This window comes from Pelodiscus sinensis, chromosome 1 (assembly GCF_052426305.1).
Source record: "Pelodiscus sinensis isolate ZL-2025 chromosome 1, ASM5242630v1, whole genome shotgun sequence".
Taxonomy (NCBI): Eukaryota; Metazoa; Chordata; order Testudines; family Trionychidae; genus Pelodiscus; species Pelodiscus sinensis.
In genome coordinates this window covers 353,277,638-353,348,404 of record NC_143052.1, presented here as the reverse complement: position 1 = coordinate 353,348,404, position 70,767 = coordinate 353,277,638, and the positions used below count along the sequence as shown (strand labels likewise).

The window sequence follows — 70,767 nt, the reverse complement described above, 5'->3', positions numbered from 1 at the left end:
CTGCCCCCTGTCCCAGCTCCTCCTGCCCCTCGGCCTGCCAAAAGTTACCTCCCCCTTCACCCCAACTCCTCCCACCTCTTCTCCCTCTGCTCTGACCCTCCCCTACCCCTGCCTGCCCCCACTCCTTCCCCACCTCCTCCCAATGCTTCCTGCCCCAGGGCTGCGGATGGGGCTGAGTGTTGTCACAGAGTGGCAAGGCCCTCACCCCTTAGGAAAAGGGGTTAGGCCCTGAGGCCTGGCAAAGGGGGCTCAACTCCACGTGTGTATCTGTTCTCATGGCTCAGGGGCAATAACCAGAGCTTGTCCCTAGGAGAGAGGGTGGCCAGTCAATAAACACACCCCCTTCCCTCAGGGCAGTGAAGCCCAGTGGCCAGAGTCAATGACACTCCTCCCTTTGCCGAAGACAATGGGGCCTAGTGGTCAGAGTCAGTAATACCCCTCCTTTTGTTAGTCAGGGACTTGGTCTCCTCAGCCTCTTCACCTGCCCCGTATCTCTGTCACCGGTTGTCAGTTCAGTATAACGCAGGGTGGCTGGTACAAGAACAACTTTATTTAATACTATACAACCCAAATCCGGTTGTCACAGTGAAACAGTTGCAAGAAGCCAGAACCAACATACAGGGAACTGAACTCGGGCACTACAAGTAAGAGGGGATCACGGTGCCATGTTCTCCGTGTTCACAGCAGCGGTCGGCAGATGTCTCAGGACAGGGAAAAAGGGAACCCAATAAAGCCGGTTGGTGTTGTAGGGCTCAGGCAGGTGGAAGGTTTTCTCGCATCTTCCCTCAGATCTGCTCTCCTTGACGTGTCGTCCTGTGTGCAGTTTTCAAAGAGGAAATCGAGTGATAGAAGTGTTTGTGGTATGTTTGTGGTGTGTGTGAGAGTGTGTGTGTGTGTGTGTGTATAGTGTGTGTGGAGGGTGAGAGTGTTTGTGGTTTATGAGTCTGTTTCCGGAATGTGTGTGTGATATATCAGTGTGGGTGTGGTAGGCGTGGGTGTGACGTGTGTGTTGTATCTGGTGTGTGGTGTGTGTGTATACATGTGTGGTGAGTGTGTGGGGTGTGTGTGAGTGTGTGTGTGTTTGTGTGTGGTGAATGTGTGTGTGTTGCTTGTGAGGTGTGTGTTATATGCGGTGTTTGGTGTGTGAGCGTGCGTGTGGTGAGTGTGTGTGTAGGGGTGGTGAGTGAACAAGAGAGATGTGACTACCTGGCCGTACTGCTGTTCCCTGTGCTCGGTGCCAGCTACTATCACGGGACGTGGGAACAGGGGGTTGCTCCGCCCCTGGGGATTTTCCCAGATTCTCTGACTGGAGAGTCCCACCTTGGGGGTGGGCAGCCACCTGGCTCCTGCCTCTGGGGCCTGTGGGGCCGAGCGTCGCCCCGGCTGCCTGACGGGCTGTGGATGGGCTGTTGCTCCAGCACCGCAGAGTCGTGCAGAGCCCAGAGGGGAGGCTGAGCCCCCCACAGGTGCCCTTAGTGCTGGGCAGATCAGGGCTGGGCCACCACACTTCCCCGACTCTCCCCTCTCCCCTCTCCCACTCCTGCCAGGTCTGGGATGGGGACAGGGAGGCTGCCACCGCCCCACCAAGAGAAGATCAAAATGGTGGACAAAACCCTGGCTCCCCTCCCCCAACACCTGCCCTCAGGGCAGTGGGGCCCAGTGGCCAGAGTCAGTCACACCCCCTTGAGGTTAATAGGAGTGGGGTAGCAAGAGCAGGACCCAGGGCCCTGTCAGCGGTGTGGGGGGGTGGGGAGAGTCACCACTAGCCCAGCAGGGAATTTGCCTGACACAGGCCAAGCTCTTGGGGTAACTCGCCACCTTCCTCCTGCTGGACCCACCACAGCCGCATTCTCTGCCACCTTCCCCCGGCCTGGGGGCTTCTCCAGCTGCTCCCCCCTGACTGGCCCCGCAAGTCGGTCCAGCCACAGCTCTTCCCCCCTGCACCCAACAGCCCCCACTGAGTTGACCCCCCCGGCTGTTGTAGCCACCTCCCACTGGAGCCTGCCCATAGGGCTGCAGGGGCCCAGGAGTAATCCCCCATTGGGCCCGGGTCAGGGCTGGTGCACCTGTCACAGCGCCCACTTTTCTCTCTCTGTGGGTGCTGCAGCTACAGGGCCCCCATGGAGCTGCCCCCTGCGCTCACAGTACCCTGGTGAACGGGCTGTGGCCCTGCCCCCTGCAAGCAGGATCAACCACATGCGAGGGGGGGAGATAACCACCACCAGGCAGATTTGAACCCAGGATCTCTGAAGTGCAGTGTAGGAGGCTCTAGAGCTGGCTCTTGGTTTAGGCTGTAGAGTTCCCTTGCTCTTATCTCTCACTGTCAGTGGTCTAAGTGCCCCTCCGTGGGACAGAGAACCACACTAGGGTGTGTCTACACTGGCAAGTTATTCCGGAAAATCAGCCACTTTTCCGTAAAAACTTGCCAACTGTCTACACTGGCCTCTTGAATTTCCGGAGAAGCACTGACGATCTAATGTAAAATCATCAGTGCTTTTCCGGAAAAGCTATGCTGCTCCCGTTTGGGCAAAGTCTTTTTCCAGAAAACTGTTCCAGAAAAGAGCCAGTGTAGACAGCACAGTAGTGTTTTCCGCAAAAAAGCCCCGATCACAAAATTGACGATCGGGGCTTTTTTGCGGAAAAGCTCGTCTAGATTGGCCACGGACACTTTTCCGCAAAAAATGCTTTTCTGGAAAAGCATCCTGCCAATCTAGACACACTTTTCCGAAAATGCTTTTAACTGAAAACTTTTCTGTTAAAAGCATTTCCGGAAAATCGTGCCAGTGTAGACATAGCCTAGGTGTGTGGGTTACAAGGGCAACAATGTGCAAGGGGGTTGCCGTGTGCAAGGGCATGTTTGTGTGAGGGGTTTGCTGTATTTGAGGGTGCAGGTTTGTGGTCTCTCTACCACCTCCCACCACACTGCTGGTCTCTCTACCCTTCACTCTGCCCCCAAAACTGTTTTCTGTCTCCCTCCCCATCCCACACATACACTGCTGGTCTGTCTGTCCCCCACCACGCACACATACTGCTGATATCTCTACCCCCACCCTACAGACAATGCTGGTCTCTCTACCCGCCCTCCTCTCCTCCATACTGCTTGTCTCTCTATCCCACCCACCTGCAAACATTTCTGGTCTCTCTACTCCCACTCCCCCACACACATCTCTACCACACACCCACATGCAATGATGTTTTCTCTAGCCCCCATGCCCACACACACTAAACTGGTTTCTTTACCTCCCCCAACACATAAACGCACACACAGACACACACACACACTCATGATCTCTCTAGCCCCCCATAGTGCTCATCGCTCTACCCTCCACCTCCCACACACTGCTACTTTCCACTCCTGCTCCGTGGCTGCTAGTGTCTCCCAGTGAGTGCGTGTCTAGACTACAGGGATTGTTTGAAAAAAAAGGACTTTTTTCTAAAAAACTTCCCCTGAGTCCAGACTGTGGCTGTGTTCTTTTGAAAGTAAATCGAAAGAATGCGGCAATATTTTCCACTGCTGTAAACCTCATTTTACGAGGAATAACACTTTTTTTTGAAAGTGCCCTTTTGAAAAAAGATGCTATGTAATGCAAACTGTGCTTTTTCGAAAGTGAACATCCAGACTGCCTGGGTGCTCTCTCTGAAAAAAACAGCTTGCTTTTTCGAAAGTACTGGTTATAGTCTATATGCTTTTTTCAAAAGAGGCTTGCAGTCTAGATGTAGCCTCACTGTAAATGACCCGTCCTTAGAGACAGAGGATCCATGTAGCCCAGAAACTACTTCATGCCTCAGTTTTAACCATTATTTTCTTTTCTGTCCCAGATACCTGTGACTAGTGTGGGCTCATGGGCATTAGAAAACCCATCCTGCCACATCAGAGCTGTAGCTGGACTGCCCAGGTTTTGGAGTTTGGGGCAGACCCCATCCTGTTGACTGAGGGAAGGAACTTTACAGTTGGCCCCTATGAACACCATTGGGAGTGCGATGGGTTGGGCCCCCTTAGAATATTGTGTAATGTGCTGACATACTACTGACCTGCCCTTTGTATCAACCTGAGCACACTTTAATCCTGTTTTGCTGAACCAGGCTCTTCAGCCTCCTCCAGCAATGCACCAGTAGGGCGGCACCCAACTGCAGAATGAAACAGACACCAAGATTGGCTTGGGGATGTCTCAGCTGAAGAGACCTGCCACAGCTCCCAGATGCCCATCTCCCTTGAAGTGCAGAGCCAAAATAATATGAAATTTGTCCCACCCTCAATGTGGAGAGAGTCATGCACAACCCCTTGACACCCCAGGTAGAAATTCCATAAACTGGGCAATAGTATAAATCAGAAATCAGTTTATTAATTACAACAGGTGGATTTTAATTTCTTAAATAGAAGAAAGCAGATTTCTAAGACACTCAAACAGCGCACACATATTAAGCTTGATTCACTAAAGAAACTGGTTACAAACAACAACTCAGCTTCCTGGATCTTGTTTTAGGTAGATTCCTTCACAGGCCAGGCATTTTTCCAGCCTGGGTGTCAGGGCGTTTCTCCACTCTGGCATTTTGAATGGAGAAAACGGGAGCCCGCAAGAGACTTTAAAAATACTTTGCCATTAAATACTTTTCCAAGGTGAAAGATTCCTCAGCCTTGGATTGATATAGCTGCTAGCACTCAAATGCAAAACTCTTGTAAGATACCAGGAAGGTGCATGTGGTAATTCCTTCCTATAATTGACACTCAAGCTATTTTACACTTTCTCTGGAGAGGGTTTGAATACCCTGCCATTGTGATCAGCTGAAAAGGGAACTTTATATTTCTCTGACTAGTTTGGCTATGTAGTCTTAGGCAGCTGTACACAGAACCTCCTGCCTTCTAGGACACAACAACCAACTCATTTCCCAAAAAGGGTGATTTTTACTTCAGAAAGAACAAGAAAAATAGAGAAAACTCAGCAGATGAAATATTGCTTGGCTGCGCAGCATTACAGAGCAATTGGAAAAAAGTATTAAAAACACCGAGAATTGTTTTCTAGGGAGTCAGCCTGAAAAGTTACAGTGAAGGGGGTAATTATATGTGCTCAGCACAGAGAAGACAAAGACACCTGAAAATACAGAAAATCATCGGATCACATTTGACAAAACAGTCCTTGTTCTACTCATATATCTGTAGTTTCTAGACTTTCCCGAAGCATGGATACTACTAGATTCTCAATGGGTGCGTCCCTAGCTCCTCACCAGTTCTTCTGGGGTCTCTGCTCTGGATACACAAGATGAAGAGGAAGGGCTACAGATTGCCATTCATCAGCCCACAGTGTTTTCATTGGATCTCCTGGCCTCTTGTCACTCCACTTCTTGCTCCCTCAGTATGTCTGGGGACTCTCTAGGTCTCACAGTCTATGCTTTAAATTACTTCAAGTGAGGAAATTAGTCTTAAGTCTTAATAGATAACTATTTGGAAAAGAGTTTAAAAAACCAAAAGGACTGGAATGTTCAGACAATGGAGTTTACCCCTGTATGACGGACCGGGCCGTATCAGGGCACCGCTGAGGGCATCAAAGTCAGGGCTCCTTAAAGCCTCCAGACTGGAGACCTTCCCAAATAGGCCACAAACCAGTACCTCAGAACACTTCAGCTGCCTGCCTGGCCAGCTTGAAGCCTCACGAGCAAAACCCCTCCGACACCCCAGCTCTCTCCGTGCCCCAGACGACCCCAGCCCTCGTACACAGGTGAGGGGTTTTAGGACCGAATCTCACCTTCCCCGAATGAGTTCTGTCCGGTTCCAAGAAACCAGCCACAGTTCCCAGGTCAATATACACTCTGGACCTTACCCACAAATCACGCTGAGCCAATCCTTTAGCATCTACCATCTAAAGGTTTATTACTAAAAGAATGGAAAGCATGAGAGTAATGTTGTTAAGGTATCATACATTACATACATCGAATCTCCCATTTCTCGATGCAGGCTCACAACAGAGATGTTATAACTGCTGGCTTAAATGTCCTTGGTGTACATCCTATGTCAGGATGGGTCCACAGTTGTTCCCAGCTCGTAATTTCCTGCAAGGCCTTCAGAAGTCAATTGTTCCCTGGAGCTTTGCTCATTAGCATGTCCATGGGCAAACATTCCCTGCCCATTGCTCTGCCTCAGACAGAGAATCTTTCAGCATCAACACAGAGTACATATTTATAACTTCACACACAGACATTATACAATTAAATTAATAGCATATATAGAATCAGTAGAAAGTAAGATTTCATTTGATGCCCCCTTTGTACCAACGTTTTGGGAACCCCCCCCCCCATGGGTGCAGCAGTGATCTGGCTGCTCCCCTCAAATCTAGTAACGTCACACCCTCTCAGTTCTCTCTATTTTTCCCTGTACCCCTTCAGTTTCAGTCCTTTTCTTCCCAGCTCTTCTCAATTATCTCTTTGGATGGGACGCAGAAGAGACCCAAACTGAAGACCTTGATTGCTTCCACTGCTGCCTTAAATAGGTTTTCCATAAGCCAGGAGCCTTTAATTTGATGGCCCGCACCTCGCCCTACAAAAATGAAGCCATTAAAGAGAGAGGATAGTATCAGGAGGCAGGTCACCTGACTCTAGTATCTCAGTGTCCATAAGTAAGTGGCGGAGTGGAGCATGCACATGGAGGCCCGGCCTTTTCACAGTCCATTGTCCTCACTGATGCCCCACCACCACCATCTGGCTTTTCCATTGTTGCTCCTGACGTGTAAGCAGTGGGTGTCACTCAAACTAGCACAGCTGAACTATAGATATGTGGTCAAAGTGCCTCATTTCAGATGCAGAAATGAGACAGGCATGCAAATAGGACTGTCACGTTCTGTAAATCTCAACCTTTCCCGTGACACCTCACATGAGTTATCTGGCATACAGCATATTTCAGTTCTGTCGCAGGCACATCACATGCCCATTTTCTGAAAGAATTTGAAGTATCAAATCACAGCGAAATGGCTGGACTATTCGAGGCTTTCCCAGTTGTGCAGCGATTCGATGCTGTATAGAAACCATCTGGCGAACAGAATTATGTATGCATAAGGCGGTGGGACGATTGTACAGAAGAATGTGACGTACAACATACATGAGCTCATTTTAAAACCACTAGTTCAGTCCACAGTAGTCCCAGATGCCATCTAAACGAACTGTGTTTCCCATCCTGGTGCACCATAGCAGGACACAGTGCTCTTGATAAAATTGGGTTGTGGTTAATTTAGTCAACAGAGGCACATACATGACCTGGTACAACAGGCAATAGAAGCCTTCAGTTTCCAAAGTTCTCTATCTAGGAGCGGTTCTTTATGCCAGGCGATCTATCCATGCTAGGCAGGAGGAGATTTCACATGTACAATATCAGCACTGGGAAGAGGGCAGGATTAGTAGCAGAGCGCACAGCATCAACTGTTCTTACATAGCACAATGAGATGTGACCAGGATGCGAAAGAGACTGGAGATGAATGGAGAGGAGAGTATACACTTTTATAGCAATGAGGGTGAAGTGTTTATTTAGCAGGGACTGAAACCTTCCTGCTTCCACGGACAAGCCAGCTCTAACTGTGTGGGTTAGGAAGAATCTTTCCCTTGCACAGGATAGCTGTGTAAACCTCCATGGGGTTTCCTCTAATGCAGCCAGAACTGGCTACTAGAGACAGGATACGGATCAGATGGACCAGAGCTCTGATACAGCCTGGCTAGTCCTATGTTCCTAGATAATGGCCAAAACCATTCTCTAACCGGAGGGGTGTCTTTGGAGTATGTGATGTAGAAGCAGCTCTCCATGGAATGCAGAGATAGTTGATGGCCAGCAAGTTAAGTTAGCTTACCTATCACTTGCCCATCTTTGTGCCTGTTTGTCCGGCATAAAGTGAGCAGATTAAGACTAAACCTCTCCTGTGGTCTTCATCTCAGACTAGAGAAGCCTCCCTATTTGGGGGTGTCACTAAAGTGGATTGCATTGAGATTTGGCCCTGGATTTGCAGGGAAACTTCCCTGGTGGTGAAAATGTCTGTTTTACTACATGGAGTTAATGGGTTAATGTCCTTGTCTTGGAGCCAAAGGGCCCTCTCCTTGCAGTGTGGAAGAAGCCAGCTAGTAAGTCACATTGCACTGGACTCAGAACCATTTCCCCTTCAGAGACAACAGGCAGCCTATTTGCTCCTGCAGCTGCTTGGTTTTCATCCCGTAAAGAATGGGGTTTAACATGGGAGAGATGAGCACGTAGAGATTGGCAAGCAGAATGTGAATGGGTTTAGGGATATTGTGGCCAAAGCGGTGGGTTAGGAAAGTGAAACAGGCTAGGGTGTAAAATAAGAGGATGATACAGACGTGGGAGCCGCAAGTGCTGAGAGGTTTGTGTCGGGCATCTTTGGTGGGCAGCTTGAAGACAGCCCTGAGGATCAGCACATAAGACACAACAATAAACACAACATCTAGTATAAAAATTACAATAGGCACTGCCAAGCCATACCAGATATTGAGAGAGATGTCTGCACAGGCCAGCCTGGCCACCCCTATGTGCTCACAGTAGGAATGCGGGATGACATTGCTTGCGCAGAAGGGCAGCCGTTTGAGGAGAAAGACATCAGGAACAATTATACAAAAACTTCTGATGACAATAGCCATGGCTATTTTCCCGATCTTCTCGTTGGTGAGGACAGTCGTGTACCTCAGGGGGTCACAGATGGCAACGTACCGATCGAACCCCATGGCCAGCAGGATGGCGGACTCGATGGCAACCCCAAAGTGCACAAAGAACACTTGGGTGAGGCAGGCACTGAAGGAAATGGCTTTGGGTCCAAACCAGAAGATGGCCAGCGTGTTGGGCACGGTAGATGTAGATAAAATTAAATCGGCCACTGCCAGCATGGAGAGGAAAATGAACATGGGCTCGTGCAGCCTACGCTGGGTGGCGATGAGCAGGAGGAGACCACAGTTCCCCAGAACAGCCGCCGTGTACATCAGCGCGAAGGGGATGGAGATCCAGGGGTGCCAGGGCTACAGGCCCGGGATCCCAACTAGGACGAAGCTGAGGTGACTGAACGTTGTGCTGTTGGGCGCGGCCATGGAGCGCTGAGGGCTGCGCTTGTGCCCCGGGTCTGACTGGAAGCAGAGACAAGGTCAGTGCCTGCTGGGCTACTGCCTCCTCACACTCACTTCTCACTTCCCGCTCACACCCTGTGCCCCTGACTGTGACAGCCGCACTCAGAGATGGGCAGGGCTGAGCTGGAGCCGGTGACAGGGACCTTTCAGGAGCTCAGATCTCTGAGGTGACCACTCTACAAACCAGCCACAGAGCAGGCAGGGCTGGGCAGAGAGTCTCAGAGAGCCCAACCCATGTAGCTGGCCTCCCTCAGCTCTGGGACACACCCGGAAACAACAAGGGACCTTTCAGCTACTGAAGCTCAATGAGGATTTATTACCTCCGGTCTGGCCCTGCTCCCTGATTTGCCGTACAGAGATGCTGAACGCACTGGGGAGCTGCCGAGCCCACGAACACAGCGGCCACTCAGAGGTGCCTCAGTGCAGAATGGGACACTAATGGATTCGGAGCCTGGGGACACAGGACCGGGTCCAGGATCCCAGCAGTGGCCGGACCGGCCCCAGACACGGTGGGGATAGAATCTCTCTGTTCCTACGGACAGTGCCCGGCCATAGAGCTACCCAAGCGTGTTTGGCGCTAACTGTGCACTAGGGGCTCCTGTTCACCCGACCCCTGAGTCTTTGTCCCGTCCAAACCACCCTTGATCTTCCTGCAGCGCTGTTTGGCCGGCAGGGAGGATCCATCCTGCTAACTCCATGCCCAGCCCATGGAAATTCAGGAAATATGAATCATTGTCTGTGACCACTAAAATATAATATTGCACTCAGCCCATGGGCCATACACCACCCCAATTGGTAGGCAGCTTCCTTTTTCCACAACTTACAGAAGGCTCAGAGGTTTTCTGTGAGAGAAAACGGGAAGTGCCTGAGATGGGATTGCTCCTCTGAACACCCAACAGAAAAGCAATAGACTCACTTGCGAAGGCGTCTCCACCTCGCATTCAGGACGGGTCCCGCTCCAAGACTCACAGCCCCAGGCTCCCTTTGCGGATGGCAGGCGAGGCTGAAGCTTACTCCGGTCCATACGGGATCACTGCTGGAGGTGCCGCTTTGTGAGGGGAGAGAGGACAGTGCACATTTTGCTCCACTCCTCACTCTGGCTAGGGAAATCAGGGTGCACATGAACCTGGCCTTGCCCCTGTGGGGGACATGCCTGGCTCTCCCAGCTGTTCCTGCTGGATCTGCAGCGGCCATGGAAATGAGATCACCTGGCCCCAAGCTGTGGTGGAGAGAGAGTGTTGGAGTAGCCCTCTCTCCTACGCAGCCTGCATACTGAACCACCCCTCTTCGGCTCAGCTTAGGGCAATGGCTCAAAGGAAGCCCAGGCATGTTCATATTATTACAAAAACCCAAAAAGTTCCTTGAGTGTCCCAAGCAAGACCTGGTCCCCTCCCAGTGCCAGAGGGAGGTCCTGAAGAGAGACAAAAACTCCTGCTCCCCACTGCAACCGGTTGCTGACGACTGGAGCTCCGGGTGATCCCGGAGAAGTGTCACGTTCTCCCACATCTACCCCTGCTGGAGTTTCCTGCTCTTCCCTGCATCCCTGGTGTTCCTCCCGGGCACAATGGTCAGACTGGTCAAAATGGAACCTGCTCCAGCCCAGGCTGCAAAGGCCCATCGCGGGGAACCCCACTTTGCTCTTTGCTGTTTTATCTCGCCGCCCCAGGCCAACAGCTTCTCAGTGAGGGCTCCCTGGGGCCACAGCTCGGAGATACCCGGGAGATTCTCCAGGGTAACAGTTGAGCAGTAGTCTCCAGCAAAAGCGACCCCCACGGGCTCCATCTGGCCCTGGAACATCCACCTATTCTGGAAATGGCTGAGTGCCTCAGGAAGACACTTTCCATTGCAAACCATGTCACGGTGCCAGGTACCTCCCTGCCTGGCCGCCTGGAAGCCCAGTTCCTGGGGCCTTTCTCTTGGTTGGAGATGCACTACCGCTCACATCAACTCTTCTCACTGTTTCAGTTGTGTCCCTGGGCAGCCTTTCGCCAGACCCCTCTGGAAAGGCCCAGTCCCCTGCTGCTCTGACGCAGAGTTTTGGAGTGGAGACATCGGCTGATCCATGAGAATTGCACCTTCCCTCCCAGCACAGAGTAACTACAGAGCTTCTGTCAGTCTCCTCCCATCTGTCCATGCACCTGCCCTCACTGCTCTCTCCAGCCCTGTCCCCGGTGTCTGCGTCCAGGACATTCATTCACATTTCGTAGAGGAGTCATTTGGGGGCACAGGGTAAGGAAATGCTGGTGCCTCTATCAGGCTTTGCTTTGGGCTCTCGGGCAGGGAAACTAAGACTTCTGCTGAAAGCCATTTGATCTGTGCTTTCCCTGCCTTTCCTTCCCCTGTAGGCACCATCCTGCTCCACCCGACCTGCCCCCCTCTCCCAGGGACACCAGGGCCCGTGGAGGGTTCCCCCGGACTGGGTCCTTGGCGAGCTCAGGTCCCACTGATGACACATGAGGGCACATTTCTCAGCAGGGGGGCAGCCGTGTGGGAGCCCCCGCCAAACACTCACCGGGCTACTGAGCCAGCCAGGGATGAGGAGTCTCTGCCTCGGATACAGGTGGGGAGCTGCAGGGGCAGGAACCGCACTGGCCAGGGCTCGGAGGCAGGGACATTTATCCTGCCTGCCTGGGAGTCCCAGCGGGGTCAGAGCCAGCAGGGAGCCCTGGGCACAGAGCAGTTTCCAGCTCAGCCGCAGACAGGGGCAGGCTGGGGTCAGGGGATTTGCAGGGATCTGGGTAGCCCCGACGCACCCACCTGTAATGACAAACTAATAGATCAACAAAGACAAACCATCCCTCTAATTTTACAGAAATAATTCAGTTTCAGAATCACTGAAATGGACTCACCGACCTTGGAAGGTGGGGCCGTCAGTAAGGTGGGTTACAACAGGCGAGAGCCTTAAAGTGCTGACCCTAGTTACAGAATCCCAGGGTAGTAGGAGAGTCAGGAATCATTGAATGCAACTCCCTGATAAAACCAGGCCCAATCCCAGTTTAATCCTCCCAGACAGGGCTTTGTCCATCTCCTAAAACCTGTAGTGATGGCGTTCGACCCCTTCCCTAGGAAACCCCCGTCAATGCTTCACCACCCTTCTTGGGAAATATTTTGTTCTAATATCCAACTTAGACCTCTCTGACTGCAACTTATTGCCACTGCTTTTTCTTCTACCATCCCTCACTTTTGAGAGCAGCCTCTCTATCCTAGTCATTCTGCCTCTCTACTCTGCACTAGTTAGGCCTCCGCTGGAGTACTGTGTCCAGTTCTGGGCGCCACATTTCAAGAAAGATGTGGAGAAATTGGAAAGGGTAGAGAGAAGAGCGACAAGAATGATTAAAGGTTTAGAGAACATGACCTATGAAGCCAGGCTTCATGAACTGGGCCTGTTTAGTTTGGAAAAAAGAAGATTAAGGGGGGACATGATAGCGGTTTTCAAATATCTAAAAGGGTGTCACAAGGAGGAAGGAGAAAATTTGTTCCTCTTGGTTTCTGAGGACAGGACAAGGAGTAATGGGCTTAAAGTGCAGCAGGGGAGATTTAGATTGGACATTAGGAAAAAAATCCTAACTGTCATGGTGGTCAAATATTGGAATAAATTGCCAAGGGAGATGGTGGAATCTCCCTCTCTGGAGATATTTAAGAACAGGTTAGATAGACATCTGTCAGGGATGGTGTAGACGGAGCTTGGTCCTTCCTTGAGGGCGGGGGGCTGGACTCGATGACCTCTCGAGGTCCCTTCCAGTCCTATTATTCTATGATTCTATGATTCTTTGTAACCTCCCGTCAGGAAGTTGAAGTGTGCTATCAAATCCCCGCTCACTCTTTTCTTCTGAAGACTAAACAAATCCATCCCTCAGCCTCTCTTCATAGGTCATGTGCTCCAGCCCCCTAATCATTTCCATTGCCCTCCACTGGACCCCCTCCAATACGTCCATATGCTTTCTATAGTGCGGGGGAGAGGGGGCAGAAATGGATGCAATACTCCAGATGTGGCCTTACCAGAGCTGACTAAAGAGGAATAACCACATCTCTAGTCATGCCAGCTATGCTCCTTCTAATACACACCAATATGCCTCTACGCTCTCTTGCTCAAAAGGAGACACTAGGCCTGTAGTTCAAAGAGTCACTTTTCTCGCTTTCGTCCGAGGGGACGGAAGCCCCATGTCAGATCCAAAGTCTGGCAAACGGCGTTTTCGAGTGACAGTGTTATGCTTAAACAAAACACACGAGATCTTTTATAGGGGAAAAGACAGCACACCGTATTTATTGCGAATGCAACAGCAGCATATGCATTTCAGTCACTCACACACACAAATGCCATACACACAGTGCCACCAAATGATGTTATAGTTACCAGTTCAGAGTCTGGATCAAGGTAGTGGCCAGCCACATCGATCACGGAGGGGGAGCCGGGTTTTGTCGGTTGTGATCCAATCCTTTCCTGGAGTTGGTGGCAAGACGAACCCAAAGTTCCATAGCAAAGCACCCCGCTTTTATAGTCCTTTTCTCTGTTGATGTCTATGAATACCGCTGAGCCGGTCTGTGTCTGTTGTGTCATCTTTTTTATGTTAATCATTCCCAAAACATTTCCAAGAGGCTCATCCTCTAATCAATTGTCTTTCGGGGATGCTCACTCCACTTTAGAGTCTTCAGTCTGCCAATCTGATCAATTCTTGAGCATAGCTACGCACTGATGGATCCTCTGACACCGACAAGTCTGTTTTCACCAACTCTTCGCCTCTCCTTTCTTGGGCATCTGGCTCTGAGGATAACTTTCCCACCTCTATCTCCACACATACATAACACTTTCACACATAAACAATCTCTACAAGGACCTTCTAAGAAAGCAGAAACAACAGCATTTTATATTGAGCAAAGCCAAAAGACATTGTAAATAATGCCTTAACCAAAACTATTCACACTGAAACTCGGGCCTTCAGCACTCCTCTACTCTCATTGACATAGATACACCATGAGATCCTGTCTCTTTACTTAGTAAACTTATTTAACTTACCAAATATATACAAATATAACTAAAAGGCCTAATTCATAAAACATGAAATGTGTAACCTTAACGTTATTACATTATTAAGCCGAAAATACAAATATAAAAAGATATAAAGCCCTTTCTCAAACAACAGATCCACAAGTGATCTCAGAGAAATGTTCTGTGTCAAGAGAGCCTGGTAAGGCCGGGCCCTGCTCAGCTCCGCTCAGGGTGGTCTCCACGGATCCTTCCTCTCCTGGCCAGGATGGGAGACAAGTTTTGGTTTCCCTGCCCGAGAGCCCAGAGCAGAGGTTTCCTGACTGTAAGTCCCCAAAAGACTCCGTTATGAAATGTGAATCAATGTTCAGGACACAGCCACTGGAGGCAGGGCCCCCCAGGCCTCTCCAAGCTGCCTGGCCCGAAATCCAGCTCCAGGTTTTGTCTGTCCCTGCCCTGCTCAGCCTTGTCTCTGATGAGTGCCGGCTCCTCCTCCACGTGCAGCCCAGTGGTGAATGGGCCGCCAGGTGCCTTAACCCAGCTTCCCCCATGTGGGGTGGACTCGCTCTCTAAGCCTCCAACTCCAGCCAGTAGCCTTGGGCGTGGGGATACCTCCTACTCGACAAGTGCCTGGGCCAGGCCCACAGGCCTGCCTGTCTCGTTCCAGGGCCCGTGTCATGAGGGGCCTCCTGTTTGTCTCCTGCGGGGTGTCCCGTGACACCCGGCTCTTCTATTCTAATGCCCCTGCAGCTTCTTTTTAGGCCAGTTGGGCAGCTACCCTATGCCCGTGTTCAATGGAATCCCCCAGCGTGAAGGGTCTTAATTCCCCAAAGTTGTGGGGTGTCCAACCTGTGGTGGAGCCAAGCGCAGCTCCTTGCCAGTGTAACCCACACACCTAGTGTGGTTACCATGCAGTGGCACCTAGACTAGGCAACAGTTAAGATCAAGATACCTCTACATCATGGGCTGGGAGCTAGCTAGCTTTTAGCTCAAAGTGTAGAGGCACCTATACTCTGCTTCAGAGGTCCCAGGTTCAAATCTACCTGTTGGCGCTTACACCAGAACCCCCCTCTCCAAGATATTCAACCCACCACTCCCCGAAGTTGCCCATGCTGCTCTTAGCATCACTACATTGTGGGTCAAAGACTCAGTGCCTGGCCAGGGCAAGTTCTGGGAGAGGCACGCAGGGAGCTGAGATGAGGTGTCACAGAGTTCCAGCTCCTCCACCTTCCCACCCACCCCCTGAGACCTGGCTGGGAGCCCAGTTGATACTGACACGGGCTGGGGGCTGATTTCAGTGCACTGACCAACAGGCAAGGGGAAGGTTGATGTGGATCCCATGACTGCACAGGCCCTCAGGGTGGACTCCAGGTTACCCCGGCCAGTGGCTGGGACCTCAGGATGAGGACAAAGGGATGCAGGAAGGTCCCCCCAGGGAAACATGGGTGGGATAGGTATCTACTTCCAGACAAGAGGAGGGCCCTGGCTCCCTTGGTCCTGGGGCCACCTCGTAGCACCCTTCTGAAAAAAATGGTGGCTCATTCAGTATGCAAATGAGGCTCGGTGATATTCCACACTTAGCCTTATTTGCATATTACTCGCGCAAGAAGCCGTGAGTGTAGACGTTGTGTAGATTATAGATTACAGCGGCAACTATGTGCATTGGGGTGCCACGTGACAGGGGGCAGGTTTGTGGGGCAGGTTTGTGGTCTCTCTACCACCTCCCCACACACATTGCTGGTCTCTACTTCCCATGCCCAAACACACTGCTGGCTTCTCTACCCCCACACCCACACACACTCAGCTGATTTCTCTACCTCCCCCCGCCCACAAACACACACTACTGGTCTCTCTGCCTCCCCACAGCACTGATCTTTCTATCTTTCTATCAACCCCCAAACACACAGTCACTGGGTCCCAGGGTCCCAGGGTCCCACTTGTATATCACCGCCCAGTCACCCATACAGTTGCAGAAGCTCGTTCACTGGTACGTTTCTCTGGGGGAGCAGGCAGGGGGCCAAACCCGAACTTCCCACTAGAACGTGTTGGTTCCCACAGCACATGGGCTGGGCAGGTGCCTCAAGACATAGCTGTGGGTTAGGGACAGGTCCCAGGCCTGAATTACCCAGCAGGAAAGTACAGAAGGTGGTGGGAGACCTGGTGCTTAGTCTGATCTCTGCGCCATTTAGAGCAGGGGTTTTACCCTGGATCCCATGTGAGCGGCCAGACTGCTGGGCTGGGGGGTTCTCTCTGCCCTAAAAGGTCAGTGTGTTGTGGACGTATCCCCACTGACCCCAGGCCAGGTCATTTGGCCGTTGTCCGGGCCCTGGGCTGGGACGCAGTGGAGTGAGGCAGGAGGCCTGAGTGAGCCCAGCATCCATCGCATAAGGACACTGGACTGAGCTGGAGCTCACGCATAATGGAGACCAGGGCCACAGGCACCGGCATCCAAATGGAAAATAAATGGTGATAAAATTGGGAATCCAAAGGTGACTCTCGCGATGGATGTGTGGGAGACGCTGGACTCAGACATGGCCCTGGCGCTGCCCCGGGCGATGATGGGCCTGCAGAAGGGGGGGAAGGTCCGTCAGGAGGAGAACACCCCCACAAAGGTCACTCCCCAACCAACATGGCCTCTATTCTTTCCTGAGAGGGGGCAAAGAAAGGGGGTGACTTTTGATTTTCCAACAGCTGCGACTGCCCACTCACCAGAGTTCAGCCCACAGAGCCAGAAACAGGGAGGGGAAGAAATCTTTCCATTCCTGTTCCGTGGCTGCCAGTGTCTCCAAGTCAGGGTGTGTCTAGACTACAGGGATTGTTCAAAAAAAGTGACCTTGTTTCAAAAAAACTTCCCCTGTTGCCAAGTTCTTTCAAAAGTAAATTGAAAGAACGGGGCAGTTTTCTCCACTGCAGTATCCTCCTTATACCAAGAATAACACCTTTTTTCAAAAGTGCTCATTCGAAAAAAAGTGCTATGTAATGCAAACTCTGCTTTTTCAAAAGAGAGGTTCCAGACTGCTTAGGTGCTCTCTTTCAAAAAAGCAGCTTCCTTTTTTGAAAATGCTGGATATAGTCTAGACACCCTCTTTCGAAAGAGGCTTGCAGTCTAGACGTAGCATGACTGTAAATGACCCATCCTTAGAGACAGCGGATCCATATAGCCCAGAATCTCCTTCATGCCTCAGTTTTATTACCATTATTTTCTTTTGTGGCCCAGGTACCTGTGACCAGGGTGGGCTCATGGACATTAGCAAACCCATCCTGAAACATTAGAGCTGTAGTTGGACTTCTAATTCTTTTGCGCTGATTTGCTGAACCAGGCCCTTGCGCCTCCTCCAGCAACACATTGCTACGGCCACACCCAAATGCGGAATGAGACAGACACTGAAATCGGCTCGGGGATGTCTCAGCTGAAGGGACCTTCCACAGCTTTCTTGGAGGGCAGAGTCAAAATTATATAAAACTCATTCCACCCTCAATGTGGAGAGAGCCATGCACAACCCCTTGCTACCCCACTTACAAATTCCATAACTGGGCAATAGTATACATTGAAAATATGTTTATTAATTACAAAAGGTGGATTTTAAGTGCTTAAAGAAGTAGCTAATAGAAGAAATCTAAGACACTCAAACAGAACATACAAATTAAGCTTGATTCACTAAAGAAACTGGTTACAAAGAACGATTATGCTTCCGGGATCTTGCCTTAAGTAGATTCCTGCACAGGCCAGGTATCTTTCCAGCCCTGGTGTCAGGGTGTTTCTCCACTCTAGCATTTTGAATGGAGAAAATGGGAGCCCACAAGAGACTTTAAAAATACTTTGCCATTAATAATTCCCCAAGGTGAAAGAATCTTCACCCTTGGATTGCTATCGCTGCATACACCCAAACGCAAATCTCTTGTAAGAAACCAGGAATGTGCACGTTGCAATTCTTTCCTATAAGTGACACTCAAGCTGTATAACGCTCCCTCTGAAGAGGGCTTGAAAACCTTGTTATTGCGATCAGCTGAAAAGGGAACTTTCTATTTCTCTGACTGGCTTGTATATGCAGTCTTAGGCAGCTGCACATGGAACCTCCCATCTTCTAGGACACAGCAAACAACTCATTTCCTCAAAAGGGTGATTTTTACTTGAGAAAGAAAAAGAAAAATAGAGAAAATATTTTGGATGAAATATTGCTTGGTTTCATGGCATTACTAAGCAACTTGAAAGAAGTATTAAAAACACAGGGAATTTCTTTACAGGGAGTCAGTCCGAAAAGTTACAGTGAAAGGGGGTAATTATATATTCTCAGCACAGAGAAGGCAAAGACACCTGAAAATAAAGAAAATCCTCTGATCACATTTGACAGAACAGTCACTATTCTACCGATTTGGCTGTAGTGTCTATACTGAGTCTTTCCCTAAGCATGGACACCACTGGATTCTCGATGTGTGGGTCCCTAGCTCCTCATTGATTCTTTTAGGGTCTCTGCTCTGGACACAAAATGAAGTGGAAGGGCTGCAGCTTCCCAGTCATCAGCCCAGACTGGGTTTTCATTGGATCTCCTGGCCCGCTGCCACTCCACTTCATTCTCCCTTAGTATGTCTGAGGACTCTCTAGTACTCGGTTTATGCTTTTAAACAGTTCTAGAGAGGCAATTAGTCTTAGAACTTATTAGTTAACTATTAGGACTTCAATCTCTGTCTCTGGATCCACCTCAAAGGCTTCTGTTTTTCTTGTGATGGTCTTTTGTGTGGCAGTATGGGCAATACGTGTGAGGCCGCGGTCAAAAGGACCTGCTACATGACATGGTGCTCTTGATAAAAGTGTATTGTGGTTAATTTAGTTAACAGGGGCACATACATGCAACATTGTAAAGGCTCCATGAATGTGCCAAGTACCTGCTACAACAGGCAATAGAAGCTTTGGGTTTCCAAAGTTCTCTATCTAGGTGCGGTTCTTTATCCCAGGCGATCTATCCATGCTAGGCAGGAGGAGATTTCACATTTACAATATCAGCACTGGGAAGAGGGCAGGATTAGCAGCACAGCGCAAAGCATCAACTATTCTTACACAGCCCAATGAGAGGTACAAAAGAGAGTGGAGATGAACGGAGAGGAGAGTATACACTTTTATAGCAATGAGGGTGAAGTGTTTATTTAGCAGGGACTGAAAACTTCCTGCTTCCACGGACAAGCCAGCTCTACCTGTAGGGGTTTAGGAAGAATCTTTCCCTTGAGCGGGATAGTTGTGTAAACCTCCATGGGGTTTACTGGCTAATAGAGACAGGATATGGATCAGTCGGACCAGAGCTCTGATCAAGCCTGGCTAGTCCTATGTCCCTAGATATCTAATCGCCAAAACCATTCTGTAACGGGAGGGGTATCTCTGGAGTATGTAATGTGGCAGCAGCACTCCATGGAATGCAGAGATTGTTGATGACCAGCAAGATGAGTTAGCTAGCCATCACTTACCCATTACTTGTTAGATTCTTTGTGCCTGTCCATCTGTCATTAACTAGGAAGCATGAGAACAAAACTCCCCTGTGGCCTTCATCTCAGACTAGTGAAGCCTCCCTATTTGGGGGTGTCACTAAAGGGGATCGCATTCAGTCTTGGCCCTGGATTTGCAGGGAAACTTCCCTGGGGGTGAAAATGTCTGTTTTACTACATAGAGGTAATAGGTTAACGTCCCTGTTTTGGAGCGAAGAGGCCCTGTCTTTGCCATGTGGAAGAAGCCAGCTAGTAAGTCACATTGCACTAGATTCAGAACCATTTTCACTTCCGAGACAATAGGCAGCCTATTTGTTCCCGCAGCTGCTTGGTTTTCATCCCGTAAACAATGGGGTTTAGCATGGGGGGGACGAGCACGTAGAGATCGGCCAGCAGGATGTGAATGTGTTTAGGGATATTGTGACCAAAGCGGTGGGTTAGGAAAGTGAAAAAGGCAGGGGTGTAAAATAAGAGGATGATACAGACGTGGGAGCCGCAAGTGCTGAGAGTTCTGTGTCGGGCATCTTTGGTGGGCAGCTTGAAGACAGCCCTGAGGATCAGTACATAAGACACAGCAATAAACAGAACGTCTAATATAAAAGCTACAATAGGCACTGCCAAGCCATACCAGATATTGAGAGAGATGTCCGCACAGGCCAGCCTGGCCACCCCGATGTGCTCACAGTAGGAATGCGGGATGACGTTGCTTGCGCAGAAGGGGAGCCGTTTGAGTAGAAAGACATCGGGAACAATTATACAAAAACTTCTGATGATGATGACCGTGGCTATTTTCCCGATCTTCTCATTGGTGAGGTTAGTCGTGTACCTCAGGGGGTCGCAGACGGCGATGTACCTATCAAACCCCATGGCCACTAGGACACCTGACTCAACAGCAACACCAAAATGCAAAAAGAACACCTGGATGAGACAGGAAGTGAAGGAAATGTCCTTGGGTCCAAACCAGAAGATGGCCAGTGTGTTGGGCACGGTGCTGGTGGATAACAGTAAGTCGGCCATGGCCAGCATGGAGAGGAAAATGAACATGGGCTCATGCAGCCTGCGCTGGGTGGCGATGAGCAGGAGGAGACCACAGTTCCCCAGAACAGCCGCCGTGTACATCAGCGCGAAGGGGATGGAGATCCAGGGATGCCAGGGCTCCAGGCCCGGGATGCCTACCAGGACGAAGATGAGGTGACTGAAAGTTGTGCTGTTGGGTGCGGCCATGTGGCGCTGAGGGCTCCGCTTGGGCACTAGGCCAAGCTGGAAATAGAAACAAGGTCAGTGATTGCTGGGCTCCCACCCCCTCACACTCACTTCTCACATCCCGCTCACCCTCTTCATGCTTGGGGTGAGAACTGCACTCATAGTTGTACAGGGCAGAACAGGAGCTGGTGACAGGGACCTGTCAGGAGCTTAGAGCTCAGACAAACCAGCCACAGAGCAGGCAGGGCCAGGTGGAGAGTCTCAGAAAGCCCAGCCCGTGAAGCCAGCCTTCATCAGCTCTGGGACGCATCCGGAAGCTATTAAGGAACATTCAGTTACTCGAGCTCCAGGATAATTTATTTCCCCAGCTCTGGCCCTGCTCTCCCAGCTCTGCCTGCTGGAACTGCAGCGGCCATGGAAATGAGATCACCTGGCCCCAAACTGTGGTGGAGAGAGAGGGTTGGAGTAGCCCTCTCTCCTGGGGCAGCTTGCACACTGGACCACCCCTCTTCGGCTCAGCTTAGGGCAATTGCTCAAAGGAAGCCCAGGCATGTTCATATTATTACAAAACCCAAAAAGTTCCTTGAGTGTCGGCCCCAAGCAAGACCTGGTCCCCTCCCAGCGCCAGAGGGAGGCCCCTGAAGAGAGACAAAAACTCCTGCTCCCCACTGCAACCGGTTGCGGATGACTGGAGCTCCAGGTGATCCTAGAGAAGTGTCACGTTCCCCCACATCTACCCCTGCTGGAGTTTCCAGCCCTTCCCTGCATCCCTGGTGTTCCTCCCAGGCACAGTGGTCAGACTGGTCAAACTGGAACCTGCTTCGGCCCAGGCTGCAAAGGCCCGTTGTGGGGAGCCCCACGTTGCTCTTTGCTGTTTTAACTCACCGCCCCAGGCCAGCAGCTTCTCAGTGATGTCTCCCTGGGGCCACAGCTCGGAGACACCCGGGAGATTCTCCAGGGTAACAGCTGAGCATTAGTCTCCAGCAAAAGCGACCACCCACGGGCTCCATCTGGCCCTGGAACATCCACCAGGTCTGGAAATGGCTGAGTGCCTCAGGCAGACACTTTCCGTGGCAAACCCTGACTAGGTGCCAGGTACCTCCCTGCCTGGCCGCCTGGAAGCCCAGTTCCTGGGGCCTTTCTCTTGGTTGCAGATGCCCTACCACTCACATCATCACTTCTCACTTTTTCAGTTGTGTCCCTAGGCAGCCTTTCGCCAGACCCATCCGGGAAGGCCCAGTCCCCTGCAGCCCTGACACAGGGCTTGGGAGCAGAGACCTCGGTTGCTCCATGAGAATTGCACCTTCCCTCCCAGCACAGAGTAACTACAGAGCTTCCGGCTGTTCCTGCCCGTCTGTCCATGCACCCGCCCTCTCTGCCACCTCCAGCCCTGTCCCTGGTGTCTGCGTTCACGACATTCATTCACATTTTCTAGCGGAGTCATTTGGAGACTCAGGTTAAGGAAATACTGTTGCCTCTATCCAGCTCTGCTCTGCGCTCTCGGGCAGAGAAACTAAGACTTCTGCTGAAAGCCATTCAATCTGTGCTTTCCCAGCCTTTCCTTCCCCTGTAGGCACCATCCTGCTCCACCCGACCTGCCCCCTGCTCCCAGGGACACCAGGGGTTGTGGGGGGGTTCCCCTGGACTAAATCCTGGGCGAGCTCAGGTCCCACTGATTACACACAAGAGAACCTTTCTCAGCATGGGGGCAGCCATGCGGGAGCCCCCCCCCAAACACTCACCAGGTTCCTGCCCCAGCCGGGGATGAAGAGTCTCTGCCTGGGATCCAGGTGGGGAGCTGCAGGGGCAGGAACCGCACTGGCCGGGGCTCGGAGGCAGGGACATTTATCCTGCCTGCCTGGGAGTCCCAGCGGGGTCGGAGCCAGCAGGGAGCCCTGGGCACAGAGCAGTTTCCAGCTCAGCCGCAGGCAGGGGCAGGCTGGGGTCAGGGGAATTGTGTTTACTGGAGTGATAAGCCTGATGGCTTAACCCTCACAAGGCCAAACTTCCAGGATCTGTGTTCTATTCAGGGAGCTGGGTAGTCCCAACGTGCTCACCTGTGATGAAAACTAATAGATCAACAAAGACAAACAGTCCCTCTAATTTTACAGAAATAGTTCAGTTTCAGAATCACTGAAATGGACTCACCGACATTGGAAGGTGGGGCCGTCAGTAAGGTGGGTTACAGCAGGCGAGAGCCTTAAAGTGCTGACCCTAGTTACAGAATCCCAGGGTAGTAGGAGAGCTCAGGAATCATTGAATGCAACTCCCTGATAAAACCAGGCCCAATCCTAGTTTAATCCTCCCAGACAGGGCTTTGTCCATCTCCTAAAACCTGTCGTGATGGCGTTCGACCCCTTCCCTAGGAAACCCCTGTCAATGCTTCACCACCCTTCTTGGGAAATATTTTGTTTTAATATCCAACTTAGACCTCCCTGACTGCAACTTATCACCATTGCTCTTTCTTCTACCATCCCTCAGTTCTGAGAACAGCCTCTCTCCATCCTCTTTGTAACCTCCCATCAGGAAGTTGAAGGCTGCTCTCAAATCCCCGCTCACTCTTCTCGTCTGAAGACTAAACAAATCCATCCCTCAGCCTCTCTTCATAGGTCATGTGCTCCAGCCCCCTAATCATTTCCATTGCCCTCCACTGGACCCCCTCCAATACGTCCATATGCTCTCTATATTGTGTGTGGGGGGGGAGAGAACTGGATGCGATACTCCAGATGTGGCCTTACCAGAGCTGACTAAAGGGGAATAATCACTTCTCTAGACATGCCAGCTATGCTCCTTCTAATACACCCCGATATGCCTCTATGCTCTCTTGCTATGTCTACATTGGCACCCCTTTCCGGAAAAGGGATGCTAATGTAGCACATCGGAATTGCAAATTCCGCGGGGGATTTAAATATCCCCCGCAGCATTTGCATTTACATGGCTGCCACTTTTTTCCGGCTTGGGGATAAGCCGGAGAAAAGTGCCAGTCTAGATGCGATTCTCCGGAAAATAAGCCCTTTCCCAGAGGATCTCTTATTCCTACTTGAAAGGATTTTGCGGAAAAACTTGCCAGCTGTTTACACTGGCCTCTTGAATTTCTGGAAAAGCACTGACGATCTCCTGTAAAATCATCAGTGCTTTTCCGGAAATACTATGCTGCTCCCGTTCGGGCAAAAGTCTTTTTCCGAAAGACTTTTGAACAAAAGGGCCATGTGTAAACAGAATAGTATTGTTTTCTGCAAAAAAGCCCCGATTGCGAAAATGGCGATCGGGGCCTTTTTGCGGAAAACCGCGTCTAGATTGGCCACGGACGCTTTTACGGAAAAGCATCCTGCCCATCTAGAAGTGCATTTCCGAAAATGCTTTTAGCGGAAAAGTTTTCCGCTAAAAGCATTTTCGGAAATTCATGCCAGTGTAGACATAGCCTAGGCCTATTGTTCAAAGAGTCACTGTTCTCGCTTTCACCCAAGGGGACGGAAGCCCCATGTCATATCCAAAGTCTGGCAAATGGCGTTTTTGAGTGACAGTGTTATGCTTAAACAAAACATGTGAGATCTTTTATAGGATAAAAGACAGCACACCATATTTATTGAGAATACAACAGCAGAATATGCATTTCAGTCACTCACACACACAATGCCATACACACAGTGCCACCAAATGATGTTATAGTTACCAGTTCAGAGTTGGATCAATGCCGGGCTTTGTTGGTTGTGATCAGATCCTTTCCTGGAGCTGGTGGCAAGACGAACCCAAAGTTCCATAGCAAAGCACCCCGCTTTTATAGTCCTTTTCTCTGTTGAAGTCTATGAATTCCACTGAGCCAGTCTGTGTCTGTTGTGTCATCTTTTTTATGTTAATCATTCCCAAAACATTTCCGAGAGGCTCATCCTCTAATCAATTGTCTTTCGGGGATTCTCACTCCACTTTAGAGTCTTCAGTCTGCCAATCTGAGCAATTCCACACATACATAACACTTTCACACATAAACAATCTCTACAAGGACCTTCTAAGAAAGCAGAAACAACAGCATTTTATATTGAGCAAAGCCAAAAGACATTGTCAATTATGCCTTAACCAAAACTATTCACACTGAAACTCGGGCCTTCAGCACTCCTCTACTCTCATTGACATAGATACACTATGAGATCCTGTCTCTTTACTTAGTAAACTTATTTAACTTACCAAATATATACAAATATAACTGAAAGGTCTAATTCATAAAATATGAAATGTGTAACCTTAAGGTTATTACATTATTAAGCCGAAAATACAAATATAAAAAGATATAAAACCCTTTCTCAAACAACAGAACCAGAAGTGATCTGAGAGAAATGTTCTGTGTCGAGAGAGCCTGGTAAGGCCGGGCCCTGCTCAGCTCCACTCATGGTGGTCTCCACGGATCCTTCCTCTCCCGGCCAGGAGGGGAGACAAGTTTTGGTTTCCCTGCCCAAGAACCCAGAGCAGAGGTTTCCTGACTGTAAGTCCCCAAAAGACTCCGTTATGAAATGTGAATCAATGTCCAGGACACAGCCACTGGGGGCAGGGCCCCCCAGGCCTCTCCAAGCTGCCTGGCCCAAAATCCAGCCCCAGGTTCTGTCTGTCCCTGCCCTGCTCACCCTTGTCTCTGATGAGTGCTGGCTCCTCCTCCGTATGCAGCCCAGTGGTGAATGGGCCGCCAGGTGCCTTAACCCAGCCAGCCTCCTGTGGGGTGGACTCACCCTCTAAGCCTCCAACTCCAGCCAGTAGCCTTGTGCGTGGGCATACTTACTGCCCGACAAGTGCCTGGGCCTGGCCCACAGACCTGCCTGTCTCGTTCCAGGGCCCGTGTCATGAGGGGCAGCCTGTTTGTCTCCTGCGGGGTGTCCCGTGACACCTGGCTCTGCTATTCTAATGCCCCTGCAGCTTCTTTTTAGGCCAGTTGGACAGCTACCCTATGCCCGTGTTCAACAGAATCCCCCAGCGCGAAGGGTCTTAATTGCCCAAAGTTGGGGGGTGTCCAACCTGTGGTGGAGCCAAGCACAGGTCCTTGCCAGTGTAACCCACACACCTAGTGTGGTTACCATGCAGTGGCACCTAGACCAGGCAACAGTTAAGATCAAGATACCTCTACATCATGGGCTGGGAGCCAGCTGGCTTTTACCTCAAAGTGTAGAGGCACCTATACTCTGCTTCAAAAGTTCCATGTTCAAATCCACTTGGTGGTGCTCACACAAGAACCCCCCCCCCCCCAAGATACTCAACCCACCGCTCCCCAAAGCTGCTCATGCTGTTCATAACATCACTACATTGTGAGTCAAAGACTCAGCCCCTGTCCAGAGCAAATTCTGGGAGAGGTATGCAGGGAGCCTGTCCAGAGCAAATTCTGGGAGAGGTACGCAGGGAACTGGGATGAGCTGGCACAGAGTTCCAGCTCCTTCACCTTCCCACCCACCCCCTGAGACCTGGCTGGGAGCCCAGGGGAGGATGACACGGGCTGAGGGCTGATTTCAGCACACTGACCAACAGGCAAGAGGAAGGTCGATGTGGATCCCATCACTGATCAGGTCCCCCGGCTGGGCTCCAGGTACCCTGGCCAGTGTCTGGGACCTCAGAGTGAGGACAGAGAGATGCAGGAGGGTCCACCCCAGGGAAACATGGTATCTACTTCTAGACAAGGGGATGGCCCTGGCTCCCTTGCTCCTGGGGAGACCTCGAAGCAACCTTCTGAAAAAAAATGGTGGCTCATTCGGTATGCAAATGAGGCTCGGCGATATTCCACACTTAGCCTTATTTGCATATTACTCACGCAAGAAACCGCAAGTGTAGACGTAGCCTAGGTGTGTAGATTACAGGGGTCAACTATGTGCAAGGGGGTTTCCATGTGCCAGGGGACAGGTTTGTGGTCTCTCTACCACCTCCCCACACATTGCTGGTCTCTACCTCCCATGCCCAAACATGCTGCTGGTCTCTCTACCCTTTATTCCCCGACACACACTACTGGTCTCTCTACCTCCCCACAGCACTGATTTTTCTATCACCTCCCAAACACACACTCACCGGGTCCCAGGGTCCCACTTGTATCTCACCGCTCCAGTCATCCGGACAGTTGGAGAAGCTTTCTCACTGGTACGTTTCTCTGGGGGAGCAGGCAGGGGGGCAAACCTGAACTTCCCACTAGAACGTGTTGGTTCCCACAGCACATGGGCTGGGCAGGTGCCTCAGGACATAGCAGTGGGTTAGGGAGAGGTCCCAGGCCTGAATTACCCAGCAGGAAAGTACAGAAGGTAGTGGGAGACCTGGTTCTTAGTCTGAGCTCTGCGTGATTTAGAGCAGGGGTTTTTCCCTGGATCCTAAGTGAGCGGCCAAACTGCTGGGTTGGGGGGTTCTCTGTACCCTACATGGTCAGTGTGTTGTGGGTGTAACCCCACTGACACCGGGCCAGGTCATTCGGCCGTTGTCCGGACCCTGGGCTGGGACGCTGCCACCACCCAAATATTGATAAAGAAATCAGGGGAAAGATCATTTGGGAAATCTTACCCCTAAAATAAAAATCAGGGTACACAATTAACCACTGCCAGGTTAATAAAAAGAAAAGAAAGAACTTTTATTATTACAACAATATTCCTGTTGCAAGCATAATGTCTAGATAGGGAGGTAACAAAATATACTCATGGAGAAACATCTTTTAAGCAGTGCCAGATCTCAGATCCCATACCCAATCCATAAAACAATAAAGCCTAACGAAACTACCTAAACTTTACCCTACTTACAGAAAATGAAGAATGGTGTCTTGGAGAGAGAGAGACATGCTTGTCCCTCTCTGTAGCTGCAGAGAAAACACCCAGGGTATGTCTACACTACCCTCCTAGTTCGAACTAGGAGGGTAATGTATGCATACCGCACTTGCTAATGAAGCCCGGGATTTGAATTTCCCGGGCTTCATTAGCATAAGCGGGGAGCCGCCATTTTTAAATCCCCGCTGCTTCGAACCCCGTGTAGCGCGGCTACACGGGGCTCGAACTAGGTAGTTCGGACTAGGGTCCTATTCCGAACTACCGTTACTCCTCGTGAAACGAGGAGTACCGGTAGTTCGGAATAGGCACCCTAGTCCGAACTACCTAGTTCGAGCCCCGTGTAGCCGCGCTACACGGGGTTCGAAGCAGCGGGGATTTAAAAATGGCGGCTCCCCGCTTATGCTAATGAAGCCCGGGAAATTCAAATCCCGGGCTTCATTAGCAAGTGCGGTATGCATACATTACCCCGCTAGTTCGAACTAGCGGGGTAGTGTAGACATACCCCCAGAGAGACAAAAGGGAGAAAGGAAAAAAACCCAAATTCCTTTGTCCCAGTTTGAAAAATCCCACCTACATTCCTATTGGTCACTCCACCTGGCTAGGTGTAGTTAACCCCTTAATCCCCAGGCTGCTGGCTAACCCTCATAATCATGACACCATCCTTAGAGACAGCGGATCCATATAGCCCAGAATCTCCTTCATGCCTCAGTTTTATTACCATTATTTTCTTTTGTGGCCCAGGTACCTGTGACCAGGGTGGGCTCATGGACATTAGCAAACCCATCCAGACACATTAGAGCTGTAGTTGGACTGCCAATTCTTTTGCGCTGATTTGCTGAACCAGGCCCTTTAGCCTTCTCCATCAACACACTGCTACGGCCGCACCCAACTGCGGAATGAGACAGACACTGAAATCGGCTCGGGGATGTCTCAGCTGAAGGGACCTTCCACAGCTTTCTTGGAGGGCAGAGTCAAAATTATATAAAACTCGTTCCACCCTCAATGTGGAGAGAGCCATGCACAACCCCTTGCTACCCCACTTACAAATTCCATAACTGGGCAATAGTATACATTGAAAATATGTTTATTAATTACAAAAGGTGGATTTTAAGTGCTTAAAGAAGTAGCTAATAGAAGAAATCTAAGACACGCAAACAGCACATACAAATTAAGCTTGATTCACTAAAGAAACTGGTTACAAAGAACGATTCTGCTTCCGGGATCTTGCCTTAAGTAGATTCCTGCACAGGCCAGGTATCTTTCCAGCCCTGGTGTCAGGGTGTTTCTCCACTTTAGCATTTTGAATGAAGAAAATGGGAGCCCACAAGAGACTTTAAAAATACTTTGCCATTAATACTTCCCCAAGGTGAAAGAATCTTCACCCTTGGATTGATATCGCTGCAAACACCCAAACGCAAATCTCTTGTAAGAAACCAGGAATGTGCACGTTGCAATTCTTTCCTATAAGTGACACTCAAGCTGTATAACGCTCCCTCTGGAGAGGGCTTGAAAACCTTGTTATTATGATCAGCTGAAAAGGGAACTTTCTATTTATCTGACTGGTTTGTCTATGCAGTCTTAGGCAGCTGCACAGAGACTCTTCCGCCTTCTAGGACACAGCAACCAACTCATTTCCTGAAAAGGGTGATTTTACTTGAGAAAGAAAAAGAAAAATAGAGAAAACTTTTTGGATGAAATATTGCTTGGTTGCACGGCATTACTAAGCAACTTGAAAAAAGTATTAAAAACACAGGAAATTGCTTTCCAGGGAGTCAGTCCAAAAAGTTACAGTGAAAGGGGGTAATTATATGTTCTCAGCACAGAGAAGGCAAAGACACCTGAAAATAAAGAAAATCCTCTGATCACATTTGACAAAACAGTCGCTATTCTACCGATATAGCTGTAGTGTCTATACTGAGTCTTTCCCTAAGCATGGACACCACTGGATTCTCGATGTGTGGGTCCCTAGCTCCTCACTGATTCTTCTAGCTTCTCTGCTCTGGACACACAAAATGAAGTGGAAGGGCTGCAGCTTCCCAGTCATCAGCCTAGACTGTGTTTTCATTGGATCTCCAGGCCCTCTGCTGCTCCACTTCATTCTCCCTTAGTATGTCTGGGGACTCTCTAGGACTCGGTTTATGTTTTTAACCTGTTCTAGAGAGGCAATTAGTCTTAGAGCTTAATAGTTAACTATTAGGAAAAGACTTTAACAAACCATAGGACTGAAATGTTCAGACAATGGAATTTCCCCTCTCTGTTCTTTCTTTTCTTCCTTGTAGCACTTAGTTTCAGTCCTCTTCTTCCCAACTCTTCTCAACTATCTCTTTGGATGGGAGGCAGAAGAGACCCAAACTGAAGACCTTGATCGCTTCCACTGCCTCCTTAAATAGGTTTTCCATAAGGCAGGAGCCCTTTGTTCAACAGCTCCCACGTCGCCCAAGAAAAGTGAAGGCATCCAAGAGGGAGGATTGTATCAGGAGGCCAGGTCACCTGACTCTAGTATCTCAGTGTCCATGAATAAGCGGTGGAATGGAGCATGCACATAGAGGCCTGGCCTTTTCACAGTCCTTTGTTCTTACTGATGACTCACCACCCCCGTCTGGCTTTTCCATGATTTAACCTGATGTGTGAGCAGTGGGTGTAGCACAGCTGAACTACAGATATGTGGTCAAAATGCCTCACTTCAGATGCAGAAGTGAGACAGACATGCAAATAGGACAGTCACATTCAGCAAATTGTAACCATTCACGTGACACCTCACATGGGTTACCTGGCATTCAGCATATCTCAGTTCTGTCACAGGCAGATCACATGCCCATTTTCTCAAAGAATTTGGAGTGTCACATCACAGTGAAATCGCTGAACTGTTCCAGGCTTTCCCAGTTTTGCGGCGATTCGCTGCTGTACAGAAACCATCTGGTGAACAGAATTCCGTGTGCATAAGGCGGTGGGATGACTGTGCAGAAGAATGTCTCGTACTGGTACTCTTACAATGCTGGAAACATGTATGAGCTCAATTTAAATGCAAAACCACTAGTTCATTCCACGGTAGTCCCAGGTGCCGTCTAAACGAACTGTGTTTCCCATCCTGGTGTACCATGGTGAGGAACCAGAGGCTCGAAATATTGTTTAGGGGTGGCTTTTTGTGGCAAGGGACTGGGGCCACGAATGAGGAAAGCCGAAGACTTAAATGTACTTAACCACTTACAAACTTTATTGACTACAATCTGATTATATTAAATTACTGTCTCTGATTTATTTAAGACAACGTAGCATGCAAATAAAACATACATTAAAGAATATTAGTTTGCCTATTCACTTAACAACCCCTCATTTCTACTCCTAGTTCCTATTTAGACCTAGGTGTGGTACCATAATACAATATGGTTAATACAATACAACTAACTATTGTTAAGCTGATAAATAATATATTAAGCAATACTTACAAACTCAGTGACAATTACGATACACAGATGAAAAACAACGCGTAGCATGCCCCGGATTCATACAACCTTTCATAATTCGGTGGGTAGGAGGCGGCCTTGGGTGATCAACCCCTTAGCCAGGCTGGATGATACGTGCCTTCTATCTTGATACGGAACCTCCTCGAGCTTAGGGCTCAGGGTGCTTCATATTACAATTATGACATCTGGTACCATATTAGGATTCCTTCCTTGCGACATTACGTCTGCCTCAAGGCATTGTGGTTAGTGCCTGATGCAGACATGACTGGCACACGTGAAAGCTAGCCATGGTTTTGTTTTCCTGCTCCAGATGCTTTATAATTGATGTATATGACAGCTCATTTCTCTTATTCCTATCTTGTTCTGTTTTTTTAGTGCTCGTTAACTTAGTGTACGGAACAGCGTGTGTCCCTACCCTTATCTTTTTGGCCCAGGAGCTTGCCAAGTTAAGTTCCGTTTACTGAGAACTGTGCTGAGCACCCAAGGGACTTAGGTTGGATATTTAGGTTGGATATTAGGAAAAACTATTTCACTAGGAGGGTGGTGAAGCACTGGAATTGGTTACCTAGGGAAGTATTGGAGTCTCCATCCCTAGAGGTGTTTAAGTCTCGACTTGACAAAGCCCTGGCCGGATTGATTCAGTTGGAATAGGTCCTGCCTAGAGCAGGGGGCTGGACTTGATGACCTTCTGAGGTATCTTCCAGTTCTATGATTCTATGATTCTATGACTTCAAGCTCTATCCCTGGATCCACCTCAGCGGCTTCTGTTTTTCTTTTGAGGGGCTTTTGTGTGGCAGTATGGGCAATACGTGTGAGGCCTCGGTCGAAAGGACCTGCTACACGACATGGTGCTCTTGATAAAAGTGTATTGTGGTTAATTTAGTTAACAGGGGCACATACATGCAACATTGTGTTCTACAAACTCATTAAAGGCTCCCTGGATGTGCCAAGTACCTGGTACAACAGGTAATAGAAGCTTTGGGTTTCCTAAGTTCACAGTCTAGGTGGGGTTCTTTATGCCAGGAGATCTATCCATGCTAGGCAGGGGGAGATTTCACATTTACAATATCTGCACTGGGAAGAGGGCAGGATTAGCAGCACGGCGCAAAGCATCAACTGTTCTTACGCAGCACTATGAGAGGTTCAAAAGAGACTGGAGATGAACAGAGATGAGAGTATACATTTTATAGCAATGAGGGTGAATTGTTTATTTAGCAGGGACTGAAAACTTCCAGCTTCCACATACAAGCCAGCTCTAACTGTGGGGGTTTAGGAAGAATCTTTCCCTTGAGTGGGATAGCTGTGTAAACCTCCATGGGGTTTACTGGCTACTAGAGACAGGATATGGATGAGATGGACCAGAGCTCTGATCCAGCCTGGCTAGTCCTATGTCCCTAGTTATCTAATGGCCAAAACCATTCTGCAACTGGAGGAGTGTCTCTGGGGTATGTGATGTGGCAGCAGCACTCCATGGAATACAGAGATAGTTGATGACCAGCAAGATGAGTTAGCTTACTCATCACTTGCCCATTACTTGTTAGCTTCTTTGTGCCTGTCCGTCTGGATTAACTGGGTAGCATGAGAACAAAACTACCTTGTGGCCTTCATCTCAGACCAGTGAAGCCTCCCTATTTGGGGGTGTCACTAAAGTGGATCACATTCAGTCTTGGCCCTGGATTTTCAGGGAAACTTCCCTGGGGGTGAAAATGTCTGTTTTACTACATGGAGTTAATGGGTTAACGTCCCTGTTTTGGAGCCAAGGGACCCTGTCTTTGCCATGTGGAAGAAGCCAGATAGTAAGTCACATTGCACTGGACTCAGACTCATTTCCACTTCCGAGACAAAAGGCAGCCTATTTGCTCCCGCAGCTGCTTGGTTTTCATCCCGTAAACAATGGGATTTAGCATGGGGGGGACGAGCACGTAGAGATTGGCCAGCAGGATGTGAATGTGTTTAGGGATATTGTGACCAAAGCGGTGGGTTAGGAGAGTGAAAAGGGCAGAGGTGTAAAATAAGAGGATGATACAGACGTGGGAGCCGCAAGTGCTGAGAGTTCTCTGTCGGGCATCTTTGGTGGGCAGCTTGAAGACAGCCCTGAGGATCAGCACATAAGACACAGCAATAAACAGCAAGTCTAATATAAAAGCTACAATCGGCACTGCCAAGCCATACCAGATATTGAGAGAGATGTCCGCACAGGCCAGCCTGGCCACCCCGATGTGCTCACAGTAGGAATGAGGGATGATGTTGCTTGCACAGAAGGGCAGCCGTTTGAGCAGAAAGACATCGGGAACAATTATACAAAAACTTCCTATGATGATGACCATGGCTATTTTCCCGATCTTCTCATTGGTGAGGTTAGTCGTGTACCTCAGGGGGTCGCAGACGGCGACATACCGATCGAACCCCATGGCCACCAGGACACCTGACTCAACGGCAACCCCAAAGTGCACAAAGTACACCTGGGTGAGGCAGGAAGTGAAGGAAATGTCCTTGGGTCCAAACCAGAAGATGACCAGCGTGTTGGGCACGGTGCAGGTGGATAACAGTAAGTCGGCCACCGCCAGCATGGACAGGAAAATGAACATGGGCTCGTGCAGCCTGCGCTGGGTGGCGATGAGCAGGAGGAGACCACAGTTCCCCAGAACAGCCGCCGTGTACATCAGCGCGAAGGGGATGGAGATCCAGGGGTGCCAGAGCTCGAGACCCGGAATGCCGACCAGGATGAAGGTGAGGTGACTGAACGTTGTGCTGTTGGGCGCGGCCATGGGGCAGTGAGGGCTCCGCTTGGGCGCCGGGCCCGGCTGGAAGCAGAAACAAGGTCAGTGATTGCTTTGCTCCCACCCCCTCACACTCACTTCTCACTCCCCGCTCACGCCCTGTACCCCTGGTGTGAGAGCTGCACTCAGAGCTGGGCAAGGCAGAACAGGAGCTGGTGACAGGGACCTGTCAGGAGCTCAGAGCTCAGACAAACCAGCCACAGAGCAGGCAGGGCCGGGCAGAGAGTCTCAGAGAGCCCAGCCTGTGAAGCTGGCCTCCCTCAGCTCTGGGACACACCCGGAAGCTATTAGGGAACATTCAGTTACTCGAGTTACAGGATAATTTATTGCCCCAGCTCTGGCCCTGCTCTTCCAACTCTGCCTGCTGCAGCGGCCATGGAAATAAGATCACCTGGCCCCAAGCTGTGTTGGGGAGAAGAGTTGGAGGAGCCCTCTCTCCTTGAGCAGCCTGCACACTGAATCGCCTCTCTTCGGTTCAGCCCAGGCCAATGGCTCAAAGGAAGCCCGGGCATGTTCATGTTATTACAAAAACCCCAAAATTTCCCTACGTGTCAGCCCCGAGCAAGGTGTGGGAGCGGAGACTTTGGCTACTCTACGAGAATTGCACCTTCCCTCCCAGCACAGAGTAACTGCAGAGCTTCCATCTGTCCCTGCCCGTCTGTCCATGCACCCGCCCTCTCTGCCACCTCCAGCCCTGCCCCCGTGTCTGTGTCCCGGACTTTCATTCGCATTCTGTAGCGGGGGGCTCAGAGTCAGGAAATGCTGGTGCATCTGCCCGGCTCTGCTCTGGGCTCTTGGGCAGGGAAACCAAGACTTGTCTCCCCTCCTGGCCGGGAGAAGAAAACTTCTGCCCAAGACCATTTGCTCTGTGCTTTCCCTGCCTTTCCTTGCCATGTGGGCACCATCCTTCTCCCTCCAACCTGCCCCCGCTCCCAGGGACGCTAGGGGCTGTGGGGGGTTCCCCTGGACTGGGTCCTTGGCGAGCTCAGGTCCCACTGATGACACACGAGGGCACCTTTCCCAGCAGGGGGGCAGCCATGGAGGAACCCTCGCCCCACACTCACCGGGCTCCTGCCCCAGCCGGGGATGTGGAGTCTCTGCCTGGGATCCAGGTGGGGAGCTGCAGGGGCAGGAACCGCACTGGCCGGGGCTCGGAGGCAGGGACATTTATCCTGCCTGCCTGGGAGTCCCAGCGGTGTCGGAGCCAGCAGGGAGCCCTGGGCACAGAGCAGTTTCCAGCTCAGCCGCAGGCAGGGGCAGGCTGGGGTCAGGGGATTTGTGTGTTTACACGAGTGATGTTCCTGTCGTCTTCGCCCTCGCAAGCCCAAACGCCCAGCCGGCCCTGTGTGGGGTGGACTTGCCCTGTAACCCCCCCAGCTCCAGCCTGTCTCGTTCCAGGTCCCACGTCATGAGGGACAGACTGTTTGTTTCCTGCCAGGTTTCCCGGGATGCCCTGCTCTGCCATTCTAACACCCCTGCAGCTTCTTGTAAGGCCGGTTGTGCAGCTGCCCTGTGCTCAAGTTCCACAGACTCCTCCAGAGTGAAGTGTCTTAATTCCCCAAAGTTGGGGGGTGTCAAAGGAGAAAGGGATGCAGACGTGTCCCCCCCAGAGGAACGTGGGTGGATTGGGCCCGTCCCCTTCCAGACAATGGGAGGGGCCTGTCTCCCTCGGTCCTGACGCCACTTCTTAGCGCCCTTCCATTGTGAGTGTGAGCTCCCATCGTATCTGCTTTGCCCCCTGCCCATCTGTCAGCCGATGGTCAGGGCAGTGCATGGTGTGTGTGTGTTATACACCCGAGTCTTCAACTGCTAGGACAGGGTCCCTTCGCAGAGGGCAGCCTGTGAAAGGCTGACGGGTGCCCCGAGAGTTTGCAGGGAGAGCTAATTACACCTGAGACTTTAACTGCTAGGACACGCAGTCCCTTCACAGCGGGCGGCTTAGGGAAGGCTGACCGGTGCCCCAAGGTGTCTGCCCCATGGAGGCGACAGAACCCAAACAACCAGCTCTGACTGTGTCTGCCCCTGTGACCAGCTGGAGTTCTTTTAATTGTGTTTGGCTCTGTTACAGCAACTGAAGGAGTCAGGTTAAAGCTTAAACAGTTACAGGTTTATTAAAGAGACTTCTAAAGCATGTGGTTACACTGGCTATTGCTCTATTTCTTTAATTGCTAGCAAATACAGATCTTAAAATGGTTACAAAAGAAAAACAAAAGGAAGATAGAAAGTAACGGTACCAAGTGACAGCTTAATCTTTAAAGAGCTCTATTCTTTGCATGCACTAAAACCAAAGGACACATACAGATACAATTTTTACCCCCTTCTGTGTCCCTCGATTCCAGCGTGTCAGGCCAGGACCAGTCACTCAATTCCTGGGAAAGACGAATACGAGGCTGGGCGTCCCCATGTGGGCCTCAGGAGGCAATCACCTAACCCAGGGGTGTCCAAACTTTTTTCAAAGAGGGCCAGATTTGATGACGTGAACATGCGTGAGGGCCGACCATTTTGCCTGACGTTCTTTGAACCATTAAAATTAAATGCAAATTAACTATTTTATGCAAAGTTTATTGCAAACGGCATACTTTTAATTTCGTCACATGGATGACAAATCTAAACAGGTGTTAAATCACTCTGCCTTTCATATCTGAAGGCCAGATGAAAAAAAAATCCAAGAAGCTGAAATATATGTCAGGAACATTGTAAAGTACATTACATATTATTGGTAATAAAGGTTGTCTGTCAACTTTTAAGTTCAAAAAATATGAACAGGAACATAACACCAAGTATACATGTTGTGTCCAAATATATTTATAACTGATTTAGACCAACTGACATTAACTGAGATTTTACAATGTATTCATCTCAATACATATGGATTCGTTGGGGGCCATAAAAGATAGATATTGCCAAATTACCTGTGGGGCCGTATTAAACCAGAACACGGGCCGCAATTGGCCCGCGGGCCGGACTTTGGACATGCCTGACCTAACCTGACCATCAGGTAGATGGTAGATTGACACTCAGAGTGAGTGTGCTGCTGGACCCATCTTTATACCCATAGGGGCCCGTATCCTCTTTCTTATCTAAGATGCCAAATTGTGTCTTTGTGACGCCAGTTCTTACAAGGGAGTTTCAAGTAATTTACACTTGCAAGAGAGAGAACTAAATTGGGAGGACTGGACATTCTTTGCTGGGTGGGAGATTCCTTCCCCCTGGACGGGTGTGTGATCGTATCAATATGGGTTTCAGTCAAGGGCACTCCTCGGCAGCCTCTTGGTCAGCGATTAGTTCAACCACCCTCCCTAGGCAACTTATTCCAGTGTTTAACCACCCTGACAGGTAGGAATTTTTTCCTCAAGTCCAACCTGAGCCTCCCTTGCTGCAGTTTAAGCCCATTTCTTCTTGTCCTGTCCTCAGAGATCAAGGAGAAGATGGTGCTTGGTCCTACCATGAGGGCAGGGGAGTGGGCTTCATGTAGGGACTTACAGCTCCTCCAGGATCCCCTCCTGGGCAGACTCACTGCAGGGAAACGGGGGTGCAGAATGCTTCGAGTTCAGACCCAGAAAGGCCAAAGACCTGGTTAGGTGCTTTAGGAGCTGTCTCAGGTTTTCCCTGTGACTCCATACTGAGAACCTCCTTGGTCAAATGCAGCCGAGGTCGGTGCTGTCACCAGAGACCGTGAAGGGATCGGTACCAGCATCGGTTATTCTCCACTTTGGTTTGCCTGCTGGCCAGTTGATTCCCTTTGCTCTAGTGCCAATCCCTGACATTTAGCATCCTTAGTTCTTCTCCCTCCTGTTTACCCAGCAATCCAACTCCTGCCCAACCTGCCTTTTGCAGGGTAACCAAGCTCCTTTAATCTACACACCCAGGCCCCCACTGCCCTGACCATCCTACAGTGCTTCCCTGAACCTGTAATAGCCAGAATGTGGTACAAGTTGAACCTCTCTGATCTGACACCCTCGGGACCTGACCAGTGCAGAACCAGAGAATTTGCTGAACCACAGGAGGTCAATGTTTTCTATCAGCATTGCCAACACATCCATTGTCCACTGGCCTCTTAGCAGACATTGAGGTTACGTCTACACTGGCATGATCTTGCGCAAGAACTCCTTTGCGGAAGAGTTCTTGTGCAAAAACTCTTCCAGGAAAGAGCGTCTACACTGGCGTGTGTGTTTGCGCAAGAGATGTGCTTTTGCTCAAGAGCATCCATGCCAGTGTAGACAATCTCTTGCACAAGAAAGCTCCGATGGCCATTTTAACCATAGGGCTTTCTTGTGCAAGAAATTCATGTTGCCTGTCTACACTGGCCTTTTGCACAAGAACAGTTGCACAAGAGGGCTTATTCCTGAGCAGGAGCATCAGAGTTCTTGAGCAAGAAGCACTGATTTCATACATTAGAAGATCAGTGTACTTGTGCAAGAACTTGCGGCCAGTTTAGACAGGCTGCAAGTTTTTGCGCAAAAGCGAATGCTTTTGCGCAAGATCGCTCCAATGTAGACACAGCCAGGGGGAAAAATTAGAGCTAAAGAACAGCACAGAGAGCAAGGATTGGTGGCTGTAAACAAACTTAATGTCATCACAGAAAACTCGTCCACACCCATGATAAGAGGACATTGGTCTAACTGAAATCATGCCGGGTCAGGAACATTGCTGGACCAGTGAATGCTGGACCAGAGAAGTAGAAGAGGAGGTTACTCATCAATGCAATAACTGAAAAACCTTAAACCACAAATAGTCTGGAAGCATCTTAGGGTATGTCTAAACTACAGCGCTAATTCGAACTAACTTAGTTCGAATTAGTTAATTCGAACTAAGCTAAATTGAACTAACGCATCTAGAACTAAAAACTAGTTCGAATTAGCGTTTTGCTAATTCGAACTAGCGCGTCCACACTGATTGGACGCAGGGGCGCATTTAAGGGCGGCTGAAACCGGTTCCAGCAGGGCATCAGGTCAGTAGTTGCTTTGTGTGGCTGCTGTCTGAGGCTATCTGAGGCTCGTGCTTAAAGGGACCCCCCCTGGACAGCCGGTTCTCAGCTTTTCCTGCTTGCTTGCCAACCTCCCCGAGGGACAGCAAAGCGTTGGTCTCTGTGCCCGTCTGTGTCGGTGCTTCCCTTCGGGGATGCCGCCGCAGGTGGCAACATGGAGCCAGAGCTCACCCTGCACTTTTTGGTGCACTTTCTGGACTTGCTGCTGCAAGCCTGCCAGCAATGGCTCGAGGCTGCCTGGCACCACCTGGCGCACGTCAGCCCCCTGCCTCTCCACCTGGCCACACTGGGGGCCGTGGAGGAGCCGCGGCGGTGCCCCGGCACCGGCGTGCCCCACCGCATCTGGTGTCTGGACACCAGCAGCGACTGGTGGGACCGCATCATCCTGGAGCACTGGGAAGACCGACAGTGGACCCAGAATTTCAGGATGAGGAGGGACACCTTCCTGGAGCTCTGCGAGTGGCTCGCCCCTGCCCTGCGCAGAAGGGACACTCGCATGAGGCCCACCATCCCCCTCCAGAAGCGGGTGGCCATCGCCCTCTGGAAGCTCTCCACGCCAGACAGCTACCGATCTGTCGGGAACCAGTTTGGCGTGGGGAGATCCACCGTCAGAGCGGTGCTCATGCAGGTATGGCACTCATCGGCCACTGCGCCGGAGGGGGAGGGGGGCTGCAAGGAGGGGATGGGCCGCCCCAGGGACAAAGGGGGGTGGAAGGAGGCGAAAGCGCCTCGCACCGGAGGGGTCAGTCTGTCCCAGCCGTACTACACGCTGCCGGGGGGGCTGCTTCCGGGAGTGGGGCGCGGGGCACTGCCAGGGCACGAATGCTCCCAGCCACCCGGGCGCCCCACTGATTGGCACTTTGCTGTGTCTCTCTCCGCAGGTGGTCAAGGCCATCAACCGGGTGCTGCTCCGCAGGGTGGTCCGCCTCGCTGACCCGGACGCCGTCATCCGGGGATTCAGCGCCCTCGGCTTCCCCAACTGCGGGGGGGCCATCGACGGGACGCACATCCCCATCCATGCCCCGGAACACCAGGCGTCCCGTTACGTGAACCGCAAAGGGTACTTCTCCATCCTCCTGCAGGCCGTGTGACCACCGGGGACAGTTCACGGACATTAATGTGGGCGGGTCCGGCAAAGCACACGACGCCCGGGTGTACCGCAACTCCTCCGTGTGCCAGCGGCTGCAGGACGGGACCTTCTTCCCCGACCGCCACATCAGGGTCGGGGACGTGGACATGCCCGTGTACCTGGTGGGGGATGCCGCCTACCCACTGCAGCCATGGCTGATGAAGCCCTATACGGGGCACCTCAATCCCTCCCGCCAGGCCTTCAATGCCAGGCTGACCAGGGCCCACATCATGGTGGAGGGGGCCTTCGGGCAACTGAAAGCCCGCTTTTGATGCCTCCTCACCCGTCTGGACCTGGCCGAGCACAACATCCCTCCCGTGGTGGCAGCATGTTGTGTGCTCCACAATTTATGTGAAGAAAGGGGGAGGCTTTCCTGCCAGCCTGGATGGCTGAGGCTGACCGCATGGCTGGCCACTACGGTCAGCCCCGCACCGCCACCGTCCGGGAAGCCCAGCGGGGGGCCGTCCGGATCCGGGAAGCCCTGCGGGAGAGCTTCCTGGTGGAGGAGGAGGACTGACCTCTCCCTTGCATGCCCCACTGGGGCCTTCTTCCACCCTACCCCCTTCCCCTTTCCCCTCCCTACCTACTGTCAAATAAAGACACCTGTTTTTCAAACAAAAACGTCTTTTTATTTAACATAACTGGGGTGGGGGGAGGGAGGAATGAGGGTGGGAGAGGGGAGGGGGAAACCTGGGACGAGGGAGCTGGAAGGGGAGGGAAGGGAGGAAGGGAAAGGAAAGCTCAGGGGTGGGGGTCCGGCTGCCTCTCCTGTCTCGCAACACTGCGGGTCCGGGGGCGTTGGTGGGGAATGGTTGTGGAGGGTGGGGCAGGAGGGACGGGGGGTGTGGAGGAAGCAAGAGCGGGAGCAGGGAGAGCAGGGGGAGCAGGAGCGGGAGCAGGTGGAGCAGGGGGAGCAGGAGTGGGAGCAGGGGGAGCAGGAGCAGGAGCCGGAGCAGGAGGAATTGGGAAGCGGTCCAGCAGGCTCTGGAGGTGGCCTCGCAGGACACGGCCCTGCTCCTCCAGTGCCTCCAAGCTCCTCTGGCGCAGCCTCAGGTCCTCCTGGACCCAGTGGTCCTGGATACGGAGCTGGTGCTCCAAGAACCGGAGGTGCCGCCTCTGGTAGTCCTCCTGGTTCCTGGCTCTCCTGCTGGCCCGGGAGCGGGCGGCTGCTGCAGGCAGGGTGGTGCGCCCTGCAGTCCCAGGTGCTGCGGCTGTGGTGAAACAAGAACAGTGGTCAATTACCCCAGGGGCCCAGGTGTGTGAAACCCAGCCCCCCTCTGCAAGGCCAGGGCCCCTGCAGGATCCCCAGCTGCTGCTCCATGGTGGGCAAGGCCCAGGTGCACGGTGTCTGGGCTTCCTCTTGCCCCTGCCTCCCGTACACATAAGGGGAGCATGATGGTACTCACATGTGGATGCCTCCCGGCCTCGGACAACACAGGCGAGCGGCTCTGTGGGGTGCCTCGGGGGTCCTGGGTCCTGGGCAGGCTGCCGGCAGGCTCCTGGCTCTCAGAGCCCTCCTCCTCCTCCGTGTCTGGGAGCGGTCCCTCTGCCCCGGGGTCTATCACCTCCCGGGGGGCAGGGACGGCATGAGCCCCCAAGATGTGGTCCAGAGCCTAGAAGTGGGGGCACGCCTCCGGGTCGGCCCCTGGCATGCAGGCCCGGGAGTAGGACTGCCACAAGTCCTTAATTTTACAGCGCAACTGCTCCCGGCTACGCTGGTGGCCCCTGGCGGCCAGGCTGGCAGCCATGCGGCCATACACTGCTGCGTTCCTGTGGCTAGTGCGGAGATCATGGACATTAGAGGCTTCCCCCCAAACCTCGATGAGGTCCACGATCTTCGCACTAGACCATGCGGGCACCCGCCTCTTGTGGCCCCGGGCAGGCTCCTGGGAGCCACCAGGCTGGTCCCGGGAAGAGGGGGAGGGCTGGGGGGCATCGGGTCGCTGGCTCATGGGGTGTCAGCTGCTGGGTGTGCTGGGACGGGTGCTGGCAGCCTTGCAACTGGCACAAACCCCGTAGCCAGCCCGTGGCCCTTTAAGGGCTCCGGGGCCAGGAGGGGGGCAGTAGAGTTTGCCTGGCGTTGGCCAGAGTGGCCACCAGGGAAACCTGGGAAGGGCTAGCCTCCCACTAGTTCGAATTAAGGGGCTACACAACCCTTAATTCGAACTAGTAAGTTCGAACTAGGCTTAATCCGCGTGGAATGAGGTTTACCTATTCGAACTAAGCGCTCCGTTAGTTCGAATTAAATTCGAACTAACGGAGCGCTAGTGTAGCGCCTATGAAAGTTAGTTTGAACTAACATCCATTAGTTCAAACTAACTTTGTAGTGTAGACATACCCTTAGAGACTAACAAAACATGTAGGTTGGTATCATGAGCTTTCGTGGGCACAACCCACTTTTTCAGATGAATGGAGTTTAAGGGGTCCAGTTTTAAAATAAATAGCACAGAGAGCTGTTGGGAGGGGAGGAGGAAAAAGAAGAAAAAGGGGAGGGGTGAATTGTCAATTAGTGTCCCTGCTAAATGAAGCTGATAAGAGCACTTAGTACCCACTCTAAGTACCCTTTGTTTGTTTTTTATGTCAGTCGGATGTGGATGCAGTGGGCCATTCAGCCAAAGTTTTTGTTTAGACTTCTGTTATAGGAATCAAACTTGCAAATTAAAGTACTGAAGCTTCCCTGTCCAGCTGGCTTGTGAAATTGCTTTGAGATAATACAGTGACTTTGAGATCCAGTCATCTGAAGAAGTGGGTTGTACCCACAAAAGCTCATGACCCCATCTACATGTTGCGTTAGTCTCTAAGGGTATGTCTACAATACCCCCCTAGTTCGAACTAGGGGGGGTTATGTAGTCATACGGAGTTGCAAATTAAGCCTGGGATTTGAATTTTCCGGGCTTCATTTGCATAAAGCCGGCCGGCGCCATTTTTAAATGCCGGCTAGGTCGGAACCCGTGCCGCGCGGCTACATGCGGCACGGACTAGCTAGTTCGGATTAGGCTTCCTAATCCGAACTAGCTGTACACCTCTTCAGCGGACTGAGTGACCTGGTGGCCAGCGGGGTGTGTAGGGTGGTACCGAGGGGTGGGTAGTGGCTTGGGTAGGAGGCCCCTGGACCTCCATGCTCTACTGGACCCTGGCCCAGGGCCCTCTCAGCAACGAGTGTGATTGCCACTCAGCCAGCAGGGATCTGAACCAAGCACAGTGCCAACAATGGTGAGTCCCTGGCTGACCTAGGGTAGATGCCATGTCATTGGTCTGGACATATCAACAGGTGTGTTGTAAGCAAAACTCGTGAAGTCATTCTGCCGCTCTATTCTGCACTAGTTAGGCCTCAGCTGGAGTACTGTGTCCAGTTCTGGGCGCCACATTTCAAGAAAGATGTGGAGAAATTGGAAAGGGTACAGAGAAGAGCGACAAGAATGATTAAAGGTCTAGGGAACATGACCTATGAAGCCAGGCTTCATGAACTGGGCTTGTTTAGTTTGGAAAAAAGAAGATTAAGGGGGGACATGATAGCGGTTTTCAAATATCTAAAAGGGTGTCACAAGGAGGAAGGCGAAAATTTGTTCCTCTTGGTTTCTGAGGACAGGACAAGGAGTAATGGGCTTAAAGTGCAGCAGGGGAGGTTTAGATTGGACATTAGGAAAAAATTCCTAACTGTCAGGGTGGTCAAATATTGGAATAAATTGCCAAGGGAGGTGGTGGAATCTCCCTCTCTGGAGATATTTAAGAACAGGTTAGATAGACATCTGTCAGGGATGGTGTAGACGGAGCTTGATCCTGCCTTGAGGGCGGGGGGCTGGACTCGATGACCTCTCGAGGTCCCTTCCAGTCCTATTATTCTATGATTCTATGATTCCCAGGTTCCTCAGCCTTTGCTGTCAGTGTCCCCAACCTCCCTTGGCCATCTGCAAGTATCTGGGCATCTGCCTCGATCTTGGTCCCTCTGACTCCCGCAGGCTGGAGTGGTGGGAAACCACAAGCCTCAAGTCCCTACTATGGGTCAGCCATGACTGGCCCTGTGGAAAGCGGCAAGCAAGCTGAAGAAGCAGCCAGAGGATGTGAAAGTGAAAGGAAAATCAACCCCAAAAGGGGCCTCTCCGAGCTTTGCTACGTGCAGACACACGGCAGAGGGTTCCACAACGGAGAGCCAGTCGCGCCCTTTGGCGGGAATTAAAAAAAATTTGGAAGACCCCTCCCCCAACCCCAAAGTCCCCCAGGCCCCACAATCCACTGCTATAGACACATTCGCAGCAATTCCACACATAAAAAGCCACATTCTGCTCGCTGGACTTGGCAATATTCGTGCCCAGCGAGAGGGCCTTGTTTCCCCTGCCAAGAGCACTGGTTTTTAACCCCTTTCTCTCCCAGGCAGGGCAAGTACCCCTACGCTATACCCTCTGGTAGGTGCCCATTCTCCTCTTCCTCCTGGCCAAGACTCAAGGAGTCTGTGTTAGCTGGTGCCATACTGGGTCGTAGCACTTGGAAATCACAGGGTTGAAGGGAGAGATGCCGCCAGAGAATCATAGAACACTAGAACTGGAAATGACCTTGAGAGGTCATCGAGTCCAGTCCCCTGCCCTCACAGAAGGACCAAGCACTGTCCAGATCATCCCAGACAGATGTCTATCCAACCTGCTCTTAAATATCTCCAGAGATGGAGATTCTACAACCTCCCTAGGCAGTTGATTCCAGGGTTTCACCACCCTCACAGTTAGGAAGTTTTTCATAATGTCCACCCTGAACTGCCCTGGCTGCAATCTAAGCCCGTTGCTTTTTGTCTGTTCATCAGAGGCCAAGGAGAACAATTTTTCTCCCTCCGCCATGTAACACCCTTTTAGCTACCATATGATCTAGGTGTTGGTATCCTTCATACAGTTCAGCCGTTGGAGGTGGTCAGTGGTCAGTGATTCGCTAGAAGCTCTCCCCTAGCAGATAATAATGAAACACGTCTGCTGCCCACTTCATGGCCTGGGCCTCCTTTTTGGTGGGTCCCTTTGGAACCACCTATGGCATATGGCTGCATGCAGCAGTGCACTACTACGATCCACTGAACTGATTTGTGGCCTGTGCAATGTGGTAGCCTCCCCACTCATAGTGCCGATGGCAGGGCAGTGCCCACAGAACAGACAGCCAGGCTGAGCACTGGGAAGGTCCAGTTTGCCCTGAGAAGCTGAGCCCCTGTTAGCATCCAATTACTTCACCCCTGGGGGAGGCTCTCAAGCTGTAGGTCTCCAGGGTCTAATTTCTGCTCATCCTGCCCCTCACAGAGATAAGGGAATTGTCTGGGAAACCCGGCCCACCTGGGAGCCCGCAGGGACTGAACAGGGGAATCATAAAGGTGACGGTTCACCTCACTGAGTGTCAGACAGGTGAGATTCACATGCTGAGTCTCTTCTCTCTGCCTCACTGCCGCAGGAAGGAGATTTCCTCTCTCTGTGAACGGGATTGTGGTGAGTTGCCTGTTCCTGCATTCACATTAGTGCTAAGGACTGAGGAACGGTTTCAGGATTCAAGTCCAGAATCATCTGGGCAAGAATTCACCATTGCAGTGACTTGAACTGCATAATATTGGGAAGCGACTGTCTAGGAAGGAGCATGGCGGAAAGGGATCTAGGGGTCTGTCACATTACCGAATTGGAGGGAAGCAGCCAGATCGCTGCTGCACCCCTAGGTGGGGGTGTTGGTCCCAGAAATCTGTATGAAAGGGAGCCATGTGGGGTATTGAAAGGGAGCTTGTTGTTTTCTGATCCTGTGTACACTGTCTATGTGAGTATATAATGTCTGTGTGTGTAGATCTGTAATCTGTGTGGAAACTGAAGATTTCCCTGCATGTGGTTAAGCATTGGGCAGGGCTGAGCCTGTGGAGCCTGTGGACATGCTAATTACCTGTGGAACAATGGTTCTCAATGGGCCAAAGACACACCCAAAGAATGGGGGCTGTCCTGAGAGCAGCCAGCAGGGAACACCGAGAGGCTGAGGACCAGGTGACCTGCTACATACTGGAAGAGGCCAGGAAGGAGTATAAAGAGGCCATGTGGTCGATGCCATTTTGTTCTCAGCTCAGCACTTCATCCCAGAGGCAGCACTGCAGGGATTGAAGAGCCCGGAAGACCTGTGAACCCATCCTGATCGTAGGATGTGCAATAAGGACTTTTAACCAGCAGCTGCAACACCTCTGCTAGAGCCTGCATCGAGAACTGGGAGATTCGGTGCATGTAAGGTACTGTACTTTAATAACCTTACTCTCATGCTTTTCTTTCTTGTAATAATAAACCTTTAGATATAGATTCTAAAGGATTGGCCCAGCGTGATTTGTGGGTAAGATCCGGAGGGTAAATTGTCCAGGGATCTGTGGCTGGTTTCTTGGAACCGGACAGAACTTGTTCGGGGTAGGTGGGATTGGGTGTTAGGACCCCCCACCTGTGTATAGGCCCGGGGCCATCTGGGGCACGGATATTGCTGGGGTGTCAGAGGGGTTTTGCTCGGGAGGCTTCAGGCAGGCAGCTGAAGCGCTCTGTGGGACTGGTTTGTGGCCTGTTTGGAGAGGTCGCCAGTCAGGGGGACTGTAAGGAGCCCCGGATTTGAGCAATTCGCCCTGAGCGGACGCCCTAAGCTGTGCCCAGACACGGCCCGGTCCGTCACAGTGGCGTAGTCGGCAGGATCCACAGATCTTGGTCAATTGAGCTTTGGGATCAGGACCCCACGCTGTCTAAATTTGATTTTTGGTGTTGAGAGTTTGGGTGATTAAAGAGCCGCTGCGATGATCCCGGAACTATATGAGAGTCTGAGCAAAAGTGCTCTGAAAGATTTGTGCTTGGGGAGAGGCATTGCCTTTAGGAAAAGGGCCTCTAAACTAGATCTGGTAGTGTTGTTATTAACCAGAGATGTGGATGAAAGGGAGCAGAAGCAAGCCAAGGAGGCTGCTGAAAGAAGGCGGAAGGCAGATGAAGAAATTGCTAAGAGACAGAAGGAGATGGATCGGGAACTTGAGGAGAAAAAGGCAGAATATGCTGAGAGACAGAGGAGGGAAGAGGCAGAGCATGCAAAGAAGATGGCCCTAGCCAAGGAGGAAAATGCTAGACTTGACCTCCAGCTTAAGAGACTAAAAGAACAAGAGAGCCTGTATCCTCCTGAAGGTTCAATGTATAACTCTGTGGGTATGCGGTATGCTTATGATATGGCAGACGTATTTTACCCAGCTGATGTGAGAACCCAACCCCAAAGCATGTGTAAATGCAAACCTTTTGTGTTACCTGTAGCTAACAGGGAGGTTTGGGAAGGGGGTGCATGTGGGTATGGAAAGTTTCCTGGAGCTGGTCAGTCTCCCTGTAACCAAGGGGAAAGTGTCTCTATATGTGAGCCTGTGGGTGAGGGCCCGTCTGATGCCTCAGAGGTGAGGCTGGAATCAGAACCAGGGCAAGAAGAGCCCAGAAGTCAGGGAAATGTTTCTCTGGGGCAGCCTGGAGTGGCTGGCCAGAGTGAAGTTTTAGTTGAGGAGTTGGTGGCTGGTGAGGTTTGTGGAATTGAACCTGCACAAGCTGAAATTGAGTTGTGTGAAGCACAGTGTGTGCAAGCTGGCAATTTGGCTGGTGGAAGTAGCAGTGGGGCAGTAAAGGAAGCTGTCCCAGTGGCTAGCTGTATGCCTGAGATTAGCCAGGGGTGTTGGGACAAGGGAGAAGCTGTCTCTGGTTGTCTGGCTGTGTGTGGGGAAGAGTTTCTTCCTGTGTCTGAGGAAGGTGCCCCACAGCCTGTGAAGGCTGAGAGCAGTGTTGTGGTCCCAGAGTTGGGTCTGGATATGGCTAAGGCCCAGGAAGGGGGTGGCCCAAGGTTTGTGTCTGCTGGGGAGAGGGATGAGGTGACTCAGGTAGAGACAGTCAGTGTTTTACCAGAACCCCAGAGACCAGACAGTGGTGACCCTGATATTGTGCCTGATGCTGCTGTGTTGCTGGCAGAGGGGGGAGCTACTCGGTGGGAGCAGGGAGACCCCTTAGCCCGGGCACAAGGAGAGAATGAGGGTGTGTTAACTCTGGTGCCTAATGATGGTGTGGATGTTTACAGCCATCTAGAGAGCTGCACAGGGAGTGAAGATGCCTCTGACCCTGTCTCTTGTGGGTCTGTCTATGTGCCTGAGAGGGGATTATCTGTGAATCCACCTGAGGGGCCAGAGAAAACTCAGGGAGTAAGGGAATTGCAGGAGGAATTGGTTGGGGCTCAGCAGGGCAATGCTACTGCAGAGCCAGGGAAGGGTGAACTGCTGCTTAAGGAAGCTCATAGGGAGGAGAGTCCTGGCAGTGCTTGTAGCAAGCAGTTTGCAGTAACTGAGGGTATGTCTACACTACCCCGCTAGTTCGAACTAGCGGGGTAATGTATGCATACCGCACTTGCTAATGAAGCCCGGGATTTGAATTTCCCGGGCTTCATTAGCATAAGCGGGGAGCCGCCATTTTTAAATCCCCGCTGCTTCGAACCCCGTGCAGCGCTGCTACACGGGGCTCGAACTAGGTAGTTCGGACTAGGGTGCCTATTCCGAACTACCGGTACACCTCGTTTCACGAGGAGTACCGGTAGTTCGGAATAGGCACCTAGTCCGAACTACCTAGTTCGAGCCCCGTGTAGCCGCGCTACACGGGGTTCGAAGCAGCGGGGATTTAAAAATGGCGGCTCCCCCCTTATGCTAATGAAGCCCGGGAAATTCAAATCCCGGGCTTCATTAGCAAGTGCGGTATGCATACATTACCCCGCTAGTTCGAACTAGCGGGGTAGTGTAGACATACCCTGAGAGAGGTGACGATACCTGGCTTGGAGAAGGCATTCAGGAGAAAGCTCTGCCTGTAAAAGGCAGCAGCTTGTTGTGTGAGGCACTTGTTTTGGTGCCTGGCAGACAGAACTTGTCTGTTGGCAGTGACTCCACTGACTTGGGTTTAGGGAAACCCAGGGTGGATGGTGGTGGAGAAGTCTCAGAGGGACTGAGGGTTGTTCCAGATGAGGCAGGAACATCCAGAGAACTGGAGCAGGCTGCTAACCCAGTGACTGTGGGTGACCAGCTTGCTGGGAAATCAGTGTGTGTGGGACAGGATTGTTCCCAGGTGAAGGAGGAGAGTGGGAACTTAGTGTCTCAGATTCAGGAGAAGGGCTGGGTAGCTAAGTATGCAGAGCAGAACAGCTGTGTGGTCACTCTCCCTAGGATGCAGGAGATGGCAGTTAAGCTCCCATCTCTGGACACGGTGGACACTCAAACTCAATCAGGGAGGTTGATATCTGGTTCCATGTGGAAACAGAGGTTAGAGAGGGACAGAGGAGAGACTTGGGAGTCTACAGCTCACTGCTGTTACCCCACTGAGTGGGGGAAGGGGGAGAATTCCAGGGCCATTGTGAGCCAGGGAGTCACACCCAGCCAGCCCATTGTCTTGGTCAGGCCAGAGGTTTCAGGCCTGGAGCCCAGAGGACAAGGGGGAGGGGCAGGACTTGCTTTGGCCAAGAAGATTTGCAGTTTAAACCTGAAGGGCCAAAACTGCAATGGTGTGGGGCCAGAGAAGGGGCCTGACGGAGAATTTCAGTATACACCTGGTATAGGATTGTTCTTGTTACTGATGTTAATTCTTGTAACCAATGTACTATTGTTGCAGAGAATTGTAAAGGTATACAATGTGCATGATCCTATGAAAATACCATGTAATCTGTCTGGAGATGTACCAAACGACAGACGGTATGTAGGGGGACATTGTGATATTGATATCTCATGGTTAACACTTGTAACTGGTCTTGGAACTTTTTACAGGACAAAAGGGGTTCCAGCCAGAAGGTCCTGTGTGAGAAGGGAAACTGAGGCACACCACCATTTTGGTTGGGGGAGGCCTGTGATGCCCTCAGTGATGTTACTGGCATCACTTCCTGCATCAATTTTGCGTTGGGGGTGTCACATTACCGAATTGGAGGGAAGCAGCCAGATCGCTGCTGCACCCCTAGGTGGGGGTGTTGGTCCCAGAAATCTGTATGAAAGGGAGCCATGTGGGGTATTGAATGGGAGCTTGTTGTTTTCTGATCCTGTGTACACTGTCTATGTGAGTATATAATGTCTGTGTGTGTAGATCTGTAATCTGTGTGGAAACTGAAGATTTCCCTGCATGTGGTTAAGCATTGGGCAGGGCTGAGCCTGTGGAGCCTGTGGACATGCTAATTACCTGTGGAACAATGGTTCTCAATGGGCCAAAGACACACCCAAAGAATGGGGGCTGTCCTGAGAGCAGCCAGCAGGGAACACCGAGAGGCTGAGGACCAGGTGACCTGCTACATACTGGAAGAGGCCAGGAAGGAGTATAAAGAGGCCATGTGGTCGATGCCATTTTGTTCTCAGCTCAGCACTTCATCCCAGAGGCAGCACTGCAGGGATTGAAGAGCCCGGAAGACCTGTGAACCCATCCTGATCATAGGATGTGCAATAAGGACTTTTAACCAGCAGCTGCAACATCTCTGCTAGAGCCTGCATCGAGAACTGGGAGATTCGGTGCATGTAACGTACTGTACTTTAATAACCTTACTCTCATGCTTTTCTTTCTTGTAATAATAAACCTTTAGATATAGATTGTAAAGGATTGGCCCAGCGTGATTTGTGGGTAAGATCCGGAGGGTAAATTGTCCAGGGATCTGTGGCTGGTTTCTTGGAACCGGACAGAACTTGTTCGGGGTAGGTGGGATTGGGTGCTAGGACCCCCCACCTGTGTATAGGCCCGGGGCCATCTGGGGCACGGATATTGCTGGGGTGTCAGAGGGGTTTTGCTCGGGAGGCTTCAGGCAGGCAGCTGAAGCGCTCTGTGAGACTGGTTTGTGGCCTGTTTGGAGAGGTCGCCAGTCAGGGGGACTGTAAAGAGCCCCGGATTTGAGCAATTCGCCCTGAGCGGACGCCCTAAGCTGTGCCCAGACACGGCCCGGTCCGTCACAGGGTCATAGTGGACCACAAGTTGAATATGAGTCAATAGTGTGATGCTGTTGCAAAAAAAGTGTGATATGATTCTAGGTTGTATCAACAGGTGTGTTGTAAGCAAAACTCGTGAAGTCATTCTGCCGCTCTACTCTGCACTAGTTAGGCCTCAGCTGGAGTACTGTGTCCAGTTCTGGGCGCCACATTTCAAGACAGATGTGGAGAAATTGGAAAGGGTACAGAGAAGAGCGACAAGAATGATTAAAGGTCTAGAGAACATGACCTATGAAGCCAGGCTTCGTGAACTGGGCTTGTTTAGTTTGGAAAAAAGAAGATTAAGGGGGGACATGATAGCGGTTTTCAAATATCTAAAAGGGTGTCACAAGGAGGAAGGAGAAAATTTGTTCCACTTGGTTTCTGAGGACAGGACAAGGAGTAATGGGCTTCAAGTGCAGCAGGGGAGGTTTAGATTGGACATTAGGAAAAAAATCCTAACTGTCAGGGTGGTCAAATATTGGAATAAATTGCCAAGGGAGGTGGTGGAATCTCCCTCTCTGGAGATATTTAAGAACAGGTTAGATAGACATCTGTCAGGGATGGTGTAGACGGAGCTTGGTCCTGCCTTGAGGGTGGGGGGCTGGACTTGATGACCTCTTGAGGTCCCTTCCAGTCCTATTATTCTATGATTCTATGATTGTCAGAAGCAGGGATTTACCAGGTCCAACGAGAACTACCAAGGAAGTGGAAATTGTTTAGACAAATATTTGTCGTTAAACTCCGTCCCTAGTTTCTTACGCTGTCTCTCTGTAGCTTCCTGTTTTGGCGCAGTGTGGTTTCCCCTCCGGTTCGGTGAAGTTTCCAAATTCATCAACTTCACAGCAGGTTAGACAGAGCAGCCAAAGCCTCAGTAGTTATCAGGGGGTTCACCACAAACATGGGTCACACGCTGGCTGCAATCTGCTCTCCCATTCTGCCCTCGGAGCATTGCTCCAGATTGACACTGGTTCCCTGAGAGCAAAATTAAGCCCCGGGTGTTATAAAATCCCCCAATTTTCACACCCAGGCTGAGAATGCCCCGGACTCTGGAGGGTTCCCGTCAAACTCTGATATCCGAGGAGAACAGCGCTCTCCTTCAAATTACACTAAATCCATGTAGGGATTCCACAACATGGTCTGATTTAAACGGGCCACGAGCCTCCAGTGACGTCAGCTGGAGTCGTCACTTGGCATGAAGGGCAGGTGAGTTCATTTGGATCAAAGAAGAACTGAGGGAAGGGTTGCAGCAAGAAAGGTTTAGGTTGGATGTTATTTACTAGCATTTCAAGTTCTTCCTGCTTGGTGCATATCCTTTTTGCATCAGCATATAAACAATCACAATACTGATTTCATTCCCCCCCAACTCTGTCATGTCTCTCCTTTGTCCCTACTATTACAGCTCATGCTCCCCCAAATTTCCAACCCCTCTCCCAGGTCTTCATGTCTGTGACTGACCTGTTGACTTTGGTCAACTGCACCCGTTAAACCTCGTTTAAAGCCCTTCTCACTGGGTGAGCCAATCCGTACCCAGATACTCTCTTCCTCTTCCTGGATAGGTGGACCCTCTCTCTGCTTAGCAGTCCGACCTCCTATTGTCAAAGTAGCCAAAGACCTCCTAGAGACTCCATTTTCACAGCCAGAGTCTCATCCCCAGAATGCATCTGTCCCCTACCTGTGATTGACAATCTGACTGATCCTTTGGCATTGCATTTTCTCTATGGCTCCCCATCCCACTCCTCCTGGGTCCCAGTGTTTTGCTCTGATTCTGTCCATGCACTGTGAGGTTTCCCAGAGCTGTGTGCCAGGTAGCCAGGTTCCTGTCTCGAGTTCATACAGTCCAATTAGAACTTTGTTCATAGTTGAGGAGTTCACGTTTTTCCCTCTAATGGGCAACCTTTTCTGGACTGGACTTTGATCTAAGGAATCTGGTGCCTTCTGGAAATGTTGCCACACCCTGCTTTAGTTCCAGGCGGATCATAACTATAATATGTTTATTGTGTTATTAGGAAGCAATTTACCCACTCCCCTTCTCGCTGCACTTCTGTTTCTTCACAGGCACCTTGTGCATTTCTGAACCGCACTGACATATCAAGCATCTCATGGCAGCTTTCAACCTCAGCCTGTCTGACACGTCAACATTCATCCTAATGGGCATCCCTGGCCTGGAAGATGCCCATGTCTGGATTGCCATCCCTTTCTGTGCATGCTATGTTATCTGCCTGTTGGGAAATCTTTCCGTTCTCCTTGTTGTCAGCAAAGAGCAGACCCTGCACCAGCCAATGTACCTGCTGCTCTGCATGCTGGGGCTCACCGACATCGGCACCTCTACTTGCGTCGTGCCAAAGGCTCTGGACATATTTTGGTTCAACTTCAAAGACATCAGTCTGCATGGTTGCCTCACCCAGATTATCTTCTTTAGCACAGTTTCCATGACGCAGTCAGCTGTTCTGGTGGCAATGGCCTTCGATCGCTATGTGGCCATATGTCTCCCTCTGAGATACACCACCATCCTCACCAATGCGCTAATAGCTAAGCTAGGGCTCGTGGGTTTGATAAGAGGGGTTCTCTTCATGCTGCCCCTCCCCCTGCTCCTGAGCAGGCTGCCGTTCTGTGCCAACCGCATTATCCCTCACACGTACTGTGAGCCTATAGCCGTGGCAAAGATCTCCTGTGGAGACATCACAGTCTACAGGATTTATGGCGCAGTGCTGACAATTGTACTCACTGGGTTAGACCTGACACTCATCGCCCTGTCCTACAGTCTGATCCTCAGGGCCGTCCTCAGAATCTCCTCCAGGAAAACCCACCAGAAAGCCCTCAACACCTGCACGGCCCACGTCTGTGTGATGCTGACATATTATACCCCCAGCCTCTTTTCCTTTTTGACGCATCGTTTTGGTCAGGGCATCGCTCCCCACATTCACGTTATCTTGGGCAACTTTTATATCTTTGTGCCCCCCATGCTCAACCCCATCATTTATGGGGTCAAAACCAAAGAGCTCCGTGACAAAGTGAGGAAAATCATCTGCGGAATGTGAGTACACTGGGCCCGGACATTTAAATTCTGTCAGAAGTTACCTCCTCAGTCATTAAAGCTGCTCTGTCCAAGTTTGGCTGAGCAGTTCTTCCCACTAGCATCTTTTCACTCCATCACCAAACACAGCTCTCTCCTTTGCTGAGTTCCCTCTCTGACCATCACCTGGCCTGGTTCTGTGTCACCCATCAGGGCCAACCCCACACATCATGTCAGTCGGCCTTTCAGTGACTTCCAGACCACCAAAACAAACTGCAGCTTTTTGATGCAGGATGATTTTCCATTAATCCAGGTGTGAACAGAGTTCTTCATCCATTTGAGAAACATACGTTACGGCTGTGTCTAGACTGCATCCCTTTTCCGTAAACGGGATGCAAATTAGACAATCGCAATTGCAAATGAAGCGGGGATTTAAATCCCCCCGCTTCATTTGCATAAACATGGCTGCCGCTTTTTTCCGGCTCGGAGCTTTGCCGTAAAAAAGCGCCAATCTAGACGTGGATCTTTCAGAAAATAAAGCCTTTTCTGAAAGATCCCTTATTCCTTATTTCAAGAGGAATAAGGGATCTTTCGGAAAAGGTTTTAAGCGTCTAGACTGGCTGTGACAGACCGGGCCGTGTCTGGGCACAGCTGAGGGCGTCCGCTGAGGGCGAATTGCTCAAATCCGGGGCTCCTTACAGCCCCCCTGACTGGCGACCTCTCCACACAGACCACAACCCAGTCCCACAGAGCGCTTCAGCAGCCTGCCTGAAGCCTCCCGAGCAAAACCCCTCCGACACCCCAGCAATATCCGTGCCCCAGATGGCCCCGGGCCTATACACAGGTGGGGGGTCCTTACCACAAATCACGCTGGGCCAATCCTTTAGAATCTGTATCTAAAGGATTGGCCCAGCGTGATTTGTGGTAAGGTCCAGAGGGTAAATTGACCAGGGATCTGTGGCTGGTTTCTTTGAACCGGACAGAACTTGTTCGGGGTAGGTGGGATTGGGTGCTAGGACCCCCCACCTGTGTATAGGCCCGGGGCCATCTGGGGCACGGATATTGCTGGGGTGTCGGAGGGGTTTTGCTCGGGAGGCTTCAGGCAGGCTGCTGAAGCGGTCTGTGGGACTGGTTTGTGGCCTGTGTGGAGAGGTCGCCAGTCAGGGGGACTGTAAGGAGCCCCGGATTTGAGCAATTCGCCCTGAGCGGACGGCCTCAGCTGTGCCCAGACACGGCCCGGTCCGTCACAGTGGCGTAGTCGGCAGGATATGAACCTGCGCGGGGAAACCCCAATGGATTTCCATTCCATACAGATTTCTGGGGCCAACACCCCTACCTAGGGGTGCAGCAGCGATCTGGCTGCTTCCCTCCAATTCAGCAACGTGACACCCCCAACGCAAAATTGATGCAGGAAGTGATGCCAGTAACAGCACTGAGGGCATCACAGGCCTCCCCCAACAAAATGGTGGTGTGCCTCAGTTTCCCTTCTTACACAGGACCTTCTGGCTGGAACCCTTTTTGTCCTGTAAGAAGTTCCAAGACCAGTTACAAGTGTTAACCACAAAATAGCAACATCACAATGTCCCCTTACATACCGTCTGTCGTTTGGTACATCTCCAGACAGATTACGTGGTATTTTCATAAGCTCATGCACACTGTATACCGTTACAATTCTCTGCAACAATAATACATTGGTTACGAGAATTAACATCAGTAACAAGAACAATCCTATATCAGGTGTATACTGAAATTCTCCGTCAGGCCCCTTCTCTGGCCCCACACCATTGCAGTTTTGGCCCTTCAGGTTTAAACTGCAAATCTTCTTGGCCAAAGCAAGTCCTGCCCCTCCCCCTTGTCCTCTGGGCTCCAGGCCTGAAACCTCTGGCCTGACCAAGACAAAGGGCTGGCTGGGTGTGACTCCCTGGCTCACAATGGCCCTGGAATTTTCCCTCTTCCCCCACTCAGTGGGGTAACAGCAGTGAGCTGTAGACTCCCAAGTCTCTCCTCTGTCCACCTCCAACCTCTGTTTCCACATGGAACCAGATATCAACCTCCCTGATTGAGTATGAGTGTCCACCGTGTCCAGAGATGGGAGCGTAACTGTCATCTGCATCCTTTGGAGAGTGACCACACAGCTGTTCTGCTCTGCATACTTAGCTACACAGTCCTCCTCTTGAATCTGAGACACTAAGGCCGTGTCCAGACTCAGGGGTTTTTTCGGGAAAAGTAGCCTTTTCCCGAAAAAACTTCCCCTGCGTCCAGACTCAAGCCGCGTTCTTTCGAAATTATTTCGAAAGAACGCGGCTTTTCTTTCGATGGCGGTAAACCTCGTTTCACGAGGAAGAACGCCTTCCTTCGAAAGAGGAACTTTCGAAGGAAGGCGTTCTTCAATGTAAAGAGGCCGTCTTCGAAAGAGAGCATCCAGACTCGCTGGGTGCTCTCTTTCGAAAAAGCGGATTTTTCTTTCGAAATATCCGCCTGCAGTCTAGACGCGATCTTTCGAAAGATGCTCTTTCGAAAGAAGCCTGCAGTCTAGACATAGCCTAAGTTCCCACTCTCCTCATTCACCTGGGAACAATCCTGTCCCACACACACTGACTTCCCAGCAAGCTGGTCACCCACAGTCACTGGGTTAGCAGCCTGCTCCAGTTCTCTGGATGTTCCTGCCTCATCTGGGACAACCCTCAGTCCCTCTGAGACTTCTCCACCACCATCCACCCTGGGTTTCCCTAAACCCAAGTCAGTGGAGTCACTGCCAACAGACAAGTTCTGTCTGTCAGGCACTGCAACAAGTGCCTCACACAACAAGCTGCTGTCTTTTACAGGCAGAGCTTTCTCCTGAATGCCTTCTCCAAGCCAGGCATCGTCACCTCTCTCAGTTACTGCAAACTGCTTGCTACAAGCACTGCCAGGACTCTCCTCCCTATGAGCTTCCTTAAGCAGCAGTTCACCCTTCCCTGACTCTGCAGTAGCATTGCCCTGCTGAGCCCCAACCAATTCCTCCTGCACTTCCCTTACTCCCTGAGTTATCTCTGGCCCCTCAGGTGGATTCACAGATAATCCCCTCTCAGGCACACAGACAGACCCACAAGAGACACGGTCAGAAGCACCTTCACTCCCTGTGCAGCCCTCTAGATGGCTGTAAACGTCCACACCATCATTAGGCTCCAGAGTTAATATGCCATCAATCTCACCTTGTGCCTGGGCTAAGGGGTCACCCTGGTCCCACAGAGTTGCTCCCCCCTCTGCCAGCAACACAGCAGCATTAGGCACAATATCAGGGTCACCACTGTCTGGTCTCTGGGGTTCTGGTAAAACACTGACTGACTCTACCTGAGTCACCTCATCCCTCTCCCCAGCAGACACAAACCTTGGGCCACCCCCTTCCTGGGCCTTAGCCATATCCAGACCCAACTCTGGGACCACAACACTGCTCTCAGCCTTCACAGGCTGTGGGGCACCTTCCTCAGACACAGGAAGAAACTCTTCCCCACACACAGACAGACAACCAGAGACAGCTTCTCCCTTGTCCCAACCCCCCTGGCTAACCTCAGGCATACAGCTAGCCACTGGGACAGCTTCCTTTACTGCCCCCTTGCTACTTCCACCAGCCAAATTGCCAGCTTGCACACACCGTGCTTCTTCACACAAATCAATTTCAGCTTGTGCAGGTTCAATTCCACAAACCTCACCAGCCACCAACTCCTCAACTAAAACTTCACTCTGGCCAGCCACTCCAGGCTGCCCCAGAGAAACATTTCCCTGATTTCTGGGCTCTTCTTGCCCTGGTTCTGATTCCAGCCTCACCTCTGAGGCATCAGACGGGCCCTCACCCACAGGCTCACATGTAGAGACACTTTCCCCTTGGTTACAGGGAGACTGACCAGCTCCAGGAAACTTTTCATACCCACATGCACCCCCTTCCCAAACCTCCCTGTTAGCTACAGGTAACACAAAAGGTTTGCATTCACACATGCTTTGGGGTTGGGTCATCACATCAGCTGGGCAAAATACGTCTGCCATATCATAAGCACACCACATACCCACAGAGTTATACATTGAACCTTCAGGAGAATACAGTCTCTCTTGTTCTTTTAGTCTCTTAAGCTGGAGGTCAAGTCTAGCATTTTCCTCCTTGGCTAGGGCCATCTTCTTTGCATGCTCTGCCTTTCTCTCTGCATGTTCTGCTTTTCTCATCTCAAGTTCCCGATCCATCTCCTGCTTTCTCTTAGCAATTTCTTCATCTGCCTTCCGCCTTTTTTCAGCAGCCTCCTTGGCTTGCTTCTGCTCCTTTTCATCCACATCTCTGGTTAATAACAGCACTACCAGATCTAGTTTAGAGGCCCTTTTCCTAAAGGCAATGCCTCTCCCCAAGCACAAATCCTTCAGAGCACTTTTGCTCAGACTCTCATATAATTCCGGGTTCATCGCAGCGGCTCTTTAATCAACCAAACTCAACACCAAAAATCAAAGTTAAACAGCGTGGGGTCCTGATCCCAAAGCTCAATTGACCAAGATCTGTGGATCCTGCCGACTACGCCACTGTGACGGACCGGGCCGTGTCTGGGCACAGCTGAGGGCGTCCGCTCAGGGCGAATTGCTCAAATCCGGGGCTCCTTACAGTCCCCCTGACTGGCGACCTCTCCACACAGGCCACAACCCAGTCCCACAGAGCACTTCAGCTGCCTGCCTGAAGCCTCCCGAGCAAAACCCCTCTGACACCCCAGCAATATCCGTGCCCCAGATGGCCCCGGGCCTATACACAGGTGGGGGGTCCTAGCACCCAATCCCACCTACCCCGAACAAGTTCTGTCCGGTTCCAAGAAACCAGCCACAGATCCCTGGTCAATTTACCCTCTGGATCTTACTCACAAGGTCACGCTGAGCCAATCCTTTAGATATCTTGGCCCAGCGTGATTTGTGGTAAGGTCCAGAGGGTAAATTGACCAGGGATCTGTGGCTGGTTTCTTGGAACCGGACAGAACTTGTTCGGGGTAGGTGGGATTGGGTGCTAGGACCCCCCACCTGTGTATAGGCCTGGGGCCATCTGGGGCACGGATATTGCTGGGATGTCGGAGGGGTTTTGCTCGGGAGGCTTCAGGCAGGCTGCTGAAGCGGTCTGTGGGACTGGGTTGTGGCCTGTGTGGAGAGGTCGCCAGTCAGGGGGACTGTAAGGAGCCCCGGATTTGAGCAATTCGCCCTGAGCAGACGCCCTCAGCTGTGCCCAGACACGGCCCGGTCCGTCACAGTGGCGTAGTCGGCAGGATACGAACCTGCGCGGGGAAACCCCAATGGATTTCCATTCCATACAGATTTCTGGGGCCAACACCCCCACCTAGGGGTGCAGCAGCGATCTGGCTGCTTCCCTCCAATTCAGCAACGTGACACTGGCGCTTTCTGCCAGCAAAGCTCCAAGCCGGAAAAAAGTGGCAGCCATGTTTATGCAAATGAAGCGGGGGGGAATTTAAATTCCCGCTTCATTTGCAATTACAATGTGTCTAATTTGCATCCCTTTTTCAGAAAACGGATGCAGTCTAGATACAGCCTACGGGTTTTAGACAGCCAAATACAAATAGTTAAACTAAATGCTGAATTTCTTTTTCCTGCATTCAGTAATCAGGTGAGGAAGTAATAAATCCTTCTACTGTGATCAGCCTTTTGCAACATAAATGGGCTGATATCTGACTTTTGCCGTTTGTTTTCTGGACAAATGGGCTACGTCTACACTGGCATGATTTTCTGGAAATGCTTTTAACGGAAAAGGTTTAAATGCATTTTCGGAAAAGCGCATCTAGATTGGCAGGACGCTTTTCCAGAAAAGCACTTTTTGCGGTAAAGCATCCATGGCCAATCTAGACGTGCTTTTCTGCAAAAAAGCCCCAATAGCCATTTTTGCGATCGGGGCTTTTTTGCGGAAAACACTACTTGCTGTCTGCACTGGCCCTTTTGCGCAAAAGTCTTTCGGAAAAAGACTTTTGCCCAAATGGGAGCAGCATAGTATTTCTGGAAAATCACTGAAGATCTTACATTAGATCATCAGTGCTTTTCCAGAAATTCAAGCGGCCAGTGTAGACAGCTGGCAAGTTTTTCCGGAAAAGCGGCTGATTTTCCTGAAAAATTTGCCAGCCTAGACACAGCCTTAGGGTACATCTACACTGTAAGGCTCTAGAGGTGATCCTGGCAATTGTGATCTGTAAGTCTAACGTCAGTAATGGGCAAATTAGTTGAAATTATAGAAAAGAATATAATTGTCAGACACATGGATAAACATAATTTTTGGGGGGAAAGTCAACACGGTTTCTGTAAAAGGAAATGATGCCTTACTAATGTGCTAGAGTTCTCTAAGGGGGTCTATGATGGGGCGGAGGCACCCCGCACTCCAGTTCTGTCAGCGGCCGTTTATCTGGCAGCCCCCATGCGAGGGGGTGGGGTAGCGGCGTTGGGCGCACCGTGTGATGTGAGCCGAGTGATGCAGGGGCTGGCCTACCGGCTATGTGGCAGCTGTTCCCGGGCAGCTGCCCTGGCCGAACGCCCATGCACCGCCGGCCGGCTGGGCGCCGACGCGGGGAGGAGCAACGCCGGACCGGAAGCAGGGCCACGCCGGAAGGGGCGGGATCCCACGGTCTGGGAGTCTGCGCGGGGATTTAAACTCCCGGAGATGCCGCAGAGAGAGGAGGGATGAGGAAGTGGCCTCTCGCCGAGGCCCAACAGTGGATGGAACCCAAGGCAAAGAGGTGAGCCTGGAGGCAAGGGAATCTGAGAGAGGAAGTAGCCCAGGGCAGGCAAAGGGAGCCAGTGGGCTGGCGAGTTACGGCGGATCGCTCCGCCAGCTGGACCAGACAGCAGAAGCGTCCGTGTCCTTAGGGCCCTGGGCTGGGGTCCGTGAGAGGGGGCGGACCCGGACCCCCCTCTCCCCGCGGTTGGCAAGTGACCTGTTTACACGGTCAATAAACATGTGGACAAGGGGGAGGCAGTGGAAATAGTATACTTAGATTTCCAGAAAGCCTTTGACAAGGTCCCTCACCAAAGGCTCTTAAGCAAAGTAAGTTGCCATGGGATAAGAGGGAAGGCTCTTTTGTGGATTGATAACTGGTTAAAAGACAGGAAACAAAGGGGAGGAATCAATGGTGAGTTTTCCAAGTGGGGAGAGATAACCAGTGGGGTCCCCCGAGGGTCTGTCCTGGGACCCATCCTATTCAGCTGATTTATAAATGATCTGGAGAAAGGGGTAAAGAGTGAGGTGGCAAAATGTGCAGATGATACAAAACTGTTGAATAAATTGCATGTGGTATGAGCATCATGCAGTGATCAGTGGGGTCAGGGAAATCCCTGGTGCAGGGAGTCCACCCGGAGCAGGGACACCTGAGCCCCTGTCCTTTGGGAGCACAAAGAGATGGGGGTCAGACCCAGGGCTAGCCTGTGATGTGGGCTGTCTGGGTGATAGCCAAGGAGAATGTATCAAAAGGGGGGTAGTTTGGTGCCTCCAATATAACCTACTTACTGAGTGAGAGCCAGCTGGGCTGAGAGAGGCAGGAAACCAGCCAGTCGGGCGAGAGATGGGTGCTCAGCTGGGTCACTCCTCCAGTGACACGCAGAAGTCGAAAGTAGCACTTCCATAGGACAGTCTGGAAGTGCCTGGTATCAGTCTGAAAGTAGCCTGGTATCAGCCCCCCACCCCGCTCACCTCCACACAGGACACCTACCGTAGTCCTTAAAAAAAGTATTTTTTGAAGGAAGCTGAATGAATTAACAGGACAACCAAGTTGTTGAAGGGCCCGGCGTTGTTCACAGGGAGGCTACACTGGCTTTGCACATTGCCCTGGCTGGTAAGTCACATAGGAAAGAGGAGGAGTAACCACTACTGCCAGCTGCAAGGGATACGAGTGTGGGGATGACAGGAGAGGAAGCACCTAGACAAGATCCCACTTTCTAATGAGACGATAACACACCACAGTGTGCAGATGGCTGCTGATATAAAGGAACAGCTCCTAGAAAGTGCTCAGCAGAGTACATTATACAGAGAGATGCACCTGCCCATACAGGAAAACCTCACAGTCATGAACACCACCGCTATCAATAGACCAGCCAACCACACACCTCATTTGGAAATGGAAAGACACAAACAAGAGGCAGCAAGTCTCAAAAAAAGCCAATAGAGTCCAGCGCTGTGTTAAACCTCAGCTACTCCAAATAAAGGGGAGACCTTGATTGTGGGCCTTGTTTTGGCTTTTGTAGCAGCGGAGAAGTCCATAATGGAGCAAACTCTATAAACTCTATAAAATTGCACCAAGTTAATTTGACAGGTTTTGCCTTTTTAATCATACATGTGGCTACGTCTACAATGGCAGCTTCTTGCGCAAGAAGAGCTGTTCTTCCGCAAAAACTTGCCGGCTGTCTACACTTCACGAGTATTCTTCCAGAAGTAAATTTACAGTATAACGTTGTAAAACAGGGCTTCTTCCGGAAGAGCTATTCCTCTCCCCATGAGGAATAAGCCTTCTTGTGCAAGAGCTCTTCCAGAAGAGGCCAGTGTAGACAGGCAACATGAATTTCGTGCGCAAGAAGCCTCTATGATTAAAATGGCCATCAGAGCTTTCTTGCACAAGAGAGCGTCTACACTGCCATGGATGCTCTTGCACAAAAGCACATCTCTTGCGCAAAAGCACATGGCAGTGTAGACGGTCTCTTGTGGAAGAGTTTTTGCACAAGAATTCTTCCATAAAAGAGTTGTGCAAGAAGCTGCCAGTGTAGATGTAGCCTGTACAGAGTGTGTAATGTTCACCCAGTGGTTGTTTCATGGAAAAGTTTGTTGAGAGTCCAGGGGCAGGATTCACAAAACTATACTTGCATCTACACTACCTCCGTGTTCTGTTGACATAACGTCGATAGAACTCAGCAGTTTTGTCAATGGTGGAAAACCTCATTCTACGAGGAATAACACCTTTTGTCGACAGAGTTCTGTCGACAGAAGGCATTATTGCATCTACACTGCCCTTTACGTCTACACTCTCCTGTCGACAAAGCGGCTTGCTTTGTCGACAGAACTGGCTGTAGTCTAGACGCTCTTTGTCGACAGAAGCTTTGTCGAAAGTATCTGTCGACAAAGCCTCTGTTGACAAAAGCCTCTAGTCTAGATGTACCTCATGTGACCTGTACAGGGAGGTGCATATTTTTCTTATAGTATGAATATGGTAGCCTGAGATGAAATCAATGAAATCCAATGATCATCATGGAAATGCGGTACAAGTTGCGAACGACTGAATTCTCTGAATGTGTCTGTAGCAGAAAGAAGAAGGCAGAAGGACGGGCCAGGGGGCCTGAGACCTGAACTAGAGTCCGCACAAGTTACGCAACAAGCAACAATCACGATCTGTGAAAAGCAGAACAAACCTTTTTGTTAGGGTGCACCCCGTGGGCTCGGCATAGGGACGGCTGGCCTGAATGGAACACACTGATTGTGTAAACACACCCCAGCAGGCCAGCACTAGAACCCCCCAACCCCGCATCAGTCATCACTGCAGAGGCTTTTGCAGGATGGGCCAGACTATTTCTGTGGAGCAGTTTGAGCTGCCGGACACGTATCCAGTAGAGACATGACAAAGGGACACGGGCAAGCACCTTTAGTGCCAGAATCCTGGGGGCAGGAAGACTTTCCCATGCCCCGCAACTTCTACCACTCCAGCACCACGTCATTGAGCCTCAATGGGGTGGCAGTGACTTTTCGGAGGCCAATGGACTTGATATGACTGCATGGGCCACATGCAGCAGTGCGCTGCAAACCACTGAACTGGTTTGTGGCCTGTATCATGTGGCAGCCTCCCCACCCGTAATGCCGATGGCAGGGCAGTGCCCACAGAACAGACAGCCAGGCTGAGCATTGGGAAGGTCCAGTTTGCCCAGACAAGCTGAGCCCCTATTAGCATCCAATTACTTCACTCCCGGAGGAGGCTGTCAAGCTGTAGGTTTCCAGGGTCTAATTTCTGCTCATCCCCCCCTCACAGAGCGGAGGGAATTGTCTGGGAATCCCAGCCCACTGATAGCCCTCAGGGACTGAACAGAGGAATCATAAAGGTTCAGTTCTCTGAGTGTCAGACCTGTGAGATTCACACAGTGAGTCTCTTATCTCTGCCTCACTGCCACAGGAAGGAGATTTCCTCTCTCTGCTGAATGGGACTGTGGTGAGTTCATGTTTTGTGAATTATTGTTAGTGCCTAGGAATTGGGAAAGTTCCCAGGGTTCAAATCTAGAACCATCTGGGCCAGAATTCACCAGAAAAGTGACTTAAGTGTTTAGCTTTTTTTTCCCCATACACACCTGGGATTTACCAGGTTAAATTGGAACTACTAATATATTAGAAATTGATTAGACAAATATCTCTCATTAAAATCCTTAATGTGTTCTTCTATTTGTCTCAGTGGCTTCCTGTTTTTGTGCAGTCTGGTTTTCAAATTCCTCGCCTTCACTGTATGTTAGACAGAGCAGCTAAATCCACAGCAGTGGGGGTCTGTGAGGCAGCAGGAGATTCATAACAAACATGGGTCGCACGCGGATCACAATCTTCTCTCACATTCTGCCCTCAGTGCAGCGCTCCAGATTGACACTGGCTTCCCTGAGAACAAAATGTGGGGAACATGTGTTTTAAAATCCCCAACTTTCAAAACTGGGCTGAGAATGCTCCAGACATTGGCAGGCTACGTCTACACTGGCATGATTTTCCAGAAATGCTTTAAACTGAAAAGTTTTCCGTTAAAAGCATTTTCGGAAAAGCGCATCTAGATTGGCAGGACGCTTTTCCGGAAAAGCACTTTTTCTGGAAAAGCGTCCGTGCCAATGTAGACGCACTTTTCCACAAAAAAGCCCCGATCGTCATTTTCGCAATCGGGGCTTTTTTGCGGAAAACACTACTGTGCTGTCCAGGGATTTGCGCAAGAGGGCTTTTGCCCGAACGGGAGCAGCACAGTATTTCCACAAGAACACTGACGATCTTACATGAGATCGTCAGTGTTCTTGCGGAAATTCAAACGGGCAGTGTAGACAGTTGGCAAGTTTTTCCGCAAAACCATCTGATTTTGCGGAAAAACTTGCCAGTCTAGACAGAGCCCACATGTCTAATTTTACACACACCAATGATACACACATCCAAGTAAGAGAACAGACCCAGTGGCTCATGATTTGAAGATGGATGGTTACATGCAATAATTTGCTCAAAGCACCTTTGAGTTATGTAAACACACGTCCATGGGAGTGGGGGAGGCGGTTCGTCACAGTAACATGGCAGCCAAGCACAATGAGCAGCTGGGGAGAGCAAGGTGGGGCCCTAGGTAGCGGGCCCAGCTCAGGGAGATGTCACCAGGCAGCAGAGCTTTGGGGGCTGGACTCAGAAGGGGGCCATGATGCTGATGGGAGGACAGGTCCTGCCACCTCCAGAGCAGGAGTCCCACACACGGCATCATTGCAGCCCAGCCAGGGCCCAGCAGGAGGTCTCCGATGTGTGAGGAGCAGACTGTGACTCTTCCTCGCACCCCACCCCAAGCTGGAATGGGGTGCAGAAGTCAAGCCAGGTGGGAGGTGCAGATTCAATGCAGGGGGCTCAGGACAGAGGTCTGGGAGGTGTGTGTGTGTCAGTGTCCCCTTGTAGCCAAGAAGGCTAATGGCATATTGGGGTGCATTAAGAGGAGCATTGCCAGCAGATCTAGAGAAGTGGCCTCACCAGCTCTGGTGAGGCCACATCTGGAATATTGTGTACAGTTCTGGGCCCCCCATTATAGATTATAGTTTTTCCGCAGCTGCTTTTGCGGAAAAACTTGCCAGTCTAGACACAGCCACAGACTGTGTGTCTGTATTAGTGTAGTGAGGTAGAGTAGCAGCCCACTGACCCAGAGACAGAGGAGCTCCTCCCAGAGCCCTGGAGGGGGGGGGGGGAGGGCAGAGCCTGGCCCCAGCACCCCACCTGATCAGAAACCAGGAGATGGGACTAGAGCTATAAAAGACCAGTGTGGGAGGCCAGTCAGCCCCCAGCTGCCAGAGGAGCCAGATGCTTGCCCTGCACTTCCAAGCTGGGAGGTGGAGGTGGACCTGAAAGAGGCTGAGGACTGGCCCGGATTGCCGGAACCACCCACCCTGACAGAGGTCCAGGCCCCCCACTGGCCAGAGGACCTGCATTGCAGACAGGATTCCCCGGAGGGGGAATGTGGAAATAGCCCAGGGGCAGTCGACCTTAGTGTGGCTGGGCCAGAGCCTGTAGGGCAGCATGTTGCAGGTGGGATCCCTGCTGACTGAGGAGCCGTCTGAGCTGCCGCTGTTAGTGCCCTGGGCTGGGATGCAGTGATCAGACAGGCCTGCCTCCCCCCACCCCCTGTCAACCAACCCATGGGGGGCCGTCTCTCCCTCCCGCTGCAATTGTTGGCCAACTGCCTCTGTGAGATACCTCTCCGCCTGGGCTGAGAGGTGTGTCTGTTTGTTTGCTGCCTCACGCTGAACCAGGGCCTGGGCCTGTGACCCCAGAACTCTATGTGCAGCCCCCCCCCACACTGAGTCAGGGCCAGGGTCTGTTACCCCAGAAATCTGTGTGCAGCCCCCCCCCCCCACACTGAGCCAGGGCCTGGGTCTGTTACCCCAGAACTCTGTGTGCAGCCCCCCCCCCCACTGAGCCAGGGCCTGGGTCTGTTACCCCAGAACTCTGTGTGCAGCCCCCCCCCCCCACTGAGCCAGGGCCTGGGCCTATTACCCCAGAACTCTGTGTGCAGCCCCCCCCCCCCACACTGAGCCAGGGCCTGGGCCTGTGACCCCAGAACTCTGTGTGCAGCCCCCCCCCCCCCACACTGAACCAGGGCCTGGGCCTGTTACCCCAGAACTCTGTGTGCAGCCCCCCCCCCACACTGAACCAGGGCCTGGGCCTGTTACCCCAGAACTCTGTGTGCAGCCCCCCCCCCACACTGAGCCAGGGCCTGGGTCTGTTACCCCAGAACTCTGTGTGCAGCCCCCCCCCCACACTGAACCAGGGCCTGGGCCTGTTACCCCAGAACTCTGTGTGCAGCCCCCCCCCCCCACACTGAGCCAGGGCCTGGGTCTGTTACCCCAGAACTCTGTGTGCAGCCCCCCCCCACACTGAACCAGGGCCTGGGTCTGTTACCCCAGAACTCTGTGTGCAGCCCCCCCCCACACTGAACCAGGGCCTGGGTCTGTTACCCCAGAACTCTGTGTGCAGCCCCCTCCCCCCACACTGAACCAGGACCTGGGCCTGTTACCCCAGAACTCTGTGTGCAGCCCCCCCCCACACTGAGCCAGGGCCTGGGTCTGTTACCCCAGAACTCTGTGTGCAGCCCCCTCCCCCCACACTGAACCAGGACCTGGGCCTGTTACCCCAGAACTCTGTGTGCAGCCCCCCCCCCACACTGAGCCAGGGCCTGGGTCTGTTACCCCAGAACTCTGTGTGCAGCCCCCCCCCCCACACTGAACCAGGGCCTGGGCCTGTTACCCCAGAACTCTGTGTGCAGCCCCCCCCCCACACTGAACCAGGGCCTGGGCCTGTTACCCCAGAACTCTGTGTGCAGCCCCCCCCCACACTGAACCAGGGCCTGGGCCTGTTACCCCAGAACTCTGTGTGCAGCCCCCCCCACACTGAACCAGGGCCTGGGCCTGTTACCCCAGAACTCTGTGTGCAGCCCCCCCCCCCACACTGAACCAGGGCCTGGGCCTGTTACCCCAGAACTCTGTGTGCAGCCCCCCCCCCACACTGAGCCAGGGCCTGGGTCTGTTACCCCAGAACTCTGTGTGCACCCCCCCCCCCACACTGAACCAGGGCCTGGGTCTGTTACCCCAGAACTCTGTGTTTGCTGCCCCCCCCCACACTGAGCCAGGGTCTGGGCCTGTTACCCCAGAACTCTGTGTGCAGCCCCCCCCCACACTGAACCAGGGCCTGGGCCTGTTACCCCAGAACTCTGTGTGCAGCCCCCCCCCCCGAACCAGGGCCTGGGTCTGTTACCCCAGAACTCTGTGTGCAGCCCCCCCCCACCCTGAACCAGGGCCTGGGCCTGTTACCCCAGAACCCTGTGTGCAGCCCCCCCCCCACTGAACCAGGGCCTGGGCCTGTTACCCCAGAACTCTGTGTGCAGCCCCCCCCCCACACTGAACCAGGGCCTGGGCCTGTTACCCCAGAACCCTGTGTGCAGCCCCCCCCCCCACACTGAACCAGGGCCTGGGCCTGTTACCCCAGAACTCTGTGTGCAGCCCCCCCCACACTGAACCAGGGCCTGGGCCTGTTACCCCAGAACTCTGTGTGCAGCCCCCCCCCCACACTGAACCAGGGCCTGGGCCTGTTACCCCAGAACTCTGTGTGCAGCCCCCCCCCCACACTGAACCAGGGCCTGGGCTGGTTACCACAGAACTCTGTGTTTGCTGCCCCATCCCGAACCAGAGCCAGGACCTAGTGACTGGTCACCCCTGAGCTCTGTTTTCTTCCCACCCTGAGCCCGGGTCAGCACCTGGCCACTGTTGGCTCAGCCCGATTGTGGTTCTGAGCCCCGGGACTATCGTGGCCCATCCGCAGTGAGGGCTCAGCATAATTAACATTTGTCTCTGACCAACCATAAGCCCGGACCCTTGGACTTAGTGACTGAGGTTGTGGACAGACCAGAGGCCCAAACCCCATGCGGTTGATTCCCCAGGAGAGACTGACCGTGGTGCAGTGAGGCGGAGTAGCCGCCCGCTGATCCAGAGGGGGAGCAGACCCTCCCAGAAGCGTGGTGGGCTACACACAGAAAGAAGGAGACTGAGGAATGGGCCTGGGGCAAACCTGAACCAAATCAGCACAAGTTATGCGACTAGCAGCAGCCACGGCCTGTCAAAAGCAGAACTGGCCTATTCATCAGTGAGCACCCCATGGACTCGAGACAGGGACAGCCGGCCTGGGCTGGAACACACTGACGGTGTAAACACATTCCAGTCGGCCAGCCCAAGAAACCCCCAACCCCGCCTCAGGGTGAATACTTCAGTCAATCCAGGACTACGTCATTGAGCCTCCACAGTTTTCAGTGACTTTTTGGAGGCCAATGGACTTGAGACGACCGCATGGGCTGCATGCAGCAGTGCGCGGCTACCATCCACTGAACTGATTTCTAGTCCCGTATCATGTAGCAGCCTCCATGCCCATAGTGCTGATGGCAGGGCAGTGCACACAGAACAGAGAGCCAGGCTGAGCATTGGGAAGGTCCAGTTTGCCCAGACAAGCTGAGCTCCTATTAGCATCAAATTCTGAAGCTGTAGGTCCTCAGGGTCTAATTTCTGCTCATCCTACTGCTCCCAGAGCTGAGGGAATTGTCTGGGAATCCAGACCCACCTGGGAGCCGGCAGGAACTGAATAGGGGAATCATAAAGGTGACGGTTCAGCGCAGCGAGTGTCAGACAGGTGAGATTCACACGCTGAGTCTCAGGGTTCTGCCAGAAGGTTGCTGAGCGAGACTGTGGTGAGTTGCCTCTTTCTGCATTAACGTTGGGGCTGAGGGTTCAGGAAGGGTTCTCGGGTTCAAATGTAGAACCATCTGGGCAGGAATTCACCAGCACCGTGACATGAATTGCTTGGCTTTGTCAGAAACAGTCAAGTGAAATGGAAACAACAAATCTACGAGAAAAAAGTTTAGACAAATATTTGTCTTTTAAAATCAGTCCCTTGTTGCTTCTGGTGCCTTCTATCTGTCTCGGCAGCTTCCTTTCTTTCCGCAGTGTGGTTTTTGAATCACTCAGCTTCACTGCACACTCTGTAAGCCTCGGCAGTGGGGGGTCTGTGTAACCGGGGGTTCACCACAAACATGGGTCGCACAGGAGCCACAATCAGCTTTCACGTTCTGCCCTCAGTGCATTGCCCCAGATTGACACTGGCTTTTTGGAGAGCAACTTTCACACCTGGATGGAGAATGCCTCACTGGGGGAGGGTTCCTTCAGTGTGTGAGCAGCCGAGTAGCACTCTCCATTTGCCGAAAGTGAAACACAAAGCTGAAATCTTGGACCCCTGTCAGATTACCCTAATGCCTCACTTTGGCACTTAACTGCATGGTCTAATTTGAACACAACGAGCCTCCAGCGACTTCAGCTGGAGTCGTTCCATGGCCTGGAGGGGCAGATAAGCTCCTTTGGATCAAAGAAGAACTGAGGGGAGAGTTGCTGAAATCTCCAACTCCCAGGCTTACAGGTTCAGGAGCTGCTGGCAATCTCACCGGGGTAGGCCCAACAATGCACAGTGTGGGAGGGAGCAGGGGCAGACATGCAGTATCCAGAGCACAGTGGCACAGAGTCCTGAAAGCAGGTGACTCTGAGCAGCCGGCCTCATGCACAGACCAAAGAGGCGCCATGAGGACTGGAGGTGTCTCAGACTGTAATGTACCATGGACCACATGGTAGCTTATTGACTCCATCTGCCCTGCAGACCATCCCTGTTCCCAGGAGTAACCCCAGTACAGCCTCCTGGCAACGTGAGCAGCTGTCAGCACTGAAAAGCCGCCTCAGGAAGGTCGGAGTTTCCAATGGGCTGCAGGACAGTGAAGCTTTGGGTCATCTTGAGATGTTCCTCACACTGGGCCCTGTGAGTCTCCACGTCCCCCTCCTTCCCTCCCTTTGGGCCTCTCCCTCTCTCCTTCCCTGTCCAGGCTCAGCTGCTGTTGGGATTCCCTTCCCCCCAGACAGGCAGGCAGGTCAGGCTGGTCTCCCCCTTTCCCAGGTGCAAGCAGACACTGAGTTGACCCTGGCCTGAGGAGGTATTTATTGTGAGCTGTCGCTGTGGGGCCAGGCGCTGGTTCTGGCCCCGAGTGAGGGGTGTAGCTGTGTGTGGGGTTGTGGGAGCTGGGGACATGGAGGGACAGGTGAGGTAGAGGGAGCAGGCAGGCAATGGACGTGTGGGAGGAGGCAT

The 70,767-nt window shown here is 51.7% G+C and overlaps 3 protein-coding genes and 1 pseudogene across 3 annotated transcripts; 1 reads left to right on the top strand and 3 right to left on the bottom strand.

The window, feature by feature from the left end:
• Positions 1-8,115: 8,115 nt before the first annotated feature.
• Positions 8,116-9,066, bottom strand: LOC102453016 (olfactory receptor 52B2-like; annotated as a pseudogene).
• A 10,780-nt stretch (positions 9,067-19,846) lies between these two features.
• On the bottom strand, positions 19,847-20,785 carry LOC102452762 (olfactory receptor 52B2-like). Its single transcript, XM_089776995.1, has one exon. The coding sequence runs from the start codon at positions 20,783-20,785 to the stop codon at positions 19,847-19,849; it is 939 nt and encodes a 312-aa protein (XP_089633121.1).
• A 12,039-nt stretch (positions 20,786-32,824) lies between these two features.
• Positions 32,825-33,769, bottom strand: LOC102452500 (olfactory receptor 52B2-like). Its single transcript, XM_006130091.3, has one exon. The coding sequence runs from the start codon at positions 33,767-33,769 to the stop codon at positions 32,825-32,827; it is 945 nt and encodes a 314-aa protein (XP_006130153.2).
• Positions 33,770-52,953: 19,184 nt separating this feature from the next.
• Positions 52,954-53,892, top strand: LOC149526047 (olfactory receptor 52E2-like). The gene has a single exon (XM_089769432.1). The coding sequence runs from the start codon at positions 52,954-52,956 to the stop codon at positions 53,890-53,892; it is 939 nt and encodes a 312-aa protein (XP_089625558.1).
• Positions 53,893-70,767: the final 16,875 nt, after the last annotated feature.

Excerpts from the sequence above, each read along its gene's own strand:
- LOC102452500 (XM_006130091.3), bottom strand. The coding sequence starts at position 33,769 with ATGGCCGCGCCCAACAGCACAACGTTCAGTCACCTCACCTTCATCCTG.
- LOC149526047 (XM_089769432.1), top strand. The coding sequence starts at position 52,954 with ATGGCAGCTTTCAACCTCAGCCTGTCTGACACGTCAACATTCATCCTA.
- LOC102452762 (XM_089776995.1), bottom strand. The coding sequence starts at position 20,785 with ATGGCCGCACCCAACAGCACAACTTTCAGTCACCTCATCTTCGTCCTG.